Source organism: Aquila chrysaetos, chromosome Z, assembly GCF_900496995.4.
Source record: "Aquila chrysaetos chrysaetos chromosome Z, bAquChr1.4, whole genome shotgun sequence".
In the NCBI taxonomy this organism is placed as follows: Eukaryota; Metazoa; Chordata; class Aves; order Accipitriformes; family Accipitridae; genus Aquila; species Aquila chrysaetos.
In genome coordinates this window covers 24,356,365-24,428,453 of record NC_044030.1, presented here as the reverse complement: position 1 = coordinate 24,428,453, position 72,089 = coordinate 24,356,365, and the positions used below count along the sequence as shown (strand labels likewise).

The following is a 72,089-nucleotide window of genomic DNA, read 5'->3' as shown; positions in this document are numbered from 1 at the left end:
AGTAGCATTCAGATAGATAAAATATGTAACGATACTGTTGTAGACAGAGGCTCGGAGATTTCTGAGTTCTGATCTCTGGTCTGTTATCAGCTTGACTCTACGTACTTTCTCATTTACAAAATGTTTACTGAGAACTATTACAAAATGAACTAATTTTGCTCAATAAATGTCTGGTAAGGAATAACTTGTTTGAATAAACAAGGGCTTTGTTTTCTATTCTGTTTCCTACTCTCTCTATTCAGGAGGACTTTTTTTACTATATATGTTGGTTTGTTCCAAATTATTTTCCTTAATTTGTCATTATCCTTGATGCGGGCATGTGGCACGTTTTAGGGGAATATTCACCATCCTGAAATTCTGCGTTTTAGTTATTAGTGCATAAAACTCACTGTAAAGATGGTAAGACTTTTGATTTTCTTCCCTCACTGAGTACAGCTCTTACTGTCTAATATCTACTGAAAATATTCATAGCTATTGCAGGATCAATATTGTTCATCTGTTATTTGTTTCCTAACGTTTGCATACAGTTCATTATCTCTCTATACAATTCTGTGGTCTGATTATTTGTAAATGTATGCTTGAATGGACATAAAGTGTACAATCACAGGCATAGTAAATCTATTAAGTTTTCAGTTAATATTCATGAGTATTCACCCTCTCTTAATTACTGAATGTCCAGTGCTAAGTATTGTTCTTGGTGCTTTGCTGCTTCAGTTATAGGTATATTTGAAGGTCTGAATCAAATAACACATGCAGCTGCTCTCAGATGTACTATTTTGAGAACAATCTGAATTCATTTGCTATTAGACGTTTAACTGGCTTCTCGCCTCTATGAGCTACTCATTTGAACTACAGTAATCACATAGTAATCATAATCTCCTATTGAGATAAAGATAAATGTAAATACTGAAACAGTATATAACACCTTAACTCCATTTCACTATTCTCCATGTATTAGAGCTACCAGTAGATATAGCTGTTCACAATATTTTATGGAAATTAAAGTAAGTGTAAATTTCTGAAATACTGCACATGGGCAAAATGTCAGATTTGTTGCATTATTAGGGGATTTGCATTAGTTCTGAATCATAGAAAACAATAGCTGCTAAGTTAATTGCTAGGAAACTGCAAATGTTCCCTGGAGAACTCAAGCCTTACTGTCATGTTGAGACATTTGTCCCTGGATATTTCAATTATGAACATTATTGCTACTTAAAAAAAAGATGTTATACTATCATTTTTTTTTGTTTTGCTTTATTAAATTATTTATCTGTATTCAGACAATTTTGGGGGTATTTCTCTATCAAAATTATCCAACCACTATGTTGGGGATTTTAGAAGTAGCTACAGTTTTGACTCCATGGTGTGAGTCAAAATGTATTTCATGATTTGCAGACATTGGCGTGATTATTTCAAAAGAATGATTGATAAAGATTTACAGCATGGGTTTAACAGAAGTATTTTGAAGGCATTTCTAACAACAAACATGCGAAAAACGTCATTTTTATAGAGGATTGCTTTAGGTTGCCATCTTGTGGTGCAAATTCGGTGGTTGAAAGGAAAGGAGAAACTGATCTTGCTGTTGACAGTAATACCCTGTTCTTTACATAAGGTTAAAAGGATTTGTAGTCTGAAGATATCTGTACTTCAGCCAGAAGGAAATAATCCCTGGATGAAGATTCAAGTGCAGATTCATGTGATTAATTACATAAATACCCAATATTGTCATGGGTTCTCTAGATTACCTTACCTTTACTGTTTATCTATTATAAACCAAATGTTCTCTTCATCATGACTGTTTTCCAGTTCTTCATAATGTCTAGTATAAGTATTAAAAGCTCTTAGAAGCCAGGTGGAATTCCACATTCAAATTTGGCATACCTGCATTTGCCTTTTGGCATATATTCATGGAGGCCTAAAGTTTTAAAAAATCAAGGCCTACATATTCTGGAGAGCAGGAACAAAGCCTATACTTAGACACACCTTGCTGCTGTCAATAGATTTCTGCTGTCTTATAAATTAATTTAGTCCCACAAAAAAATTTTATTTGCCAACTGCTGTAACTGTTAGCCTTGGAGAGTAGCATAATCCAGTCCCACAAATCTGTCCCCACTCAGCCAGTTTTGCTTATACATGAATGATAAACGATATAGGAATAGCAAGATTTACTCTGCGAAGTGAAATTACTGTTTCTCAGTAACCAAGGAGGCTGTAGGCACTGCTTGCCCAACAAACCTATAAAATCTTGGGACTGTTTGTACAATATTGATTTTTTTCTTTAAAACAGTGTGCTGAAGAGTCAAGAGGGCCAGACTTTGTGTGTGTAAATAATATAACCTTAAGCATCAACAAATCTCTTCTTCCAGTAGAAATTTTTTTGAGTAAGATAGATATGCGCATTTGTTCACCTGGGACTTCACAATTGCCATTAATTTTACTGGAGGGGTTGCTCACAGCTCAGAAATAAGCATAGCTGCCAGCCTTTAAGATAAGTAGCTATGCTATAGTGTTATGTATTGGTGGTGTGTGCCATGTGGAGGAAAAACCTGGCTAGAGAAAAAGCCTAGCTTTGGCCTTCGCAGTCCTTGAAAAACAACTTTCAGACCTTTCTGAAAGTGAAAATGTTGCTGTTTGGAGAGAGTTTTAGGAACCTGGAGGGGAAGAGGAACATGGTTTTCCACCCCGGGGGTGGAGCTCCCAGAGGACAGCATGATCACGTACAAGATGGAGGTCTCTGTCCTTTTGTCCCCGTTCCAGGCATCCTCCACAAGCAACCTATGCTGCATGCCTGCCCCAAGTAAGGTCTTCTAAGAGTTACCTGTGTGTCACTGCCAATCACTGTGTGAAAGCCTCATGCAATAAAAAACAAGCTTTGTTCTGCATTAAATGTGAAACTATTGGTGCCATGAAGGAAAGGAAAGAACTAAGAGGAACGCCTGGTGATGTCCTTTAAGAAGGAAGGCCAATTGGAAGAGGGTTCAGCTTGATCCTTTTTGGGAGCCCACAACAAATGCTGTGCAGTTGGGTCCTGACAGGTCTAGGGAAGGGAATCATTAAGACAGATGGAGACAGCGTCAGGTAGCAGCTGTTGTGCACAGCCTGCTATCCCCCAAGCACTGTCAGATTTATGAATGGAAATTCATGTGGTAGCTAATGCTGCTGAGCCATGTGGCTTTAAACTTTCCCTCAAAAGGAAAATAGATGCAATAGTACTAAGAGACTGTGGGTGTAGAAAGGGATTTGAGACAGCTCTGCTGTGTGCAGGTGGACCAGATGGATAGCACTGTGAGGCTGACAGTTTCTGAGGTTTCTGGGTTTAGTTTTTTTGTTGTTGTTGTGGTTCTTTTAGAGATGTTCAACTTGGAATACAGAGAAGCCAGTGTTCTCACTCACTGGATATTACAGAGCTTGAAGCAATCCAGAATCTCTGCAGTACACCAGTTCCAATTCTCCATTAGTATTGTCTTCATGATTTATCATTGGGATTCCTTTATGATTGATGTCACAAACTATGTTATTTGCACAGTGGCTCAGGAAGTACCTAGCTATTGAAAACATATAAGAATTTATCCATAATTGTTCCCGTCAACATGGAAAGCCTAGAAATTAACAAAAACTCTGAGCAATTGGTTTAAGCTGGTCTCACTACCAGCAAGAAATTTTGAAGTCTATTTCTCTCTCACATTTCCCTTAAGTTAAGTCTTCAAGTCTGGGCAGTTTCTTCACTCATTCCTTCATGTCTCTGCTTATATGGAAAGCCCCTCCAAACATTTAGACATGCATTTAGTAGTAATTTTACCTCCAAGATCTGTAAAAGGAAGATCTAGACAATTATCATGCTCATGAGCATGCCCGTTCTGCCCATCATTCTCCCACTGCTTTTTGCAAGATAGGACTTAGTGATTTTCCTTGTCAAAGGCAAGGAAAATACTTTGAGATTTAAGTACAACAGCAGCATAAAATAATTTATTTTCTGATCCCTGAGGCCTTTCTTTTAACAACCTTATTTATTCTTCTTTACTTCTTATTAATCTAAATTTTTGGTTTTGTCTGGAGAACTGAGCCAGGGAGATAGAAAAGACATGGTTTCCAGAGGAGGTGGAAAAGACCCAGGACAACCTATCCTTACCATATAACAAAATGGAGAGGGAGATCTTCCGTCTCAGGCTGAGATGGATCTCTTTCCCAGGTCTGAGAAAGAATTCACCTCTTATTTGTCTCTGAGTATTGCCATAACACAAGAAATGTAAGGCTAGTGATTTGCACCCAGTCCAGTAGCTGTAACCACTGCAGTAGTTGAGCCTGAAATGGAAGTTAGAGCACTTGAATATTGTACAAGGACAGAAGTGTCGAAATCGCAAGAGCTATAACATAAAATGTTGAGATCATTAGAATAGAATAGAATAGAATAGAATAGAATAGAATAGAATAGACTATTTCAGTTAGAAGGGACCTACAATGATCATCTAGACCAACTGCCTGGCCCCTTCAGGGCTGACCAAATGTTAAAACATGTTATTGAGGACATTGTCCAAATGCCTCTTAAACACTGACAGGCTTGGAGCATCGACCACCTCTCTAGGAAGCCTCTTCCAGTGTTTGACCACCCTCTCAGTAAAGAAATGTTTCCTAATGTCAAGTCTGAACCTCTCCTGACTCAGCTTAGAACCATTCCCATGCATCCTGTCACTGGATCCCAGGGAGAAGAGATCAGCACCTACCTCTCACCTTCCTCAATGCATTATCCATGCATCTAACAGGGAAGAGGGCATCTTTTCTGCTACTCTGTAGCTAACAGGTCTTTTCTCTCCCAGAGAGAAAAAAAAAGTGGTTAAAGTGAACTGGAGGAGGAAAGAAGTTGATCCCCAACACACACAGATGCACATAGCCTAAAACATTATTGAATTCTCTCATTGCATTCTGGACTTAGTTCAAGACAGTGGGGATCATGACCAGTCTCCTATGAAATGTGCTACAGGAGCTTAATGACTCCGGTGAGCTAGAAGCCCTGAAAACATGCTATATAAAAGATAGTATGTTGATTCCTGGAACTGCTATGACTCAGTAATAGCTTCTTAGGAAGAGTGATCCTTACTGACTCAGCAGTGCTACACCTTTTGTCACTTTGCTCCCATCAACTGCAGTCCCAAAATTACCTTAACCAAAAAAAAGAACAACAAAAAAAGACATAGTACTAAAAAAAGTGGCATAGCACTATCTGACTTTGCCAATGCTTTTGTTTAGCAGCTGAATGTTCACAGAGTTCCCCTGAGAAGAAAAGGCTTTTTTTACTTTATGCTCTGTAGTACCTTTTTGCTACACAAAAGGTGAACATAAGTGGAAGAGAAAACATTAAAGAATGTAGCAGATGTGTACCTGGCTGCACATATAAAGAAATGTCTGTTACTAAGCTCTTACTGACATAATTGTCGTATGACCAACTAAATAATAATTACATATATGCATTCTCCAACAGTGTATCAAAACCAATCCAAGAAGGTTAACCTGAAAGTTTATTGTGATACTTTATTCTGTACTGCAACTATCAACCAGTAACTAAAAAATGTAATCTAATTTTGTAAGATCTACATCAGGAACCATAAAAGGCTCCTTACACACACTGAGATACCACATTACAGTTACAAAAGTGAGGACAAAGCTTGAACCTAACTTGACATGGTTTGCATTATTTGTTCTTTCTGTATATAGGGTGGGTTTTTCCATCCATCTCTCACATTCTGTTGCTTTTTTCTAACTGCTCTCTACATTTATAATGCCATATCTTTCTACATTATGTGCTTTAAGATAGCTCTCCCTCACTAATTAAAATAACTGCCTCTGTTAAAATATTACTGCTTTAAGTAAAATGAATAGTCTGCTGATTACAATAATTCATTATAACGCCAGACCAAGGGGAGCATAACCTTTTAAAGTCTGAAGTAAAAGTAGCAATGGTAGTACTTAAACTCTTTCTTGACTGCCTCTGATCTAGCAAGTCTTCCCCATCACTCACGTTAAACAACATTGCAAAACAAATGTGCCTTTGGTACCTGGCAAACATGTAAACGTCCAGGCTTTGCAACCTGCAATAAAGCTGAGTAGCCCTGAGAATTAATGAATACCAGCTATGCTTGTACAGTATGACTCACAGTGAGGAACAATATCATAATCTAGTTTCTCAATTACTAAGTAAAATAATTAGGGGGTGGAGAAGGCATTTTTTTACAGCTGTGCTTCAGTTGCACAACAAGGGAGCTCAGTGGCATCTTATGATGGGAAGGATGTGTGCCAAGGCAATGTTGCATCTGCGTGCATAGAATCAGAAAGCTGAACGAGAAACTTCTCTACCTGAGTAACAGTGTTGAGTCTCTGCCATCCTGAGTTGTGCCTGGTATAGCCATTACCTGCAATATTGTAAAGCTTCCACTATCATGATCAGCTTAAGGGTTAAAAAATAGAAATCCTATGTAATGTATTAAACAGAGGTATTGCACAGAAAGACTCCTTATTCATTGTATCTCACTGTAATGATACACTCAACCGTGGTTATTGAAACAGCGTTTGCCCTTTATGCTTCCTTGACTGAATGGACTCCCAACTTTTGCTGTCTGAGTCATTTTGGCAAAGTGTCTTGGTTCTACATCACCAGCTGAGTAGCAGACAGTCAGGACAGTGTTCTTAGTTGGGTACTGTGTGCGTGAGTACTATTTACTGAAGTGGAATCATACTTCTAAAAAGGACTTAACGGCATCCAAAAAAATGAAAACAATATATTACAGTTTTCTTTTTGCTCTGGCAACATTAAAATAATGTTGCTTCTCTAGTACTTTCCACTGTGATTTATCTAGAATAAAGATGATTTTCAATAGCAGAAGCCAATGAAAAGACAGAAGAGAGACAAAAGGAAGGAAGAGATGTTGGGAAACAATTCAATTCTTCCAGTGACATGTCTTTGCTGACTCTTCTTTTGAATCCTTGATGTAAAAATGCCTGATGGACAATTTATCTAACTGGATGAATGAGTTTAGAGTGTTATACTTGAAACTGAAGAAAGAGCAAGCAAAACATCAGCTTGGATATTGTCAGGGCACAGCATGGGCCAGATGCCACAGGAGAAGTGGGGGCTCCACAGGACAGAGAGAGCAGGAGGTGGTGGGACAGGTCCTGGCTGTCCCACCCCAGTCTGAAAATTGGACTATGAACAGCATATTGCTACTTAGGCCACTGAAACCATGAGAGATAGAAATCTCTCCTTCTGTTTGCTTATCTTGGCATAATGGCTTTGCTCCTTTACTTCAACTTCTGTGTCCAAAAAGAAGAAAGAGAGACAAAATGACAGGCTTTGGCCACTATGTTCTTGTTAACAGTTAGGGACAGTTCACTTTGCATGTGATGGATGTTTAACAATTACTAATCTTTAAAGTGCAGTAGTGCAGCTGGAGAGGAAAGAGGAAGCTACTCAGAAGATAAATGAATAAGGCAGTTAATTAAAGATATATAGTTTCCACTTGAAGAAGCTCTGTGCTTTTAAGGAGGAATTGTAGGTGAGGGAGAGAAGAGCTTGAAGAACCATAAGGAAAGAACTTTGAAAAAGGGGAAAGTACAATTTCTCAGTAGTGTAAAGGAGAGGGATTGCAAAATACAGCCCTATTCCACTGAGCAAGGGCACTGAATGTATATGAGTGAGATCACAGTTTAGAGGCAGGTATTGTGTTGCTTTATACAGCTCAGCTAATGAGAAAAAAAATGTTTTAAAAAAGAGGTAATTTGGCAAAAAGTGAGGAGGAAAAGCTGTTGAAGTGAAACAGAGTGAGAGGAGCTTCATTGAAATTCCACTGTACTATGGGACCAGACCCTCTGCCCAGAAGTAAACAGAAATTTTGCTAGTGAATTCAAAAAAAGCAGGATCCTGCCCATAGTATTAGGCAAAGATTAGATTAGATTAGATTAGATTAGATTAGATTAGATTAGATTAGATTAGATTAGAAAGGTTTGGATTTGTTATTTTTTTTCTCTCCTCTAACAAGAGAACAAAACCAAGTGCTTGGTGACTAATGGTTTTGACAGACTACTTCACATGCCAGCATCTAAGAAACATTTTACAAAAAGTCAAAGAAGAAAAAGACAATTTATTGGAAATAATTCTTTCCCACTTAGGAGTAAAATACCACTGCTTTTCTAGACCCTGTTGTAGTTTCTGCCAGGCAGAACTACGTGCATATTATCTCTGTCAAAGAAAAATATTCTGAGCACAGTCATCCAATTAAACAAATTACCTACTAGTCACTTGGATGTCAGGAAATTGAGGCAAGCTCAGTAAAGATAAGTCATGTAGAAAGATGTGTCATCTAAAGAAGTGGATCCCAGCACTTCTTCCTTTCCCCTTGTTTGTTCAATTCTTCAGACCCAAAAGTAAATGTAGGAAAGAAGCTTTTTGTCTATATTTCTAGATTTTATGCTGACCTAGATGTAGGCCTGGGTTTAATCTATTGTCACCCAGTGAGATGTTGAAAGTCTGGAAAGAAACCATCACCTCTGTTCCTTTGTGTGTTGGAGACACTGCAGGACAATGGGCTCTATCCAAGGGAGCTGCTGGATGTGCAGGTTTAGCTGTGCTCTGCAGGTACATAGCACATGGCTGAAGAGGAACAAGTGGCAATTTTTACTTCCTTGTGTCATCAGGATCAATCAAGCCAAAGGGTTGTGGGGGTTTTTATTTTGCTTTGGTTTGCTTTTTCTCATTCTTGAGAATAATATTAAAAACCAAAACATCATACTACAGAAGAGAATAAAAATAAGCCAAGCGGATTTTTGTTTGGCTAGGATGGAAAATTATTTTAATAAACTATCTTTTCCTCCTGATTTTCCTTCACTACATTTTTTCAGTAACAGACTGAGGCACTCTGTCAAAATTACTGTCCTCTTTGATTTCAGTTTTACCCTTTGTTTGAGGGAAAAGAAACAACTGAGAAAGTTGGCACATCTCTGCATATTATGGTGTCAGCAGAACCTCCACCAGATACACGTGCACATCAGTCAGTACAGAAATAGCTGTATGTGTGGGAGAGGAAAATGCACTACCCATCTGGCTCTGAGATTTTATTTATTCAAGTTTTTTTAAAATGCAAAATGTATTTAACGTACAACCAAAGGAGTCTTTTTTTTTTCATTTTTACTCCACTTCTCCACTGCCTTATTCCGAATGAAATGCCTTACAGCAATGACTACCGAGCTGGCATTGCTCAGTGCTTCTGTCTCAGCTGTTGCTGGAGATGCAGTGATTAGTCGCCAGGTGCTTCCAAGATCAACAGTAAACACCGGGGCAAGTCTCCTCTCACAGGTACTAGGGGAGCTTAAAGACAGAGGGAAAAGCACTCCAGAAACAAGAATCCTCCTCCCAAATGGTGGAAGAGGTCACAGACCCCAGGGGAAAACTGGGTAGGAAGAGAGCAGCAGCAGAAGCTGCTGTTTGGTTGTTGGATGATGCCCAAGAGAATACCAGGCTCCAGACTACTCTTCTTCTCTGTAGAGCTAAAGTAGGATTGCACTATAAACTAAAAAGAGAATTAAATAAACTGCTTTTGACTAAAATTTACTCTTAAAGCAGCTGTTCAGTATATTTATTTGTTTAGAAATTAATAGTGTCATCTGTCTCTAAAGCAACTTAGTGTTATGTATCAATAAGAAAAATCAATAAGAAATCAACAGAATACAGCAGAGTCCTTATTTATTAATAAGCAAGCCATATTTCTTACCATGAAATTTAATGAAAAGTCTGCCCAAACAAATAACATGCACTGTGCCCACAGCCTGGCAAATACAATCTCTGTTGAGCTGTCGGGATATAGGTCAGGCACTGAGCAAGAACTTGCTCTATGACTAGATTTCACAAAATCACTGGACAGATCCACCAATAGTGTGTTGTTTGTATGTTGTATAAAAAGACAGTTTAGGGCTGATCCTGTAAGTACCCTGACTGAGTAGTGTTTTGAAAGACATTTTTCCCAGGTTTGTAATTTTTTTTGTACATACATGCCTTAGCTTAAGTTCAAGTTCTCCATAAGGATTGTACTAAGAACAATGTATAGCAGAATTCTAACCTTGAGACGCACTGTAACAAGGAGGAACAGCTGCATTTTACCCTTTGGGATAGATGAGCATTGGATAATGCAGGCTGGAGGCCACATGCTACGGTGCTGAAGCTGTGACAGAACTCAGATGCATTACAAAGTTGAACCCAGTAAAATTGCCTTCAAGTTTATACCAATCTGTTATGTGCAACTAATGAAAGCCAGATTCCCTGCCCTGTTGATGCAACAGTATCTCAGGACCTAGTTCAAATATCCTTAATAGACTAGAGAATTCCCAGAGCACAATAGAAAAAAGTAATTTTAATTTCATATACCCCCAAGTGCCTCACTTCCCAATCACAGAGAAGGAAGATAGGGGTTCAGAGTGGAAGGACAGCAAGGGATGGTGTATTTGGGTGGAGCATCACTGCATTTTCTGTAGATTTTGGGCTGAATGCTAAGCTGATTTAAAATATCACAGCCTCCTTGGCTTGTGTCCGTTTCCTCACCTCTACCAGCTTCTCCACACTGCTCTGACAATGCTGGCAATATGAAAGGAATATAACCATGTGCCTGCCCTATTACTCTGGTTTCAGCTCCAGGTGCTGGTGTCAGAGTATGTCAGGAGAAAGGGACATACCTCAACTACTGATGTGCCAAAGTGATCCTTAGATGCTGCAAACACTTCCAGAGGGCTGTGGCTGTCAGACCCAGCTAAAATAAGGCTGGAGTTCAGCTGTGATGGCTGGTAGTTCCAGTCAAATTAAGTTATTGAGAAATGGGAGAACAGTGAAAGCTATAGCTGCAGTCCTCACTTCAATTACCCATGATTAGGCTATATACAGAATGTTTCTGAACTTGAAATTCACATCTGTTCATTGAATAATGTTATTCTCCACTATGAGGGTCTGGGAATCTGTCTTCATGAAAGCGCTTACTCACCAGGTTAGCAAGCTGCCAAGCCTGCATACTCCTTCCAGAACACAGGTTATTCCTGTTGTTAGAAGCCATTAATTTTTGGATCTCAAAGCAGCTTCATACAGTTTTCCAAACTACTGCGGAGAGTTTCTGGGTTACATACTCCCTTATTTATGCAGCAGACTGTAGTCATGCTTCATCTCCAATCTGATACACTGTGGTTTTGATGCACATGAAGGAAAAAAGCAGCTTTATCTACTGCCAAAAGCTTTAGTACATTTATTATGTAGTTATCTCTTCACACAGTATTTTACCTTCCCTCAGAAGATTTCAGATTTTAGGATTAGTTGCACTGAAGGAACACTAAGGAAAGAAAAAATTCTCTGATCATATTGTAGTATGACCTTTGATATGCTAGTCTGATGAGAAACCATTTGGATAGTTATTGTTTTGGGTCAAGTTGTCATATTTGGTATTGACCATCAAATGATGATATGGAGAAGGAACAGTGGAAGCACCTCTTGGCCTCTGTTTATGATGAGAGTAAGAGAACATCTACAAAATGAAAGCAATTTCTTAATTGCAACTATGATATTAATTTGTTAGTGCCTTTCATCTTCAAGAGACTAGAAATGTGAACTAAGTTGGTGTACCCTGAACTCTGAAAGATACAAGAAAATCATTGCAGCACAGAAAAGTGAGTAAGATATAGACAGTAGCTAACTCTCATGACTGAAAATTGCATCTTCACCAAGGTCATCATTACTTCTGTGTACAATCTTCTTTCCTTTGTAAACAAAACAGTCATATAGCACCATGTGTTTGAACTATATTTTCAACTTTGATACATTTTATGCATATACCATCTCAAGTTTGTTTAAGCACCGTGTTATTCACAGAGATCTAGTAATTACATACTTGGCCAACAAGTAAAATGTGCATATATTGTCTCTAGAAATGTGAGTAGGGTAACTATTTCTGAACTCTCATTGTACTCAGAAGGAGAAAGCATTTTTTTGATGAAAAAGCTTTTTCTGACATTTTAAGGGTCAGTTCTAAAATGTTTTTGCATAACAAAATAACACCAGAGAGTTCAGTCATACACAGAATTGTAACTCACTTGCATTCACTCTGGGCAAATAAAATGGCTAATACTTTGGGTACAGAACTTTTTTATTGTGTGGCTGAAATGTCAACATTATTACTAGTCCTCCTGAGATAAAATGTCTGTTTGCTAATATTGTTGAAATCCTTAAAGTTACCTTTGTGTGTGGAAGGACTACATGATTGGCCTGTAAAATCTTTATTTAAACACTTTGTACAGTACTGAATGATCTCATTTTATTTTGATTGCTGGTTACCCTCCTAGGAACAAAACTCCTAGAGCACCTGATTCAAATTACATTCACAATGCACTTTAATCTCAAGCAAGATATTTCCTTATTTAAATGCTTACTTGTAACTTGGTAATGCACTGGACTGAGACGACACACAGACAAGGCTGTCTAAATGCAAAGCATATAACTGTTTCATCATAAAGATCAGGCCTGATTCAGACAGATTAATTTTCCTCAGAACATATTTTGCTGAACCTTTTCAGGCATTGAATTCACAGGATCAGGGTAGTCTGTAGCATTAGTAAATGTGTCACCACCATGAGATGATCTCTATCTGTCTTTGCACAAGGAGGAGAACAGAGTGTATGGAGGGGTAGGAACAGTATCTGAAAAAATAGGGGCGTGCCTCTTTTTCCCCTTCATCCAGGGTGGATGCTGCATTGTATGCTGTGTCTGAACAGGCATGCTGGGCCCAAAGGGTGGTAAAGAGAGCTAAGAAAGCATGCTGGCAAGTCTCCAGCCCATGTAGTGGGGGTGGGTCAGAGGAGCAGATGGAACTTTTGAATTTGAACTTATGCAAGGATTTGCTGCACCATTTGCCTCACCTGCTGAACGAAAAGAAAAAGCAAAAAAATCCCTGAAATGAGACATATCATAATAAGCTGCTTGGAATGAGATGATGGCAAAAGTTATCTGGTTCACAATATATCTACAGACAACTATAAATAAATCATTCAGAGTTTACTTCCACTTTCCATAGCTTGCTGCTGTGTCAATGCACAGTGGCCTTTATAAACACATGCAGTATAACCTATCCCAAAAGACCAAAACCATCCCTCATTTCAGGAGCATGTTGGCTTCGTGTAGGAGACAAATACAAAGTCTGTCTGTATTTCAGAGAGAGGGAGAAGGAGGATCTTTTCTCTTCCCATTTATTTAAGTGTACTTTTCCATAACAAAAACACAAGCCCTCTAGCGTCATGTTTCCCTTCTTGTTCATCTCAATTTGGTAAGGATGTCCTTGCTTATTTTTTAATTACTTTTCTCCTCTAAGTTAAAACATCAAGTGAGATGCCCATAAGGCATATTTTTCTTGGCCGTAATTCGGATATAGTAATTGAAGCTGTTAGCTTCAAAATGTCATGTAATGTTATAATCAGCCACTTTTTATGTACATAACATAATTGCTCTTTCTTGGAAGTAAATAGGATGTCATATCCTGTCAATTTTACTTTAAAATACCAATGACAAACTATTTACTGAATATTATAAATCTTTATGCAGTCCTTTACCAGTCAGTCAGAATTCATTTTATTTGCCTATCAATCCTTGTAATGGTAAGCAGATGGAAGAAAGCATGCTTTTCTGTGTTTGTATGTCAATCATTCTTAGCGTCATTCAGATCTGTTTATTTTCATGATATGTTTATTAATAGTTTTGCAGGTACATCAATTCAATTAAGAAAACTAGTAACCGTACAACTTATTTTCACAATTTTCTTCAGGTTCTACACATTTTTGTTTCTTTCAGAAGAGCTTTCTACTAGCATCACCATATCATTACAGCAATGTCAGCACTTCTGTTATAAATCCTATTTTTCCAGCATTTATTTCAGCTGTAAAAATTCCTTCTGTGTCGAGAATTTGCATTTACGTTCTCATCTGCTTTTTAGAAAAAAGAGGTTGAGTACATGTGTGTTTGTGTGTTCCTTTTGTTACACACTAAAGGTGAGAAGTACAGTTAAATGTTTACTTTTCTATTTTTAATATTTTATGGAGTTCTTCCTAGAGTTCATAAGAGAACTCTGGACACAAACCTAATACACAGGAGCTTAGTCTCTGCAGTTAATGCAAAATCTGTTATTACCATAGCTGTCCTCCCTTTTCCTTCCTTTTTGATTGTTTTGCCTGCACATTTGCAGAGGACCTGAGATAAATTTAAGAAAGGACTTACACGCCTAAACCAGGAATTAGCAATATCGTGATTGCTAATAGAAGATGTGTGGTTTGCTGCCTTCTGGTTGAAAAGGGCGAAGAACATCTTGCTCTCTCATTCCTGCTGGCTACTGCAAACATGAGGTCATTAATGAAAGGTGGACAGCACAACCACCTTCCATGGCAGGCACTTAAAAAGGTGTAAGTTTATACCTACTAAACAACTCTAGCTCAGGTAGGTGTAGCCCAGGGTCAATTTCCTAAGCTCTAGAGAGTGGTGAGTTTGCACACATACCCTTGTCTCAGGCTCAGCCAGAGGAAATAATGAAGGCTTCCTCTTCAGTGTACAGATTTTTTTTACTGTATGGATGTGCTGTTTATCCACTGCGTAGGGTCTTGGGGACCCAGCTGTGAATTTTATATTCCATTCTTGGGGCTGGATATCTAAAAATAAGGGCTTCAGGCTTCAGCATTGCAATGTCTAAATCCTGTATTTAAACTAAACTGAGGAACTAAGTGTCATGTTGCCATCTTTGAGCATAGATTCAGCATTTCCACGAAGATGATTTCTACATGACAAGATAGTTCATCTTGAAATGTTCAACATGCTAAGAAAGTCCCTTATGTTTGGTGTAGGGTTAGCATACTGAGCTCCTCCTTGCCTGAGATTCTGTGTCTCTATGAAAGTTTCCATGACATAGTCTTTTTGAGACAGGAGCCATAGCCAAGTGTCCCTAAAGCACATTAGTGCAGCATATTACAACAGTCAAAGGAGACATAAATTATGTCAGAAGGAAATCTCTGACCATAGTCCTAATCTGCAAGCCTTTACCTTAGATTTGAACCTCGAAACTCTTCCTTTAGGACAGTATGTAATTTTGCAGATCCACCAGCAACCATCCCATGTTCTGCTAGAAATCTTTGGAAGAACAGGGCATGCCCAGAATACCATTAGTTCCATCATCCTCAGTTAATGGATGAGCCACTGTCACCAGGGGTAGCAAGGAGGAACTATGGGACCCTTGAATCAATACCTGGAGTCAAGAATGCATTTTAGACCACAAAAACAACAGAACAGGCAGAGCTGAGAACTGAACTGTCTCCAGGGGTTGGGGGGAGGTAGGCAGCCTAAAAGCTAAGGTGATTGATGAATCCATGTCAGTAAAGAACAATTACTGTCCTTGAACCACACAGTGCTAATGTGAACACAAACGGAAGAATTGGGAAGTTGGCTTTGTCGGAAAAATTGTTTTATGTTCCTTCTGTATCCTTTCACCAATGTAGTTTACCCATAGGAAATTATACAGCATATTTTCTATGTATTTGTGTATATACATGTGTATCAGTGTGTATCAATGCATGTGTTTATGTATTTTTCTCTATAAAAGACTCACAGTAGAGAACTCCACAAAGCATTAAGAACATAATATTTAGCCTTGTGGGTCAAAAAAGACAGAACTGAAATCATAGTTACATACATAAATGCACTGGGGTAAAGAGAGAGAAATCTTTCAATATTTCAATTTTCCTAGCAGATGGTAGAAAGTACTTAGACATGATGACTCTTCCTAGATGTGCTAGCATATGCTGCAGAATTGCCCATACAGAAAAGCCTTGCTCATTGCAAATCTCCTGGGAGCTATCACAAACAAAGCACATCAATTAACATTTGCTTATTATGTGACTGTGTGTATGTGGCAATTTTCTATTTTCCTCTCATACATTAGGGCTACAATTTAGTCTGGATGACAGATACACCAGATGAAAGTCTCAGCTCTTAAGGTTCTGCTCTTTTCCTTTTATTTTTAAACAGGCATAGTTATCTCTTTGCTTTCTCTCTCTCTTTTTTTTTTTTTTTAATATTTCATAGCTATCCAAATGTTTGAAGCTTGTTGCTAAACCCATGTCTGTAGCAGTTTTGTTGGCACGATCTCAGAGTTTGTGAGAGATAGTACAAGAAATGCAGGCAGCTGCCTGGCCCAGCATTATAGCTCTGTGAACCCTGGTACAGGTCAGACTTTCAAGTAGTTTCTACCATTATATCAGCAGCTTACAGGCATGTAAATCATGCTTACTTGAGACTTGCACCTGCAAGAAGGCATGTGTCTTAGGAAAGGCATAATCCAACTCAAAGGCGATTAATGTATCCCAGAAGGCTAGAGACAGCTTGTATAAAGTACAACAGAAACTGCACATAAGGGTCTGTAGAAGCAGCCCTCTTAGGAGCACAGGAACAAAAGGGACAACTGGGGTCATCTAATTCCCACAGTCCCAGGCAACTGTGCTGAAATGATTGTGATTGAAATGAATCCACAGGGCATCTTGTCCTTGAACCTTGTGGCAGCGTCATAGCAGACCCTCATGGGCCAGCAGAATGTGCACCATTACAAGAGCAACATTACAAGGGAAAAAAATCTAGAGCTGTTTCTTGAAATATTGAAACTTTGCTGTAAACATATCGAAAAGTCATGTTTTATGTCTGCAGAGGATTGTTATTTCAGTAAGGAAATGGATAGGACATTGCCATAGCAAGGTTGTTGGTTTAATTTCCTTCCTGAACATTGAACATTAGTTGCAGTAGTCCTTCTGTGTCTCCCCTGCATGCAAACAGCACACTGTGTATCCTCGCTGGGACTCCACTTGCACTGCAATCTCTGTCTCTCCTTCAGAGAATAGGTGGTGAAAAATAAAATCAGTAAAATGTTGTATAAAGCCCAATACTTCAGCATACAATTTGCATCTGCGCACTGCATCTGAACAATACAAAGTGTTTACTACCATTGTGGTTTGAAATTTTCTGCCAGATGTTTGCTGCCAATAAAATGTTTATCAGGTAAGTGAATAGTGGCATGTTGGTCATACCTTTACACTTTAGGTGTGTCCGCTACAAAAAACTACTGTGATGCTCAGAGAAATGCAATCGCCAGGTGGTAATAGGCACAATGGTTTTTTTGCTGCTTTGGATCTCTGTGGTCCATCTTTCTGAGACACTTCCTACAAGTAACATATTTCTTAACCCTTAGCAATGCTTTCTGCAAGGAAAAGATGGATGTGAGAGAGGACTGTTTCATACAGTGCACATCAGTAGTTAAAGGTGGAAAAATTCCATCCAGTGATGTCACTGACTCTGAAAGTTCCTCTAAAGCTCTGATGGAACATTGATGATACCACAGCTTCTGTATTGAGTAATGTGATTAAGAGCCTTGACTAGTGTTGGTAGAGCTAAATATTATTTCAAGCCTGTAGGAGGCATATGTTCTTTTGTGTGTCATTTCTCCACAAGCTACTATTTTGAGGACCTACAGATGAACAAGAACTTGCCAATGCACTAGGAGTTGCACAGTCTTGCAAGAAAGAAAGAATTTAAAAAAAAACAGTTGGTGTAGATGATAGGGAGAGGGACATGATTTTTTTTTTCTTTCCATTATAGATTTCTCTCATCCTTCCCATTTCCTTGCCATGGGGAGGATCCTAGTGTTCCCAAAATGTTATTTCCATCAACACTTCACTTGAAAAAAAAAACAAAACCAACACAGCTGGAAGGCAGACTGAAGAGGGAAACAGCCAGACAAGGTGGAAGCCTGGAGACTTCTTTGAAAAATAATTCTCTACCTTCGTTAATCAGGAGAAAGCTAGAACTCTGTTAACAGAGCCCAACATCTGCTTCATCTAACTAATTGGATTAACTCCTTTGCAGTGCCTACTCATTCCCAGCTCTAGAAACACTTTTACTCAGGGATGAAGTTTGCTGACTACAGAAAAGCAGAATCCCCTTTTCTGAACTGCCTGATGCACAAACACATCTCCACATGCTGAGAGGAAAGGAACCATTAAAATATCACAAAAGCCCATGCTGAGTACAGGTTTGGGAACTTCAGGAAATGCAGGCAGTGCACTAAGTCAAGCGCCTGTAATTTCAGCTCTTTCACCTTCCATGAACTCTCTAAATTGCTTTGCCTCTCTGACCAACGTCAGTGCTTTCCCCATTTGAGCAGAGCAAGTATTTCCAGGAAGGGGAAAAGAAAGTTTAAAAAAAAAAAATTCTTACCACTATACATGAAGATAACAAGAATATATTTCAGTTTGGGCTTGCATTATTACTTTGGAATTTCATGAAAGCCAGACATAGGATTCCTGCCTTATATTAGCCTATGAAGAAAGAAATTATATTAGTCAATGTTTTCCTTTTAATAGAAAATGGTGTGGAGAGTAGCCTAAAAGGGATGCCTTCAGGTTGTTAGAAATCCACAGGCCATCAAAGGGATGGTACATTTATGGGTCCATTGACTCTCCACACCAGTCACAATATCCTTCAAAGATAGCCTTGGGATCCAGTCACACCAAACCCAACATGACTCCAAAGCAGTTTATCATCCTTGGGAGTAGCTTCAGTCAAGATCTCATCATGAACTGAATGCTTTTATACCATTTATATGCCTGAATGTTTTCACAACATGTACATTTCAGGATATGAAGGAAGTCTGTCATGCTAAGGTTTGAAAATTACTCTTGTAAGCTGAAAGAACTGCTTATCTCAGAAAATGTTTTTCTATACTTCAGAAAGCACTGGGATGCTTGTTACATCTTCTGTTTCCTGCCTACGAGCTGTCTCCAACTAGTCATTTCAACACCACTAATGAGTTCAGAACTAGGAGGGGAACAGACAATAATCCAGTGGGGGAAGTATCAAAATTACATAATGGATCAAGAAGTCTTATACTGAATGGACTATGAACTGGATCAGAAAAAATAACTTTCAATGAAGGCGAAAGAGTGAAGACTCCAAAGCCCCTGTAGGAGCTGTACCCAGGTTTCAGTAAGCATTTTGCCATGTGAAAAACACCCAGAGAGAAAAATCTTTTGGCACTGATATGGATAGGGGTAGGTAGAAACAAAGACTCTCTGTCTTGTCTCTACAAGCCTGGCTCAAATGCCTTTATAACCATGTTATCCGCATTTGCATCATGGGATGAAATTTTTAGGTCCTAGCTTAATGCAAATTTCTTTCTGCTGAGGGTGGATAGCTGGCAAACATTAGAGAAATAAGATATTTCAGGAACCAACATCTTAATAAAACATCCCAGAATGTCCAAAGGCTTCTCCATTACACTCTATTATCCAAATTAGTAATTTAGGGTGTGAAGGAGTGACCTCTTTGATGACATGTTGCAGGACAATGTAAGATTCTGCTGGGGACAGATGTGCATGTGCATTCCTCCTGCCTTCAGCTGATGTATTTAAAACATTTCTCGCCCATACAGAGAACTTTCTGCAGGTCCAAAAGAAGGTAGAGGTAATGCTAAACACAACCAGTTCCTTCCTGTGTGTCTAAAAACATTACATAAGTCTTACTTGGCTGGGGTTTGGAAACTCTCCTATTCTCAGAAATATTCTCATTGTATTTTGAAACAAAGAAAAGCAGTACACTTGTTACACTTGGCATGTATAATACAGGGAGGGAACAAGTTCCATCATATTTTAGAACTGAAACAAACTATTCAGGAAAGTTTGATGTTCTTGCTCAGAATACAGAGTGTTTTCCTGAATTCCAAATCATTTTACTGTGTTGGTGGAAAAACCTGCAGGCTTTGCCCTTTTTGAGCTCTAGTATATCAGTGACTTTCTATGTGTCAGAATCTACCTGCATTTTAATGAGAAAGGAATTTACTAATATTTAAGGACATGTAGAAAAACAAAAATTCAGGATAAAATATGGGGGGGGAATGGTCCTTCTAAATGTACACTTAGCACATAAATGAAGCAAAACAGGCACTAATCTGCAGCAGTGAGCGTGGAGGTCAGCAAGTGTAATACAAACTCACAGTTGCCCTGTACAATCTGTAGGCAGGCTGCACAATTTAGTTCTCTCTTTCAGAGTATGTAACAGACCAAAATGATCTGTCTCCTAGTTCAATGTTGTTTAAGATTTTGAGCTAATAGTAATATGCTAATTTTTTACAATATATTAAAAGTCAGAATCTTAAAAGCAGCAGTCAGTGGCTCCTTTGACTTGATTCTTTAAAATTGCTGCTGTATTTGCACTGCCTTTTAGGCATAGCAGAGTGACGTGAATTTCCCAAGATGTCACACAGCAAGCAAGTACAGTTGGGATTGCAAATCATTTGTATGTTGTAGTTTAGAGATCTAGCCAAAGGCACGATGTAATTTTGGGAGCCTGATATTCCCATCTTCTCCAACAGGCTAACCTCTCTGGCTGGGCCCTGTTCCCAGTTCACTAAGCGTTACAACACATCACAGGAATTAAATACAGCCCTTCCTGTGTGATAGGAGATAAAGCCATGACTTAGAAGAAAAAGAAAAGAAAGATAGTCTGAGCTATACCCTCCATGAGGAAATGTGACAAGGGAAATGTTGTGGTTTGCTTTATTGAACTAAAAACCATTTATTTTTTTTTTTAAAGACTCATTCTAAATGTCTTTGAAATAAAGCATAATAATGCTTTTATTTTTATTTTCTAACTGGCAAATTGAGTATTTTTTGCAGGTTCAAAATATTCCTGCATATCATTTAGATTTTTACAGAAAAAGCATTTTCAGTAGAAAAACTGTTCTGACAGGATATTTCCAGGTTTTGGGAGTTGTGGATAAAATTTTTAGAAACATAGAAAATGTTGGACGCCTCTAGGAACAGAGTAAGAAATTGCTATTATATATCTAGAGAGTTGTCTTTCTGTAATATGGGTTGATCCAGTATTTACTCCATCTTTCCCCTCTTCTTGGACCTCTGTGTAATGCATCTGATGGGCCTGTTTGGAGAAGCTTATGGTGGCAGTCTTAATAAGAATGATGTTACAGACTTTTTTTGAGTTTTCACAGCGTGGCAAAGGTGTATCTGCAGCAATTTAAAAAGAAACTCCACTGCATATACTGGCAGAAACTTTAAAGCTCCTACTACAATCTGTTTGACAGGTCTGCAGACCTGGCATAGCTCTGAGCAGCATTGTTGATTGGCAGTAGGAAGCCCCTTGTTTTAGCAGTTCAGTTCTTCATTATTTTGCAACAAGCCTGAAGAAACATATTTATCAATCCACTTAATTGAGAACGTACATTTATATTCTGTCACTAGCTAAGTGTTATTCAGGAAAAATTTTCTCCTTTTAAAGATTATAACAAAAATTTCATTGTAATTCCCTGCAGAATTTGAAAATATTATTTCAAAAGAAACTATTTTCCATAGGGACAAGTTTAACCTACTGTACGTGGACATATTTCAGTGACAGAAGCAGCTGCTTATTCCAGGTCTGAATTAAACATGTAGAAGTGTTCATTATTCATCTTCAGGAAGCAGACGAAGTCATCTCTGATGACTCAAATACCAGAGACCAACAACTGGTTTATAGCCTGATAAACTGCAGGAAGAGCAAGAGGCCATCTTCAGCTTTTGTTCCTGCTCCCAGCACTGTGGACATAAACCCAGATTCCAAGGAAATGCCCCCACATCAGAAGGACTCTGTGGTGCCCTCTGCAGGTGTCTGGGGAACTGTGGGGGGTGCACAGGCTGCACAATGCTCCTTACAGCCTATGGCTGCACTGTGCATCCTCAGGTGCAATCTGCTGAAAGGCATGTGAAGAGGTTCTTGATTATGCCTCAAACCCAATCATTAGACTCCTTATCATTCCAGGCTGCTACTAGTAATGAAAGACTGTCACCCACCAATGTTCAAAGAGCCCTAGCCTCAGCATTTGCTGCCTGCTCTTGCTCTTTCTAAATGAGCTATTACCATTCTGGAAAAGAACTTTCTGTCTCTGGGGAGATTTCTCTGGAAATGTTCTGCTCATTGCCAAGCAGCAGTCAAGAAAGAAAATAGGAATTATTAGGAAAAGAACAGAGAAGGAAGTGGAAAGCATCACTATGCTACAATAAATATATGATGTGCCTACACCATGAATACTTTGTGTCACTCTGGTAACCTTCATTTCAGAATCAGAAAGTTATGATAGAACTACAAAGTATTAAAAAAAAAAAAAAAAAGGAAAGAAAGAAAAAAAAAGAGACCAAAACAGATCAGCAGATGCATGGAACAGCATTTGTATGAGGGGACACACTGGGCTAGGAGACTTCAACCTGGGTAGGAGGCAACAAGATATATGACAGGGGTGTATAAAATCTTGAATAGTTTGGAGAAGGTGAGTAAGAAGTGATTATTCACTATTTCTTATAATACAAGAGCTAAGGGTCACCCAATCAATCACGAAGTTTAAAACACTCAGTGGAAATACTTTATCACTTAATGCATAAATTATGGAATTTAGTGCTGTAGAGTGTTGTGGAGGTCAGTAGTGTAAATGGGTTCAGAAATAGATTAGACAAATTTATAGAGGAAAGGTCCATTAAACACCATCATCTGTATGCCTGATCAAGAGGTCCTTAAGCCAGTGACTGCCATAAGAGAGAAGGATATATGAGGAGAAAGACTGCTCTGTACTTCCCTTATTCTTTTATAAGTTCCTCAGTCTCCCCTTACAGGCTACAGGCTGTCAGGGAATAAGCTGGGTGGCTGGAGTAGTTGGGGAGGATTTGTTCTTTTTGTTTACAGTTCTCCCAGTCACTATACATACTCCTTTTTGAGGGGTAAAGTTGTACCTTGTAGCTCTGTTGGACAAAGGCAAGTATCTAAGAACACTTGGCAAATGGAAGACAAATTTCTTCTTTTTTCTCGGCTATCCACGAGTTGAATGCTGAATCTCTCTGTACTATTTCCATCTTGGTTAAATAGATCAGACATTCTTATCTAATTTCCTAAACGTAATAGGAATGGGCAGTGCATTAAGACATAATCTGTCTTCTCTACTGATAGTGCTTTCAGTAGGTTTATTTTCCTTAACTATAACTCACCTCATTTCACACAAAAGATTCATGCCATTTAAAGCACATTAAAAAAACCCCAACAGTTAAGTATTTAAGTTCTAGCGATGCTTTCCTTTTTCTTTTTTTTTTCCTTTTGTGGAAAGAAGGAAAAAGTTATCTGTCCCTAGCCGTCAGTTATGACTATATATGGGGTTTTCTGTTCAATTATTATTATGCTCTGATAGATATCCAAATATATCTCCTTTGGTCTTAATCTATTCCCATTAAGTTAAATGCAGTGTTGTCATAGAGGCATTTATGGAAGCTTTTGCCTCCTCTACACCTAATCAGAGTCTCAATTTCCTTACCTGATTGAATCAAAACAGTTAATTCAAGTGGACAAAGACAAACAGTAACTTGTATAATACTGGGTTTGCTCCACATGTAAGAGAAAACTTGTTTGGCTGAGTATGCTGGTGATATGGAAATTTTGAATGTTGTTTTATTTTATATATTTTGCTGAATCCAAGCCTCTGTAACATAGCTGTTTGAAAATCCTACATTACAATCACATGACTACTGTGTCCAGCTCTGGGCTGCCCAGTACAAGAGGGATATAGTCATACTGGAGAGTCCAATGAAGGGCCACAAAGACAAATAAGGGATTGGAGCATCTCTCCTATAAGGACAGTCTGAGACAGCTGGAACTGTTTGGCCTGCAGGAGAGAAGGCTCACAGGGGACCTCATCAATGTGTGCAAATACCTGAAGGGAGGGTGTAGAGGAGATGGCCCCAGATTCTTTTCAGTGGTGTCCAGTAACATGACAAGATGCAAAGGGCATGAACTGCACCGAGGAGGCTCCATCTGAGCATCAGCAAACACTTTTGACTGTGAGGGTGGCCAAGTGCTGTCACAGGCTGCCCAGGCAGGTAGTGGAATCTCCCTTTTTGGAGATATTCAAAGTCATCTTTTAAGAGAGAGATGTGCCTTTTTAGCATCAGCCAGTCCATTTTTTGCTGCTGAAAAAAGAGGACCTTAAAATTACACCTGTTGTACCCAGATACCCAGTGTTGCAGTATTCCCTTAACTTCTCTGTAAAGTGATGCAGACTTCGGTAGAGGAAATGCAAATGAACAATAAAGGAGTGCTTACTTCCACATAAAGGTAATTTTTTTTTTTCAATCCTATACTTATTCTCAGATCAATCCATGTAGCTCCATGGATTCTATCCATCCAGATCTCAGCCTCTTCCTTTAACATACTGTTATAGTTTCTGTTCACAATTTTAGCTGATTGTGACACTAATTTTGGTGAAATATGCTGTTTTCTTAAGCTGAAATATGTCAGTTCATGTTAAATGCTTTTTGAGGGGACTTTCTTTATAGCTGGCCTGTAACTTGGTAGACCTGAGGTCAAATCCTCGCTCTGCTTAATTTGAAATTTTCCAGAATGAAAAACTTTGAGGCAGAGAGTTAAGCCTGACATCTTAGGTCAGTACCCTAACCATGAAACTATAAAGTGTGACAGACATACAGTGTTCCCTTGTGCAATTTCATTTTCATAAAGAAGCTCAGAAAGTATTTTTTAATCCACTGAAGAATATATCCCAACTGTGGATTGACAAGGTTACCACTGACATGGGACTCATCTTCCAGTCAACTCAATTTTAGTATCAAGAATTTCCTTTTTAAACATTTACTTTTATAATATTTTTCACACTTCATTTCCTGCTTAATCTTTGAGAAGAAAAATGGTCTGTGATTTAAGCATTTAATTGGGACTCAAGAGCCTGTGTTAATTTCCTGATTTTCACAAAACTTTCCTTTGTGCCTTGCCCAGGCCACATAGCTGATCTCTGTGGGCCTCTGCTCCCCCTTTGTAAGATAGAGTATAAGGATTTTTTCTGTCTTGACTTCTGTTGTGAAGGGGCATAAGAAATTATTCTTGTCCTTTACTCAGTGCTAGTAAAGTCTGGTTCGAGTGTTGTGTCCAGATTTAGGCAACCATACTTAAAGAAAAATTGGGCCAATTGGAAAATGCTTCATGAAGAGTGGAAAGAATTATCAGAGATATTAAAAAAGACTGTATGAGAAAGTCTTTAATAAACTGCAGTTCTTTAACCTAAGAAGCAAAGAAGAAATTGTTTTCCCTGCTTTATGGTGGACATGATAAGAAATAATGATTTTAAATTTCAGAAAGATTTAGGCTAGGTGTTAAGGATTACATTGGGTGTTAGGTGTTAAGGACCTTCCCAAAGAAGGTTGTAGACCTCAGCTTTTTTAAAAACTTGCTAGGTTAGCATCTGTTTGGAATTACATAGCATTACATGCCTCCCATAATTTTAGTTATACATACCAGGTAGTGTTACTGGTTAATACGGGTTACTGGAAAACACTTCTTCATTACTGACTCCTACATTAGTATCCCCCAAACTGTGATGGTAGCTAAATAAGGGCATGCCTGCAAATATCACAGAGAGCGCTGACAAGGGGATAGCCAGCTTGTGAAAGGGAATGATGCAGTTTTTAGTTGACCTCAAGATGTTATTAGTATGAACCATAAGTTTAAATACCCCAAACAGACAATACATTTGCAGTGTTCCTAAAATGTGTGAGCAGAAAGGGAAATTACCTAATTCGGTTTGCTTAGAGTTTTCTTTTACCTCATATGAAACTGGAAGATGCTTCAGAGATTCTTAGCTGGTTTTCCCCAAAACTTACAGCTTTGGGCTGTACTTGCAGAAGGAAGACGAAGCCAGGAGGATGTGTAATTTCTTTGTAATACAGACAAATCTTTGGGATCATTTAGATGAAAAATCGTCCCTGTGCTCATTTATCATTCATTTACCCAAGAAGGAAAGGCCTTAGCCCTTCTTCCCAGCAAACTGAGCCACTTAAAAGATAGTAATAACTCCTGGGCCTGACCCAAATGGTTCCCACTATCTAGATAAATGGTTAATGACTTATTCCATACTTGGCTAAACCTTAAGAATTTAATGTGCTATAAAGCACAACACCCCTTACCAATGAGCTGGTACATATTGGAATCGTGTAGCAAGCTTTTTCGTGTATAAACCTCCTGTTCTGTGTGTGTACATACATACAAACAAATATTTCTCTTCCTGTGGGCCTGTACTCTTGCCAGCACAAGGACACCTTGATTAGAATGGACTTTCCAAGTAACACTGTGGGGAAGGCAATAAGTAGCCCCACAGACCTGTGGCCAGCAGAGGTTCAGCATTGATTTCAAGGGCGGCTAAGTCAGACCTTAGGAAACACTTTGTGTGTGTGACTTTTCTGTGTGAGCAGCAATTTATGTAACGGTCTTTTTACTCCTGTCTGTCCCACTGCCATTATGAATATCAGTAAAACGTAAAGATAAAGATATCAGCAGTTAATTGCTTGACAGTTAGCCAGTAAGACAAACTCTTCATTAATTAGTGTTATTTTTTAATAACATGGTCGTCTGTTAAAAATGCAACTGAATTCTCAGGGGATTTAAAATCCAGAGTAGTCTCTCCTGCAAAGCAAATCTAAAATAGGTCACCTAAGCTGTAACCATTTTACACCAATCATTAAATAAAATATATCTGTGTTTTAACAAGAATCAAAATAGGCATGTATAATGGCATGTATACAACTAACCAGTGTCTGTGCCAGTCATGACTTAGAGGATATTCCTTCAATTGAAACTACCTGAATTTTTCATTTTAAAAAAAAATAGTCAATAGATGAACTGCAATCAGCATACCAAAGGGGTCATCTCCTCAGTCGTGAGCATACCTCAGCCACTATTACAGCACAGAGGACTCTGCTGTCCTTTTCCCCATGCTTCTCTTCCTGTGAGGCTTTCCGTATTGCATGCAGTAATCCTTCTCAACTCACATCTGCACTGAGTTCATTGCAGATCATAGCTAAACTGTAAACAAGTCCATAGTGAATAACCCAGAATAGCTCCACACCTGCGAATGATTACATTTTGCTGCATGAAACGCAATGATTTTGCTATCAGCTGAATATGTTTCAGGGAGTAACAAAGAACTAGAAACCTTTCTTTAAACCAAAGATTTTTATTTTTTTTTTTTTTTACAATACCAGCAAAATGTGCTTTCAGATCTTTGTGGGCAGAGTTGCAAAAAAATTTGGCTTAGTGATTTGAGACCTCCTACAGAGGATATTTAATTTTGAAACAGAAGAATCAAATCTCTCAGCTCGTTGATTTTGTTGGCATAAGCTATTGAAAATGAGTTTGTCCAAGAAAACTGTGTTATGTATGTGTGGAACAGAGGAGGAAAGGCTCAGAGGGAGGTTAGATGATACTTATGCCTGTTGTTAATGGAAATCGGCCTCCATTCCAGTTTCTAAGCTCACAAAAAGATTTCATTTGAAATTATCTCTTTTAACTGTTCTTCAGCTGTTATGGAAAAAAACAGCAATTCCTCTCTTTTGTTTGAAACAGAGAGGGAAATCAGGTGAATTGTAAGAGCACTCTGTATATCAAAAGTATTAAAAATGTTTAAGTAGAGCAGTCATCCTTAAACACCTTCTCATGTTTCCTTACAAAACAGTAACTAGTGGGGGTTTTTGAGGTTCCCTTCAAACTGGTAGAGAGAATATTTTGCATATGAACATGCAGCTATTAGTCATCTAACAGCTTGAGCCTGCACCATGCTAAAATGTCTTCTGAAAGATGATCAGCATTGTTAATTGCTGTTGAAAGCACCCTGACTATGGCTGACTTAGTGATTCATAAGAGGGAACACAGCACCTTTCTGGATGACTGGATTAGACCGCTGTTAGTGAAGGCCACTGTGTAATCATGTTTGACTTAAAGGGCCTAGAGGATTTTCTGGTGTTTCCATATGAAGTATCCAGAATTAGCCATATAAACTGAGAAAGTTATTGGTTCTTGTTCAAATTAGAGGAACTTGGAACACACACCCCCTATTTAAATATAAAACATACATAGCTTAAAGCTAGAGGAAATAAAATTTCCATACGTAATCTTTTGCATATCAGCCCAGCAAAATAGTCTATCCATGCAAAAGAAAAATTAAATTATAAGCAAAAACACTTACTTATGTATGTAAACACTATTACTAAATCATTCTGACTAACTCCAACAAACACTGTTTCTGGTTTTCTTAACTTAGTCATTTGGGGATTGAGCAGTATTGTATATGTATTTCTATTCAGAGTGCTCTAAATAAGGTAGGAGTACTTTGTTCCAACTGAAAGCTATCAATTTCCAGGAAACAGCTCTGTTACCCAACTCTTTGTGATCATGTGTGGCTTGAGGGACAACCTAAGAAAATTTAAAGCTAGCATACAGAAGTATGAATATAATTACCAAGATTTTTATAGCATTATATGTTGCCAGTGTCACACTAGTAGAATTTGACCCAGAACTTTTAACCAAAATATGTAATGAGTTGAAGATGACTAATGTACTTTAAAAAATTATAAAAGACACTATATCAAGCCTAATAAGATCTTAGCTAATTTTTACTGAAGACCTTTAAAACCAGACCTACGACTACAGGTATTGGATATTAAAGATAAAGATGATATAATTATAAACAGTTGCAGTTAATTTGTTCCTTCAGTCATAAAATTCTGAACTAAATGCGCAGATAACAGAGTGGCAAACAGAAGAAATAAAGAAAAGAATTACAGAGTGACAGACAATCATAGGTAGGGATCACAAAACAATCACTGGAAGATTAATTAGTTGACAAACAGATATCACACAAAGCATAAGAATGAGCAATGTATGACATGATTTGTACACAGTCCAGTCCTGTTCCTAGTGAATTATGCATAGACAATATGATGCAAGATATTTCATAGCTTTCAATAAGCTATAATCACACCAAAAGTAATAGACAAAAATAATTGTTGAGAAAAATAAAGACATTTTGACAATAGAGGGGACAATAAATGTATTTAGAAAAATGTTGTTTGGTTTTAAGTGGAGGCATCACTGATGAAATGCAGCAGAAAGGCAGGAGAAGTTTGCTCCAGATGGCAGGAACTGCAAAGAAGCCTGTCCACCCACAGTGTTATACTTCATGAGGGAACAGACAGGAGATGGAGTACAGAATCTGAGGAGGGAGTTGAACAAAGATTAGGAGATACATGGTCTATTAAGAGTTTGCATCAACTCTGTGAAGATTTCAAAGGAAGGAAACTTTACACTTAATCTCAAAATGCACGGGAAATGATGGCCCTGCTTAATAGCTCTCTTAAACTGATGAGGGAGGTTTCAGCCAAACATAATAAACTGGACAAAATGCATCTTTCAAAGTTGCTACTGGGAAGCTGGAGGTGGGGGGAGGGGAGCAGCAGAGGAGGAAGAAATGCACAAAGGTTGGCTTACTAAAGTGACAAACATTATAAGTCTGATAACAATGCTGAATCTCCATGCATTTCTTTTCCTGTTTTACTAACTGCAACTTATGTTTTGTGAGAATTTTTTTATATCCTGTTATGAACACAGAAACAGTTTGTTTTCTTGGCTTGGAAAGATTGTGCTGCTTTGAGACAGTGCGAAATACAGCCAATTATATCTATGGCTAACAAGAAGGATATGTAAAATTGAGCTTGTGTCACTGTACATATTAACACAATATAATTAAATTCAATAGTTTTGCAGACTTTAATATCTTTGTGAAGATTATCAGTATACTCATTGTCATAAAAAAGAGACAAATTTGCTTCACACAAACTGTTTCTCTTTGCATAGTCTGAATCTTTTTTCAATGAACAGCAATATATTAGAAGCATGACAGAAAAGCCATAAATCTGAATGTGATTTGCTTTAAAATCTACTAGAGTGACTGCAAATCCTAACAACATTCAGTCAACTATGTTCCAGCAAATCACAATTCCTTCTAAAAGCCATTGATGATTTAATAAGAGAGCCATATGGCTCTTCTCTTGTTGATTTAAACTCATCTACAGGTTTCTTGAAGAATATTTGTGAAGAGAACTTATCACGCTCAAATGTCACACAGCTAATTCATCCCCCCCAATCTGTTTATAAAGACAGATGGCAATATGTTGGATTGTCATTAAAAAAGTGGACTGCACTTTAATAACCATAATAATCTAGGCATTTGCTTGGAAACTTGGCTGTTCCAGAACTACTACTTATCCAGGTTCCCTAGAGCATCAAACAGCACTCTTCTGTTCTCCTGTTGGTGACCTAGCAGCAGCTATCAGAAATGGTATTCTAAATATATTGAAAGGAAATATGCACCTGAAAGCTCAGCAAGTGATACCCCAGCAAAGATATAAAAAGCTTAGCAACAGGAGTCCTTAACTTGGCCGGGGGGGAGGGGGGAGTAAGATGGGAAAATTATTAGATATCCAAGAAACTTGAAATAATATTTTGAGAATTCTATTTGCTTTTCTGGCATAGTTAGATCACTGCTTTTTTAATATGCTCCAAACCTAGGAATTTAAAGGCTAATTTCAGCTTATAACTTTTTCATATCAGTATAGTTCAAATATGAGAGCCAAAACAATTCCTAAATAAAGCCAGTTTTAAATGAGAAACATTCTTCTTCACATTGACCTTTCTGAAAATGAAAAGAACTGTCTCAGCTGTAGTGCTGCAGATTCTGACTTCTCCTTATATATAGGGTGGAACCCAGGAAAAAAATGGCAGTTGACTCCCTCTGTCTTCATGAATGGTTCCGAGAACTAAGTTCAGATGGAATTAACTTTTATGCATGTTACCCCCCTTCAAAGTATTGTAGTTACATTTTTACTTAAACAGCATGGGAAAAAAATGGAAGTTGGTGTTGGCAGGATGTGAGAGGAATGGAATGGTGGAAGAGGGAAGGCACTGCAAAGTTGGTAAGCACATATGAATTTTTGCCTCTTTTCAGCAAGTAATTTACTGTGTCACCATATGTAAATTGCTGATGATTAAATGAACCACAGAAAAGCTCCTAGTATAACACTTCTGTCCTACTGAGGCCTTTAAAATAACTTGTCACAAATGAAAGTGTAATTTTATGTACCCATGAAAAATGTAACTGGTTTGCATAACCAGAAACCTTGTAATCTACTTTCTACTCTGCAATGTTTCAATAAATAATGAAATTAACTCAATGTATGCTGTACTTCATTAGTTAAATACACCACTTTGTTACCCATTTGTCCTTTCACAATAAAAGTTCTGAGTGAAAGCACTTTCGTTTTCCATATTCTGTATAGTATCCTACATAGTGTTAATGCTTTACCAGATATATCATGGTCTAACTACTGTTTTAGCAATTGTGCATTGTGTGAAAGACAGAAAGTGCTGTTGTATAAATAACATTAGAAGTTAAAAGTTTGAAAACCATATCTTATAACAACGGTGGAATACAGGTGTTCTGGGGCCACTTTTGGTAAGCAGAGCTGGTGCTGGGGGACAAACCAAACGCTGAGCTGAGGCACCCCATGCCGATGCTCTCATGATGGGTGCTGCTGCAAGTGTATGTATGGAATTGGCTCGTGGCGCATCCTTGCAGACTCCTGGAAGAACCTCTTATGGTGGTAGGACTCTGCCCAACGCATATAGCTCATTAAATCTCTTTATATTTAAGCACAAACATGTTTAATTCACTTCAAGGGGTACAATAAAAATACGCCAACAATGCATTTAATGAAGAAAATAAAGCTAATACTCAAATTCAAACAAAAATATTGCTGAAACTGTTGCTTTTCAAGACAAAATTCTTCACCATCTATCTTTCATGCAAGTTTTTATGGCCCAGACCATGAAATATGGGTGCAGAAAAGAGGAACAGTTACACTGGCAATGACTTTACTGGATTGTGTCTGTCTATTCTGTATGTTCATTTTCACTGAGATTTGTTATTCCAATCAGAAATAATATCTCTGTGTGTGCTTGTTTAGCTTTAGCCCAGCATTTCTAGAGCTTTTTGAATTTGTCCAGAACTGACCTCATGCTCTGTTTTCCTCCAGATTAAGCTACAGTGTAAATAGGTTCTCTAGCCTCTGGACACCTCTTGCCTGTATTGTGAGATGGAAATGAATTTTTTAACTTCTTTCCCCAATAGTATATGTCACCCTAACTTCTGTCAGGGATACTATGACTTGTCTATACAAATATTTTATTGAATCTCTTCCCTTGGGCTACAGTTCTTGTTCAGTTCTAACCTTCAGAAATCAATGTGACATTTTGTCAAGTGTGTTACACTTGCCTTTGATTGTGAGATTTCATCTTTTGCAATATTCCTCTATAGTAATTCAGGTGTAAATTCAGAGAATGATCTCTTGGGCTAGGGTTTAATAACCAGTCCACTGGAGTTCTGCAATTACTATGTTTAATGAAAAGGTGATGATGGATGGCAGACCTGTCCTCCTTAGTTATTTTGTGCACTACCAAAGGGTGTTAAAATGTAGATCATATTCTTCCATACTAGTTAAAAAAAAAGTTAAGTCCAGGCTTTTCATATTCTTCCATACTAGTTAAAAAAAAAGTTAAGTCCAGGCTTTTCAGCAAGGCTGTAAAATTGCTTCCCACATTGGAGAGTTTCATAGGCCCAGTGTCTTAGCCCATGATATGTAATAAATACATTATGTATGTGCAGTGTGTATATACATACAGATATGGTGTACAAGAATTGTATAGTAAGCATAAAATTTCTGACTGTTCCTATCCAATGCAACTAGTTAAGGGGGAGTCTAAAGGTAGTTGTTAGTTTGAAAGAAAATGAAAAACACAGAAGAAATTGGGATTCAACCTGTGCCACTATTCTGTGACTCCACTAAAAAAATGGCCAAAAGCTTCATCATTACAAGTAGAGTGCCTTTATGAATGTAACTTTTTGGAAAATAAATCATCTGATGGTATATAGGTATTAATCGCTCTTTATATTTTCCTTGAAGCACCTTGACCAAAAGAAGGCTGAGAAAGCTCTTTCTCTAAAATCAGGATGTTAACTTCCACTCAGAATTACTTATGCTTTCAAAAGGCCAGGCTTTCCCTGGAGAAGGAAACTTAATGAATTGCTATAGCAAAACTATACATGTGAAGTCTTGAGTACTTTAATGATATAATGGGTTAAAACAGTTTGATCTTTTCTCATTACCTCCTCTCAGAATGTTATAATTTTTAGAAACATATCTTTTACCTTTGGTTTTGTTTTACTAAAATTTTGGGGGTTTGCAGAAATTTGAAGCCTCAAGTGATGTTTAAGCTGCTTGCTCACTTCTCTCCAGTCATGCTTCAACCTGGGATTCATAAGAATGGATTCATTGCACCTATGTCCATCATTTTCTGTATTTCAGTAGAAATATTTCAGAAATATCCATAAGCTAGCTACGATTTTGCTATAATTAACAAATAATCACACTTAGACCTCTCCATCCTCCCTTTTGTTTTAGTTGAACTCTTTACCAGCCCAAGTGATCTCCAGTGCTCTTACTGTGGTTATTTGCAACTCCAAATCTCATTCAGTTGGGCTATTTCCTCAATTTTAGCTGTGCGATGCTGTTTTGAAAAAAACACACAGGACAATAGAATGAAGGGCTTGTAGACCACAAAATAATACTATGGCACTGGAGAAAGAGAGATTTTTAGTAAGTGTCTCTTACCTTCCCCTTTTGGCAGCATCAAATTTTAATGATATTTTTCTTCCTTAAAAAGAAAGAAAAGCAAGTTTACATATCCAGGTCAAGTGTGCAGTTATGAAGTTGATTTTTATAATGTTTTCTTAAGCCTGACAAGAAGAGTTAGTGCATCTTTTTAGAAATAAGGTTGCAAAAGGAACATCACATATGTTGCTTTATGACAGATGTCACTGACATTGCTGTGTAGGAAGCAGCTTAGGAGACACAGAACCATTAAAGAAATTGTAAGATTTTCTTTTGTTTCCCTGACAAATATCTGACAGACAAAAGAGGAGGAGGATTCTTGAAACCCCTCACAAAGAGAGTCTTAGACAAAATAAATAAAGTGTCCTAAGCTTTTGGATTAACTTATGCTAGCTGAAGTTATGCAGATAATTTTGAAAAGGTTTAGAAACAGCCTATCATTTTCTGTTGGAGGAGCATAACTTAAAACTTTGCATCAATAGCAGAACATTGGTATTTTATAGCACCCATGAGCCTTTCTTAGTCTGCCAGACACTGTACAAACACAGCACAACTTTATCTGAAGATGGTAATTATGGTTGGGGCTCTTCTAGGTTTGATTCTTATCAGTAACCATGAGTCAGTCAAGAATACAAAGATGGAAGGCAACTTGTATGACATAATGAAAGATCTCACAACTCTTAGGAAGAGAAAAAAAACGGAATAGCTGGAAAAACAGAAGATACAAACAGATGAGTAGCAAGAATTACAATATAATATACACTAGGTACAACTGCAATTAGAGTTGATTCACTCCTCAAAGAGTCAGAGTGGAGGCATGTTTTAACTGAGATCTTACAGAGCCTGTCCTGTATCTGATGCTACTAGATATTTCCATTAGTGATTTGGCTGATGGAGAAAAGGTTTGCTACATTTTCAGGAGGTAACAAGACAGGAGTGTATGTCATTTACAAGACAAGAATACAGAATGACCTTGAGAGATAAGAGAAATAGAAAGCAGCTTGTGTGAAACAGGCAGAAATAACCAGCTGCACTGCCAAGCAATGAGCTCTGCAGAAAATAACTAGTAGTTACTAACAGTCACCTGTCATGCTTGAGTCAACAATATCATATCATTGCAAAAGAGCCAAATATCATATGAAGAGACATGTACAAACCAGTAAACATATGCGACATGGGAAATAATTTGTCCAGTCTACTTAAGAATGGTAAGTTTTCAGGAACAAAAATGATCAGAGACCTAGAACAGATGCCTTCTGAGAAAAGACTGAAGGAACTGGGGTTGTTCAGTCTGGAAGAGGGAATTTGATTGTTCTCAATTTGTACTAGATTTAAAACAAAAAGGCAGGGTTAAAATTAGGAGGGACATACAGACTGAAAAACAATAAGAGCTTTCTAAGGGTAGTAAGGATCTGGAGTAAGTGGCTTAAAATCTTGTATGTTAGCACCACATATAATGTTCTTGAACCATGTTTATGGAAGTGATATCCTTTTAAAATGCTTTTTCTTGTACCCTGACTGGTGTCTATTGACCAATATATATAATCTATGCAAAATAACCATGAATTTTTATATTTGTCTTAGGGTCTTGTATATCTTTAAAGTCTATATAGAGAGATTCTTTCTACTAACAAATATTTAAAATACAGACTCTTCTAGTAAGAATTTATTCATTTTCAGACCTTTAGTCATTCTTTCAATGTAGATCAGTCAAAATTTGAAAGAGGTTAACTTGCACAAAGTTAGTTATGCAGAAAGGGCTTTTTATTTTTCTGATTTTCTTTCATTATCCACTTAATTCTGGCCTGCAATATACGAGCTTGCTGTAATTAAAGTGTCCTTAAGTTATCATTACAGGACAATTACAGTTCCTTTTTCCACACCTGTAAATTATCATTATTCATACGAGTAGATTGTACACCATATGAATGAAAATAATTCCTGGGTTAGTAAAATTCAGAATCAAAATGTGATAACTAAAATTAAAGGTAAGAAGCATGCCAATATGTTGTAGTAATCAGGTTGCTGATCTTTGGGTTTAGTAGTGAATAACTGCAGTATAATTACTCTGCTTTGTAATAAAAATGTTATCCAAAGTTTTCTATACATTCTGCTCCCTTTTCTTCCTACTTCTTGAAGCATTTAAATGTTTCCTGCATTTAGTGAGACAAAGCAGACATTGTAAATTGGATGCATACTGAAGTGGTACTAAGTATTTGGGAACCATGTGCATGTGGTTCTATAATCCATCGAACTGATGAAGTCTTTTCACTGGCTTCATTAAATGTTGGAGAAGGCCCTTATGTTCCATGCATGCTTCTGAAGTTCCTTTAGCAACTAACTAAGCAGTGAGTAACACATGGAGTAAGAGCTTCCTTCTTGTGCAACTCAACCTGTTCTTGAAAGCCACTTCTACTATTTGGGGAATAAGATGACTGTTACTTGGGAAATGGGAAATCAATCTGTATGTAACTGACCCTATGCTTGCTGCTGGTATGCTTCACTTTCATTGACTGCCATGCTGAAAGTATAGTGTAGAAGAACAACCAGATATTTTCAATCTTGAAATGATTAATTTAAAAAAAATCAATATACTGCTTAACATTTGTCTTAGCTATATCAAAAACTGTTACTGCTGGCAAACAGCACTCTTGGCAATAATAAAAATAACTAACTTCAAATGACCAGAATTATTCCCCCATTTCAAAAAAATAATTGAGTGCATTACTTCCATCGTTTCTCTGTGTGTCAAAGGGTTCCTTGTATTACTAGAAAAAAGCCGGGGGGGGGGGGGGGGGGTGGAATCATCCAACCTGTGGCTTGGAAAATATTCTTATTCAGAATTAAATCTGAAAATACACACTGGGCTACAGAATTGCCATTAAAAAGCAAATGGAATTATTCAGAAATTTTAGTGAGAATAAACTAAATAGAAGTTCCAGTATGTTTGGAGTTTAGTACAAAAATCTCTCCAAATGCTTTGGGAAATGAAAGCTAAACAGCAAAGTCTGTTTCCTGTTGCTGGGTTTCTTCTCACTCTGCTTTATAACATTACCAGATGTGTAAAAGTGGCAGAAATGGGGTTTTGACTTATTAGGTACTTACAGTCAGTTGGATGGTGGTATCACAAAACCTAAAAAACCCTTGCTCCTCTTAGTTCTCCAGGATGCTTTTGTGATTTTGTATAATCACAGAATCCAAAGAAAGTAATTTTTTGCAGCTCTGAGGTAATAACACTTAAACAAATAGCTTGGAGTACAGATGTGTACACACAGCCTATTTCCCAGGGTCAGGATGACAGATTTTTTGTGGACTTCTCTTCCTGTTAGAAGGAATATGAAGCTTTGATCAAACACTTAGAAAATCTGTTACATTATTAAGGCTCCCACAAAAGCATTTTTTATCCCAGCTACCTAAAATACTAACTATATTGTTGACAGAAGCACAGAATGACAGAACAGTTGAGGTTGGAAGGGACCACTGGAGGTCATCTGGTCCAACGTCTCTGCTCCATCAAGGCCATATAGATAGATCCAGTTGCCCAGGACCATATCCAGATGCTTTTTCAATTTCTCCAAGGAGGGAGACTCCATCATCTCTGGGCAACCTGTGCCAGTACCCAGTCACCCTCAAAGGGAAAAAGTGTTTCCTGATGTTCAGAGGGAACCTCCTGTGTTTCAGTTTGTGCCCACTGCCTCTGGTCCTGCCACTGGGCACCACTGAAAAGAGCCTGTCTCTGTCCTCTTAGCACCCTCCTTTCCACTGTTTATATACACTGATAAGGTCCCCCCTGAGCCTTCTCTTCTCCAGGTTGAATAGTCCCAGCTTTTTCAGCCTTTCCTCATAGGAGAGGTGCTTAACATTAAGGGCATAAATCCCCTTAACATTTTTGTGCCCTTTGTTGGACTCTCCAGTACAACTCTCTCTCTGTGTCTGTCTTGTACAAGGGAGCACAGCACTGGACGCAGTACTCCATGTGTGACCTCACCTGGGCTGAATAGAGAAGATCACCTCCCTCAACCTGTTCGCAACTCTCCTAACGCAGCCAAGGATACCATTAGCCTTCTTTTTCATTATATAGTTGGATCTGAATACCATACTAAAATGTAATGTCACATTTATTCATGTTAATTCACCAAAGTAACCAGGGCAACTAACTTAGTAGCGAAAATAACCATTCTGCCATTGCTCTTTTTTATAATACGGATGTTTCCCAGATGTTTAATCTGTTGTAGTAACTACCCTGTTTATTCTACCCTACACCTCCCAAGTACTAAGGTCAGCATGACCTTTGATTTTACACAGCAAAGCAAATAAATGCTCTGTTTCCATTCAATTTAGAATTTCTAACAAACACACCTCCTCCTATATCTGAATTAGCACTGCTTTTACCTGTTTCTAAAGACACACTGAGGTGGAAATGAAATCTCTCACTAGGTCCATTAAAATCTTCAAGCAGTACAAGTTTATTTTGGCCACTTCTCCAAGGACCAACAAACCCAGTGCTGAATCCAACCTAGATATTTCAGAACAGAAGAAAAAAAAGCAAACTTTAATGTTAAATAAACAAATAATTGATTTTTAAAATAGAAAACCTACGGGTTATTAAGAGGTAATTAGTATCCTAGTTTGCAGAAAAACAAATAGATTCAGGAAAAGCTGACTTTTGTTGAAGTCAGTTAATATCAAAGTCTACAGAGCAAGTGAAAGTGTACTAGGTTTTTATGGAGATTTATTGGGTTCAGTGTGAAGGTCTCACAAAATCTATGTCCTGGAAAAGTACTAATTTATCAAAGTTCTTTTTAGCTGTGTTACAGGACTAGACAACATACCACAGGGTGCTAAAAAGAGAGCATCTGTTAAGTTATATGTTACCCACCCTACTCACTGTGTTTTGCTTCAATAATAAATAATTCACTGTTAGAGCTCAGGAATACTACTGTAGGTTATTCAGACATTTCCGTTGTGTTGGTGGAGATCAGGCCATTATAACAAGAGCCTCCAAATGTAACTTACTTGGGCTCCATGACTGTTGGCAGGGGTGGAGGTGGAGATATCTTTGGACCTGGAGGCAGGAAGAGAATGTCCAAGAATTCTGGTGGTGTTTGCATCCCATTTTGAAGTAGTTTGTACACCAGAAAGACAGACTAGCTTACAGTTTATGCCATTTATTTTTATGGAGGAGATCTGTTCTTATGGCTACTAAATATAAACATCTGCTGGGGAAATGAATCACACATCCTTGGCTCTAGCATACTGGACTTACTGTAACAAACAAGTTACTTTTCTAACTAGAAAGGAAGAAAAATGATTTTTCATTATTTTTTAAAAGTAAACAAGAAAAACATGAACTGTCAATGAATCAGGTTGGACACATTTCAAGCAAATCACCGAGAAAATCAATATTATGTCAAGTTTTAGCTTACATCTTCATTAATGACCCAGAAATGTAGCAAGCATCAGTGAAGACTGACATATAGAACAGAGGCATTGGGAAGTTAGCATGATGGCCAGAGGAATAGCAAAATTATTCCCCTTGTAAGGTGCAGGCTGTTATACTGAAGAGACTGTAATGTGAAATACAAATAAAATACGTATGAGCAGAAACCTGGAATGGAATAATGTTCAAAATACCCAAAAAGCATGAATGTACAGTTAACGGGACACACAGTTCATGTGGCAGAACAGAACCAGTTCCAGTTAAAAGATATCTTGCATCTTGTTGTGGATGGGAAGCATAATGCAAAATGCCAATGTTCCTGTTACAGTTTCATGAGGAATATTGTATGGAAAACACTGTCAAATGATGCCAATTGGCAAACTAAATGGATTCACCTATGAGCGGCAACAGTGTTTCAAGGTTTGGGAACATGATGTTTCTGACTTGGATTTCAAAAAGGAAAGAGGACTAGGGGAGTGATCCTCCCCCTGTACTCAGCACTGGTGAGGCCGCACCTCGAATACTGTCTTCAGTTTTGGGCCCCTCACTCCAGGAAGGACATTGAGGTGCTGGAGCGTGTCCAGAGAAGGGCAACCAAGTTGGTGAGGGGCCTGGAGCACAAGTCTTATGAGGAGCGGCTGAGGGAGCTGGGGCTGTTCAGTCTGGAGAAAAGGAGGCTGAGGGGAGACCTTATCGCTCTCTACAACTACCTGAAAGGGGGTTGTAGCGAGGTGGGTGCTGGTCTCTTCTCCCAAGTAACAAGCAATAGGATGAGAGGAAATGGCCCCAAATTGCACCAGGGGAGGTTTAGATCGGATGTTACAAAAAATTCTCTCACCAAAAGGGTTGGCAAGCACTCAACAGGCTGCCCAGGGAAGTGGTGGAGTCACCATCCCTGGAGGTGTTTAAAAGTTGTGTAGATGTGGCGCTTAGGGACATGACTTGGTAGTGTAAGGTTTATGATTGGACTCAATGATCTTAAGGGTCTTTTCCAACCTACATTATACTATGATTCTATGAAAGGTTAAAAGGCCTGAACCACATAATGCGCAGTGTTTGAAGTGGTTTGTCTGTAACCAGTTAAGAAATTTCCACTCACGTGCAGAATTTCTCACATGGAGAGTCAGAAGCATTTGTATTTGTAGGCAACTGTATTCCATCGGTCCTACAAAATAAGGCTGGCTGAAAAGTCACCACCACTTTTGGGAGGAAGATAGTACCAAGCACTTCGTTCCTGCTAGAGGAAGTGGCAAAACATTGTGAGCTGCAGTTGCTCCTGATGCCCAGATTCTTTTGAGTTCCTGGTTCAGGCAGGGCGTGTGCTCCTGTTCACCAGGAAGTTATTGCTAATTAGCTATACTTTTGCCTCTGTGAAAGTAGGGGTTCTGAGCTTGAAATTACACCCTGAGTTTGAGCACTGATGTAATACCAAGGCTGAATAACAGCTGAGAGTCTGAGATACATGAGGAAACAGTCAGGCAACATAAGTCAGCAAGAGTTGTACTGATGTCGCCTAAAGCTTTAGGAATAACAAGAAAGTGCTTTTAACTTTGTGCTGGAGAAAATTTCATTTATAGCTAATTATGTCATACTGCTTATGGTAGGGAGGTTTTTGTAAGGATTTCCTTTGCCAGCTATATAATACGGGTTTTCATATAGACACATAGATTTATTAAATTGTGTTTTGAGTAAATAAAAGACTACAAAGCAGTGGCACAGGAGGAGTTAGAGTAATTAATCAAAATATTTTCTACCAGTGTTATCTACTGGAACATCTTCGAGTAACTTCAAAGAAATACATGCATGTCTCATCGGCTGTGACATTGGAAGTTAGGCTGGAAAATGCCCTATTGTGTCGAACAGAAGTGTTATCCACATAGACACAAAAAACGTGATCTAATGTTCCTTAATATCTGTGCATTCTACTGTTCTATGACATAAACAGTCATATTTTTTCTTAAATTAACAGTACATATATAATAGGCTTGCATATATTAAATTTATAATTTTAATTAAATTACAATTCTAATTTACCTTGTGACTTGGGATGTGAGTCAGTGTTCATTGAGGACCACATGACCGACTATAGATTTTAATAGATATGGTTGAGGTCTGTAGAGATGATGCAAGCAGGTGTTTCTAAGATTCAAACTTAAAATGTGTTTTTATGGAGAAGTCTATATAGACTTCTTGTGCGATTATATTCATGAAGGTATATAGCAGAGGTTAAGGTCAAGAGGTCCATAGTAACAATGTTCTGTTTAAAAATACTTCAGCAGCATACAGAAAACAACACACAGAATCATTCTAGGTTTGACTTTAAAGCATAGACAAGTTTTATTTTCCATTATATGTTTTAATACCTTCCTATCAGTGTTGAACTTTTATAGCATTATAGTATTTTCTACACAAATTCAAGGTTATTTCAACTTAGCATACATATCACTAACTGGCTATGGGGCCATTTGTCATCACAAATCAGATCAATCCCTGAGCAATGAAGAGGATTTATGTAATTTTGTCAGCCTTAGGAACTGGACTGGGTGGAGGCATTTCACGATTTGCCTGTTGTCTCAGTCCCCTACAGAAATTAATCTAACCTGAGTCTCACTGATGAAAAAAATGAATGGGTTACTCCCAATATTGTATGGCTGTATACAAACCATTCTTGTCACAGTGACATTGTGTCCAGAATCAATTACATATTGAACTTTCCAGAAAAGAAAATGTTTTCATGATGGGAAAAGATAGAAATCATAAACAATTTCACATATTCAGAGAAAAATGAAAATTAGGTTACAGAAATAGCAATGAAAGTAGTAAGCCTAAGGAGAAGAGTAAGTGGGACAAGGAAAAAATGATCCTTAGATGATTTACCATCCATGATCTAAGGCAGCATCTCTGGGTTTCAGAATGGGTGATTTATTGAAAGTACACCCAGTTGTAAAAATCTATTGGTTTTTTACATCAGTTGATCCTGATCAAAACAATAAAATGGTCACTCTCTGTTGTTTTTTGGTTTTTGGTTTTTTTAAAGCATTTTAAACTTCTACTTCTCAGTTCTGAAGTTGTCATTACAGTTTCATTAGGGATCTAAGTCTGCGAGAGGCTTTCAGGCTGTGAGTCTCTCTCTCATGTATGCAGACAATTTAGGGCTGCATTTAGTTGAGGTATCAAGTTTTCTCTTGGCATTTCTGAACAGCTAGCTTTCAGCATCTCTCTGCTTGGATGTTGGCTTGGCTGATTCATATTTAACCAGATGACTGACATCCTTTGTGAATCTGGAGTGAAATTTGTTTGATGGTCAATAGAAGGTTTAGTAAGATCTTATACTAAAATAACCATTAAGCAAGGACAGATATCTACACAGTTACCATGGGCCAGATTTGCCAGACCTGTGTTCCAAAAAGCATCATTCAAGACACATTTTAAATGAGATTTTTGGAGATTACTATTTGGCCTGTATGATATAAAGCAGTGGCTAATCAAAACAGACCATAATGACCACTTTCTGATCATCTTACCTTTTTTTCTCTTTTCTTCTTTATTACATGTCAAAGCCAAAAGGCAGAAACAGGTTGCCATCAAAGATTTGTGGCAACTAAGAGAGAATAAAGAGTAGTCACATGTATAGTCAGAAAAGGGACAACCATTAGGGCTCAGAATAACATTATTAACAATAGCAGCACCAGGAGAAAAAGTCCCACCCAGGTATGGAGAAGATGCAGTCAGGGGAGAAAAGCAGCACAGGCAACTGAGAAAAAAGAAAAGCAATTCTGTTTATGTATTTATTAACTGTACATGGACAGCCCATGTGATTAGAGGCATGCCTTGGAAATGGAAGTTCATTTGATCTTAATGCTACTAGATGCAAATGGAAGTTCACTAAGTGCTACTGAGTGCACAGAGACCATGTGAGACAATGGATAGGGAATAAAATGCTCTGTTCCAGGACTACTCTTTTAAGAAGTGTCTTCTAATATGAAGTTAATGGACAAAAATCCAGGACATTTTCCTACTTTGTGTTTCTTCAAATTCCAAATTAATTTATTGTAATTTTCAAAACTTTGAAAAATACAGTTAGAACTGGAGATCTGTTCATGTTAAAGATCACATTAAAAACAAATCTCACTCCAGCAGCAAATTCAAGCTAGTTCATTACTTGCACACACAAAAATGCAGCAGCTCAGATACAACAATTTTCCCTAAGGATTGAATGCATACTAAAGGCAATAACACCAAAAATGAAAAACAGTCTTACTCAGGAGTAAAATAATTATATTTCTAAACATTTTTCACTTATTTAAACAAAGTCCATTACATTGTTCTGCAGCCTTCACTGAACTAGCTGACATATATACACATACACATACATATGTATATATTAAATTCCCACTGGTTATACATTTTGCCCTACCAATTTGTCTCTTTTTGGACTCTGAGCTCCACGGAGTCCAAATATACTCCTCAGAGCATCTTTCTTTTAAAGCTGGGACAACGCTTAATATGCAACTGTCACTAATATATACAAGTAATAAACAATGCAAATAAGTGGCAGGGAAGTTTGGGGAGGATAAATTTACCCTTCAGGGGTCATGAACAAGACCTAATTAAATATCTAACAGACTCCATTTTAGAAGCAGTGAATATGGCTTATTTTAATTATTAGCTTTACAGGAGTCATCAATTATAGCTTGAGATACAAATGTCATCTAGTACTGAAGTGCTAAAAACTAATAATAAGGCAGAGACCATACATCTTCGGATATCACTATTTTTAGATAATTCTTACACAGTTTTCTGGCATGTAACGTAGTGCCTTAATCCATTATATGCATTATGTTTGCCAAACCTAGCAATAAAAAGATGCAAAGACTTCTACTGAGGCAGCAGGTGTTCTTAACAGCAGAGAGTTTGTACAGCCAAAGCATGCAAAGGTGTTTATAGCAGTTTTGTCTGCCGAGGCATAGGCTGGGTCATCCCTGATGTAGGTCAAAGCAGGACAGAGTTTCTTCTGAATCTGAAATTAAAAAGACAGTTGTTGGCCCAGGCCCAAGGGAATAAAAGAAAGAAGCTAAGTCTGAACCTTGGTCTGGCCTGTGTTTTTTTCTCTGGGTCTTGCCAAGGTTGTCAGTGCCTCTAAGGTCACACATTGAGAATGGAATTGTACACTCAGGTTAGCTGACTTAAGCAGTACTGTTGCACTGAAGGTTGGAGGTCACTGGGACTTGGCAAGATTTTAAGTAATTATTAAATTATCTAGTAACTCAATTCCAGAGTAAAAACAAAACATTGTTTTACATACATTCCAGTGCATGCCACTCATATGTGTGACAGAAAAAGAATACGATTATTGCTATGGAGTAGGAAACGTGGTGTTATGAGATGCTGAAGCGCTCTATATACATGGCTGCAGAAGGTTTGGGCATGCCTTCATACAGGCAGACAGTCATGCTCTGTCTTTGAATTTCTGACTGTGAGATAGCTAGACCTGTGGCCAAGCAATCCTACTAACATGCAGCTGCCCTTGTGGTAAGAACTGGACATCAGAGACCCATGTTCTCACTTCTCCGCTTGGCTTCAAGACAGCATCATTTTATGCTGTCACATCTCGGATCAACAGAGCATTGACACAGCTGACGCTGTAAGAGGTATATGCCACACATGGGGCATGATGCAGAGCTTCACACCATGGTCCTTCCTGGTGTAGGGCTTTTGGAATCACTATTGACCCTTCTGCCCCTGTCCCTGAGAGTGAGAAACTGAGTTGGACCGTCTGCCTCTGTTGGAAAAAAGCATGTCCCCTTTCTCTCTGCCTTCCTCTTCTGGCAATGGCCTAGAAAATCCACTACCACTGAAAGCCCAGACTTCATATTTGGCTTTGTTTCCATAAGAACAAAAATAGAAGAATAATGAGGATCCAATTTAAAATATTTAAGGAGGGAAAAGGGAAAGGAAAAGAGAAAGGACAAGCCTGTCATCCAAAATCCTTGCCTCAGTTTAAGAATATGTATCCTTTGGATATATCCTTTGCTTACAGACTGGGTTGTTGCTGTCAGACAAAATAAAGGAAACAAAATGAAGTAAAATCAACATTTGAGTGAGATTTCTTATTTCCAGTGATGTGTTTTGCTAGAGCTTTTGCAGTTAAATCAAAATGTTGGAAATCAACATCCCTAGTCATTGGGAAGCTGAAATTAATTGTGAAGTCAATATCTTCTATCTTTCTGTAAATAGATCATCTTATAAGGGAATATGTACATAATATTTGTTCTGCAGAGTTTTTTAATTGCTTTAAATATTTTTTTCATACAGTAACTCTGCTGAACAACACAGAGTTAAAGCTTGACATTATATGTTTGATGATTAAATTAACAGAAAGCATACAGGAAAACATTCCAATGAAAAATTATTTTTAATCATTCTAGATTAGTTTTTGGTTCAGTTCACAAGTACAGAATACACAAAAATCGAAGCTTAATGAATTTCCCTGAAGAACAGTACATTTCATTTCTGTTGTTTAAGTACTCAGAAAACAAAGGCAACTTAAAGTGCAGGAACAAAGTTCTTATCAATAACAAATTTAATTTAATAAAAGCAAACTGGGATGAGGTTTGTATGTGCTTCAAGCAAAAAAGATAGCAGAAATTTATTGATATATTGAAGGCACACAAAGTACTAACAGTGTATCCGCTTTTGTTGCTGAGATTATAAATCTTCTTCATAGGATACATAAGTGTGATTAACATTTAAACACAAAGGTTGTTACTGTAAGAATTATGTCAAGTTGGTGGACAATCCCTAGCAGTTTATGTGGTGGAGCTCTTCCTTATACAGCAGAAGATGCTTCATGCAGTTGAGGAGATTTGTTGCATACAGAAACACAAACAGACTATGCCAAAGATAGTGTCCAGTCTCAGACCCTTCTTCTTGGAGCTCTGATGATACTGATGGGTTATGATTCAAAGAAAAAAAAAAAAAAAAAAAAAAAAAGGAAATTACACTCATTGGTAAGATCTTTTTCTTTATTTTGTATTTATATTTTAATTTTAATCACTGTAGCATTCTAAATGCACATAGTGTTTTAGTTTTGAGCAAAATATTGTAAATGAATGTGATGTCATTCACACTGTGTCTCAAAAAAGCCTACCCACTCTGTTTCTTCAGGATTGTTCTCTTCCTGCTTTTTCTAGCATGAAGTTTCATCTTCCTACAGGCAAGTTTCTGTTATTGTGTTACTAGTCCACCCAGTATGGAATCTTGCTTTACCCATGAACTTTATGAAAATAAAGTTTTAAGACAGGGCTGGTTAAGATCTGTTACTAATTCTTAATTATTAAGAGCAGTACAAGTGCTGCTGCTGTTTCACGCAATGACATAGTGTAGTTAGGCAACAGCAGTGCAGATTGGCCACTTGCCAAGATGACTTGAGCCTCAGCATCTGGAATCACATCTCCATTCTCACATCCCTGTGCTCATGCAGAGCTCTCCTCTGTGTTAAACATGTACCTGTAAGACTGCAGTTATGAGACTGTAGAATACAGGCCAAAGCACTTTTATTTACAGCTATGTAATTCAAGTGCCAGTATTATTTCTTGTGTCAGAATTTTTTACCACTTATTCTCCAAAGGATCTGCAGCAGCTCAAGAGGGACGTGCTAAGTTAACAGGGACTGCACTAAAGTGGAGGAGGATAAATAAACTAAATAAACAGTGTCAAACAAAACTCATCAGTGCCTGAGGATTTACATGTCGAAATGCAAAGCTCCAAGCACATTTGAAAGATTTTAACTCTACCAATGGGAGAAAAACTGCATTTAAAAACTGATTAAGTACATGTTTGTGGTGTTTTGTAACTACTCTCTCTTTAAGGTTATTGATATCTGTTAGATGATCCTCCCACACTGGGCTCAAAAAGTCCTGCTAGCCTAGCGTCTTGCTTCTGACTATACTTATCATTCAGTTCTTGGGGTGTGCTGGAGCCCTTTGATCGCAGACGTGTGGAAATTTTCCACCAGCTTTGATCTCAACCTTCTCTCAAAGAGTTGAAAATTAGTTCTAGCCCTGAAATATGGGACTGAATATTCTTCTACAGAAAAGTATCATCAATTATTACAACTTCAGAATGTCCAATTGTTTCTTACTGTGTAAATGGCTTTGAACTAAAGTAGTTCAGAATGGCTATACATTTGCAGTTACTCTGCATGGACAAATAAGGCAACTTACTGCAAGTACTTCTAGGATCTTGCCCTTACAGAGCTCCTATGCTGCCAGATGAGTCTGTTCATAGGAAAAGTCAACTATCTTGAACTTTCCACTCTAAATAACTCCACAGCAGAGCTTCGGAGCATAAGGTTCACTCAAATGGCAAAACAGCCCCATGAACTCTACTGCTCCTCACTTTGCAGGCACTTAAGTTCATGCGGCTGACAGGGTGTATTAAGTCTCCTGAGAGTGGCTGTATGCATGAGTCAGGGACTCAGCAAATTCAGAGAACTGAATTTGGATTTAAATTGTTTTTTCAATTACCCAGGGCAATTCAACAGTCACTGTCCTGGTTTCAGCTGGGATAGAGTTAATTGTCTTCCTAGAAGCAGGTACAGTGCTATGTTTTGACTTCAGTATGAGAAGAATGTTGATAACACTGATGTTTTCAGTTGTTGCTAAGTAATGTTTAGTCTCCCGTCAAGGATTTTTCAGCTTCTCATGCCCAGCCAGCGAGAAAGCTGGAGGGGCACAAGAAGTTGGCACAGGACACAGCCAGGGCACCTGACCCAAACTGGCCAACGGGGTATTCCATACCGTGTGACGTCCCATCCAGTATAGGAACTGGGGAGAGTGGGGGCGAGGGGATCACCGCTGGGGGACTAGCTGGGTGTCGATTGGTGGGTGGTGAGCAATTGCACTGCGCATCATTTGTACATTCCAATCCTTTCATTATTGCTGTTGTCATTTTATTAGTGTTATCATTATCATTATTCGTTTCTTCTTTTCTGTTCTATTAAACCGTTCTTATCTCAACCCACGGGTTTTGCTTCTTTTCCCGATTTTCTCCCCCATCCCACCGGGGAGCGGGGCGGAGGTGAGTGAGCGGCTGCGTGGTGCTTAGTTGCTGGCTGGGGTTAAACCACAACAGTCACGCATTCTTGCATGACAGAAGACCCTACTCCTCAATCTGGTAAACCATGAGGGATAATTTGTTATGCAGCAAGCTTCTAAACATTGTAAAAATTAAGCTTCATTAATTGATTCACTTCTATGATTTGCTTTATCTTTCTGTCCTGAATTTGTCTAATATTCTAAATTCTGCTCGACTTCGTTACTTTTACTTAGGGATTCGTAACTACGACAAAGAACAGTAGACCTTGAAATAGGGAAAATAAAAATAGGCATAGAGGAAGCTGCTGCAATCTGCTGTTGAAAAGTGTAGGTGTGTATCGTCTATAATTTATTAACAGCAGCGTCTGGAGAATTGGTTGCACTCAAAAATGTCAGACGTATCTGGATTTCAGAGGAGATTCCTTCAAGTGCCAGGTACTGATGTTATTCTATTTTTAAAAATGGTTACATGTCTCAATAAAGTTTTGGAACAGACTATCACTACAGTGTGCTAGACATTCCCTGCACTTTTGGTGACTGAAAGAAGGATTTCAGAGGATGTCAAGAAGGTGCTGGTATCAGACCACTCATTTCTCCCTTGATTTCTTTCTCTAACCATCCATGTATTCAAGACATGTTTATTAATGAATAGAAGTCACTGTTACAAGAGCGTTTGCTGTTCTTTTGTCGTCATACTCACTGGGGAAAATTGTTCAGAATGAATTAGTCTAATTAGGTATGATTCTATCACTTTTGCTTGCAACCTTTTCATATGTTGGATTTGATCACAAAGGAGGTGAAGAGCACCTATTTCCAGGCTGTTGCTGGTGTGGCAAAGACACGTCATAAAGCCCTCCAGTGTCTGCTGAGTCAGGTGTGACTCCTGGCAGAACACCTGGGGAGCTCCCACAGCAGCTGGCACACTGCAGAGTGGGCACTGCTGGACCAGCCCCACACAGCACTGCTGGCTCAGAGTAACTTATCACCCACGGGTCACACTACTTCTGGTTTACTTAGTCCCTGAAGCAGTGTAGAGTATGGACACAGAAAGTTGCTTAAGTCCTCTTTACTCCCATCTGTTCTGGAACCACAGACCTTATTGTGTTTCCCATGCAAAAAGTGAGCTCTTTTCCTCAATGTGCAACTTGTTTATGCTGTAACTCTTTTCCTAACTCAAGAGCCTTCCACAAACACTTCGCACAGCCTCCTATCCACACACTTCAGTTATTCCCATGAAAGTATCTCCATTGCTTGACGACTATTTACAACAAAGCACAACATTTGCCTGAAAGCTTAAGTAATAGTGATCATATTACAGATGCCCTTTCCTCATTGTATTGAAGATTTGAGAGTAAGTGGGGGATTAAGTTTAAATTGTTTTGTTTGGTTTTGCAAGCTCTCTGCAGTGAGGAATATTCACAACCTCCATCTATAGCCTTGCCCTGACATAAGGCTTGTAGGATGTGCCACATTTTTCCTCTTCCCATCTGTTTCAACCCCTTGCTTTTCTCTAAAAAACAATCCTCCTCCTCAGGAATTTAATTCTCTCTTCCCTTTTTTTTACATTTTGAAATAAATTGACTCTGGAGAGGAGTGTTAATTTTGTCATTGTGGCTGTTTGTTCTTTCGTGTATTTACCAATTATCCTCCTTCACCCAACTACCATAGGAGTATTACATGTCTTTTCTCTGCAGGAAATGGAGGTGTAAAGGTATTAAATAACTTGTTCAAGGTCACAAAGAGAGTTCATCCAACCAAATTAAGGTTTCCTGAATATCAGGTACTTACAGAAAAGATCATCCTTCTGCTCTAAGAAATAAATGCCTAAGAGTCTGCAGTCCTGAGAAGGTACTTTAGAAACTGAAACAGCAAAACATATTTAATTATTGTCGCTCTCTTATGCTCATTTGAAGAGTAAAACAGACCAACGTGTACAGCTTATGTACCTCTACAAAAGACACAAACTTAAGTGAAAGCTAATATAACCAGCTATATAAAAGAGAGGACATTTAAGGTTAGCTCTGTGTGACCTTCCTTAAGATACAGAGGACTGCACTTACAAAAGAAGCTTGGCAAGCTATTTCAGGCTATATGTTTGAAATAGGTTTTGTCTTTTGGGGCTGTTTATTCCTCATGACAGCTTAAGCTTTTAGTGCTGTTTTTCTGTCTATAAAATAGAAATAAATATACTTGCCCTTTGTTGAGAAGCTTTGTGAGTTCCTAGGAGAAAAAATACCAGTACTTAAAATTGTTAATACAGTAAAGAGCATTTGTATTTAAACTCTGAGAAGAAAGTCAAAATTATACTGGTCAGTTCCTGTCTGCTGTTACTTCTTCCTCTTTAATTCTATGTTTACGTGAGTGAATGAAGACTTGTTTACCCAAGGGACACCACTGAAGTTATAATAGCCTGTAAGCTAGGCACATAATTAGGCAGTTTTTAAGGATATAATTGATAGGCTATTGTGAGTCAAATAATTATGGTCTTATCATTCCACTACTACAGATAAAGCTTGGAAAGTAGAAAAATTACTTAGAAATAACCTTGACATGATGTGATGTATCATCCCTCGTGAAGGAAGGGATAGCAATGGAAGAAGCTGAGAAACATGGGCATTAAGCAGCATGCTCTACATCCCTAGCTGTACAAGGTCATGCATATCTTAGGGCAGACCCTAAAGAATCAGCTCCTTTATACTTCTTCCCCAAAATACATTCTTCACAGGTATTTCCAATGGCAGCAAGGCTGTTCTAGTCCTGCCCTGCCACGGGGTGGCACTGCACTAATTCCCCAGCTTCCTCCACCCACCACATTTCTTCCATACTTTGGGTCACTGGCCTCTGCTTCCTTCAGGGTTAGTGAGAGCAAACAGCAATCTCAGAGGGGTATTATTGCCACACAAGTTGTCAGGAATTGCATCATGCTGAAGCTTCTGTCAAAATTCTGGATGGTATCTTTATGAAATGATCTTGTTTCACAAGTTCAGGCTGCAATCTCTGCAAAATTAAAATCTTTTTTGTGTCTATCATTTCGCTGAACTAGCAGCAATTTGTCCAGATAAACTCAGCTTTAATACTTTTCACTGAGCTGCCAAACATGCTTATTTGATCACAGTAATCCCACCCGATGCATCATATATCATCTGATTATGTTACCCACCATGCCAAGGAGAGTCTGATCTTGTCCTTCTTCCAAGGTTACATCATATACTGATAATGACTCAGAAGGTACCACAGCACAGCACATGGCTTCCCCTGCCTTCAGCATGAAATGTACAGCTGAGAAGACATTTGGGTATGGCTCATACCCACAGATCACACAGGCTGAGAGTTCTTTAACAGGAAAAAAAATATTTTATTGTTGTTTTACAAATTGTTCTGTTTGCCTTTTACTTAGTGATGAGATTTAACTTCACTGTTTTGCAGATAGAACCATTACCAGTTTTTCCACTGCATAGATTTATAAATGTTGTGTGACCTCTTGTGGTCTAATAAAATATTACACATATGATCCATGGATAGCACAGTTTATGCAACCTGCAATCTACATACAGCCCATCTGCCTTAATGGCTAGATTTCTATTAACCAAAGACTCTGTTGCCTATGAAACTCTCAATTAACAACGAATCACAATGTAAAAATCTCCCTTCATGGCAGTCATTTAATGAGTGCACGTATTTTGGATAACTCTTAATCGCTAGCCAATTTAATTTTCATAAAGTAAAGCTATTCTTAATTTTTTTTTTTTTTTTTTTAATTTTTGATATGACTTTAAAATTCCACATTCAGCAGTAGTATACAGATGTTGGTACTGAAAACATAGCTTCATTCCTGTCATTCATGATGTTTGGCACTGAAGAAATAAAGTAATTAACAAGTGTCTTGAATCTGCTTGCATGCATAGGAGATCTTTGAGAGTCTAATACACATATGCCAATAGCAAATGGATAAAAGAAATGTAATTATTTGCAAAATTAGTCACTGGATGTTATCTTTTAATGTAAGTACTGGCATTCCTTAAGCAACATGAGAAGTTGGGAAGGTATTGTTACTGTGTGTAGATGCTGTCTATAATCACACATAAAGCTTCTTAAGAAAAGAAAAAAAACACATCATGGAAAAAGTGGTATCATTTTTAAAAATTGTCTGAATCTTTGTGCCCCGTATTGTGTATTACTTGTGGCCATGACAACCAATGATAGTAGCAAGACTGCAATGCCTCTGCAGTCTTACCACAGCAGCAGCCTACTGATGCACTGCATGCAGCATACACAAAGGGTGCATGCTATGAAATATCACGCGAACACCTGCCATTAGGCATCTGTATCAGGAATGCTAGCTTAATAAATACATTGGAGCCGAAACGAGAAACAACTTTATTTCTGTTTCTAATGTAGTCCAAGTTGTTCAGTCCCCTGAATGAGGTATCTAACACCTTGGAGGATTAGTCTATATGCCATTTCTAAAGCTAGGAGAAGCTTAAGCATACTGCAGTGTCATTTTTTTTCCTTACTTATAACAGTGTCCTCTCATTACCTGAAATACCTGGTGATATGTAAGAACACTTTCAGAAATGTCTTAACAAGTAATTAACTTTAACATTAACCACCTTGCAAGCAGAATTTACTTTGATTAAATTTTAAAAAATATTCACCTTTCTTACTTACACTGCAATATCTTTCAAGATAAATCATTCAGAGATGTGAAGTAGTTTTAATTTTTTCCCTTTTTCATCTACACGTCTGTGTTTTCATTTCTATTGCACTTAGTTTAACACGTGTTAACTGTTGACTTCTTTCCTGTGTTAGTTATGGTACCTGATTTAGTTAGTAGTATTTTCAGGAAGACAGGTCAGTTGTATAGATAATGGACAGTATTAGATAATTCAATTCTGTGTAAAGGTTGAATACATGTTCTTCAGAAGATTTTGGATGACCAGAAATGTGGAAAACAAGAAGTCTTAAAAATCCAGCTTACCAAACAGCCATTCAAACCCCAAAATTAAAAATCTCAAGCTTTTTGCTTATACATCAAACCATCTGATGTGTGTATATAAATAACACCTGAAAGTTAGAGTAAGAAAGCCCTAAATTTAGTAAAAATTTACATATATTCTGCAATTATGAACAAATTCATTATTCTTCCATAGGACCTCAGTGCTCATTAATCATGTGTAGCATATTAACAGAGAAACTTTGGAACTTTTCACAGGGACTTTCCCAAGGCCAAAGAGAAAATAAAAATCCCCAAAGTTTCTTGCTAAAGAAATCGGTACATCTTAAGGTACCACAACTCATTAAGACAAATATACAAGGGAAAAAAAAAGAAAAAAAAAAAAAAAAAAGACAACATGTTTGGGTAAATCACCAGTGGGAAAAATGTGGGTGTCCTCCACCTTGATGAACACAGATTAGACTATGAAGTGGGTCCTCCAGGGCCCAAACAGTTCATCAAAAAGTATGTGAAATGCTAATGTATTTTAATTATACCCATTCTGAAGCAGGAGAATCAGCTCCTCCATTGGATGGCTCATGGGCCTGGATGGTGGCTTTATTAACAGACAGATCAAACTAATAATAGATGTGTGGAAAGCCATAAAGCCTGCAAAAAGAACAAGAGAACTAATTGCCTCTACATACCCATTGTTAAGGAAACTGAAATATTTAACATGAGTTTGAAAATCTCTGAAAATCTATCAGAATTTTAAATGTCAGAATAATTGGACACCCTCAAGCAACTGGAGAAAATAACCTTATTGCTTTTTTGGAACAGCAGCTGTAAATGTGTTGCAGTTGAGTGTAGCTCAAGATACAATACGGAGGATGTTGAACAAGTATATGGAACCAAAACAGGGACTCCAAGTAAGACCCCTGAGCAAGGTGCAGAAAGAGCAGCCTAATTCACTGTGACAGATGTATGTGACAGAGAGAATTCTGGCTGTAACTAGGAAGGTAATGGATATCTTCTATTGTAAAGAACTTGGGAGATTTTTTTGAGTCTCAGATCTGCACCTGTGAACACAAAGTGAGAGAATTTGTTCTTGTAATAAAAGTTACAGTATCTGACTTCCTATTCATCAACTTCCAGCTAGACAGGAATGAGAGCAAAAGATCTTATGCATTACATATTATGAATGCATACGAAAGATTTACCAAATATTTTAAGCAAACTTTATTATTTCTCTTTGATGTTTTTTTTAGTTTGCTGGGATATTATCCTTGAATGGCAACAAGTATGAATCCTTCAAAAATATAAAGTAAATACTGGTGTACACCTCTTCCCACTTCCTTCCTTTTCTTCAGTAACAATCACACTCCTGTTATACCTCTCTGTGTTGCTTGAATCTCTCCAGCAAATTGCAGTATGAGCTTTTGTCTCCCCACCTGCCTCTCTTTCCCTGCGGGCTATGTTTTCCACTTGAAGTTACTTGCAGCCATAAATTCAAACACCCAGCAGATGTTGCTGTCCTGAGCCACCCACCACACTCCTCCAGTTGCTCCATGTTATGCAGCAATTAGTATCCAGCAGCTCGAAGAACTGCAACAAGGCAAAATGAACACCCATGGGTAAGACAGAGGTTGGTCCCAAGACTGACTGCTCCTGAGCATTGGATACTTCCTTCTGTTTTCTTTTTCCCCCCAATTATTGATAGTGCAATGACCATCTTTTTATTATAGTAACAGTCTGTGCACATAAGGCAGAACAGCTGTAATTTTTCACTAGTCCAATAATTCTGAAGTTTGAATATATTGAAGTTACTTGATGGGAGTAAACTTTGATAAAATGCTAATGGTAGAAGCAGCTCAATCTGGCAGCAGGCTTCATGCAGACAACTGGGTCAACCCATGAGACTTGATTTGCCTTTCACTTATACTTTTTTTTTTTTAATAAACCCATGTCGTCATTTAACCCCAGCTGGGAACTAAGCACCATGCAGTTGCTCACTCACTCCCCACCACCCAGTGGGATAGGGGAGAGAATCAGGGGGAAAAAAAAAGGTAAAACTCATGGGTTGAGGTAAGAACTGCTTAGTAGAACAGAAAGGAAGAAACTAGTAATGATAATAGCAACAATAATAAAACAACAATAATAATAATAAAACAATTGGAATATACAAAACAAGTGGTGCCCAATGTAATTGCTCACCACTTGCTGACCGACACCCAGTTAGTTCCCAAGCAGCGATCCACCACACCCTGGCCAAGTCCCCCCAGTTTATATACTGGATGTGTCGTCACATGGTATGGAATATTCCTTTGGCCACTTTGGGTCAACTGCCCTGGCTGTGTCCCCTCCCAACTTCTCGTGCCCCTCCAGTCTTCTTGCTGGCTAGACATGAGAAGCTGAAAAACCCTTAAGTTAGTATAAACACTACTTAGCAACAACTGAAAACATCAGTGTGTTATCAACATTATTTTCATACAAATCCAAAACATAACACTATACTAGCTACTAGAAATAAAACTAACCCTATCCCAGCTAAAACCAGGAAACCCCACTCTTCACCTTTTCCAGATTCACAGCAATTAACATAAGAGTAGATTCAAGCCTGTAATGGGAGACATTCGGCAGCTTTCAGTTTTGCTCACCTTCGTGTCAGTGACACAAACTCTCACCAGCTTCAGTATGATCAAGACTGGGCTCTCGTGTCCCTTCTCTTGCTGTTCATCTAACACAAAAACTCAGAATATAAATGAATTTCCTGCTTTCATATGTTAAATGGAAGAATGGGAGTACATTCCACTTTAAAGAGGCTACCTCATGTATAATATTAAAAAAAAACCAAAAACTGAAGAGCTCCATACTGGTTTGGCTGCAGAATTATTCACACTGCTAAAAAGAGAAACTTTAAAAAAGTAAATCTTCTTGCAGAATCCCTGGTAGATGCCTTTTATTGTAAATACAGTTTTCATAGGAGGAAGCAAAATTTGTCAAATAACCAGCTGTTGGCCCTGATGGGCCCCTCTAACAGAATTTTTAAAAGCTAGAAAAGTGGAAAAATATACTAAAATATGTGTTGATCTTGCAAGCCTGAGCTAAACTCTATAGGGAAGAAACTTCAGTCCTCACAAAATAAGCAAATACTATATACCACAAAAACTCCAAACACTAAGTGATTCTTCACCATTCCTGGAAATGAGCTGTCCTTCCATAATGTTTACTAGCCTCATGATCCACTGGAACCTTTACATGCTTTTCTCCTGCCACAGTAAGTCTTCCATTGAATTCAGCATCAACATATTCTGGAAATTTCAAGGCATCTTCCCATTAATTTAAATCCAGCTGGCATAAATTATTGGCTACTATTTTGACTGCAAAGCAGATTATCTGCAGCTGTCCATTTTCCCTGTAAAACCTTCTTATAAGATGAAATTTTCCATGCATAAGCAATGCTGAAAGGTGAATTTCCTTTTAATGGTTTGAGTAAAATTAATTCAGTCTGCATGAACACATGCTACAAATACTTTCTGTATCTATAGGTATACAGAGGGAGATACTTTATTCTCTGTATTTTACTACTCAAAATAGATTACTCAGAATTGTCTGAACTTCAAACTTGACAGGTCTGAAAATTGTTCTTCCAGAAATGAGTGGGGACAGTATATCTGTTTATTCCTAAGGACAAATAGGAAATAGCAAAACTTCTCTTGCTTAAATCTCTTGGGTTATCTCACAACTTAATTTCATTTTAATTATAAGCATGCTTTTAGCCAAATGCTTTTTAGGCAGGTGAACAGGTATAGGAAAAAAGAATGTTCAGCAACACCTTATCAATGTTTTGCCCTATTTAAAAAAAAAAAAAAAAAAAAAAAAGGCAAGCTTGTTTTAGAGTGTTTTTTAAGCATTCATACAAGCCATCAACACAAGCCTTACTATGTTGTTTCTCTGTATTACAGTTATCTGCCAAAAGAACCCTGGAGAAAGATTTAACAGGGAAAATAGAAAGAAGAATGATTCTGGGGCTTGTGAGAGGGTAGAGAGATAAGCATAAAGAAAGTCTTAAAGTAGGTTGGAATATTTACTCAGAATTCTAAAGGAGGAAGCTCTAATTTGGATTAATCCCATGGGTGCTTGGATGTGCATCTATCCATAGCACCATTCTTTCTTCTGAATGCATAGTTTTCTGGCTGATGAATTTAAAATAATATACCCTGACAGTCTGTATCTTGGTTATGGATAGTGCAGGTGCAAGAATAAAGAGTTCAAATAATTTATCAAGAAACACCATCATTAAAAGCAAGATAAAATCCACGTAAACAGTAGCATGCATTTTAGATTGCTCTGCCAAATACTTTGTCAAAGAAGAAGTTTTTTTCCAGTATTCATTTGGGATTCCAGGAAAATGAGTATTTAGCAATATAGATAATAAACATATAATGTGAGTGAATAGGAGCAAAAAATTCAAGTACAGAAATGAAAGCACTTTAGCAAATTGACTGGATTCTACTCACTTTCTAAAGGTGTAAATCCAAAGCATCTACATGGTTTTCTTTAAATTAGTATGCATTTTTCAATACCGATGAGTACAACATATACTGGAAAATTAATGGCAATTTTTCAAATTGCTTAACCTTTGCAAACTTGAGTTTTCTTGAATGTGTGTGACTTCTATGCTATATCACAGCAGGTTTTAAACAAAATAGACTCCGCAATGACAAGTAAAGCAGAGACATGTTCTGGATTCATCAGAGCATGGTCCAAAGAAATTAAAAGTATCACTAAGGCTTCTACACTAGAAACAAAATGGCAGATGAATTCATTAAGCTCAATCTTGAATGCCTTGTGAGTTTATAGTAGATATATTATAAAGTATATATTGTAGTACCTAAATTATGAACAGGTAAAACAACAGCCTGTTTCAGAAGTGAGGTTCTCTCCTTGATAAATTGTATTGAACTATTACTGATTTTTTGTGTCAAGGTGTTACAGAGGTTTATGCAAAATTGTCTGAATTAACATCAAAGAGTTTATTGAGAAGGTATAACAAAACCTATTTTGAAGATGATTTCATCTTTTAAGTTTGTGTAATATCAATTTCTGCTAGATGTTCTGATTTTTCTACTACGTCAGTGAAAGCAGCCTTACAAAATTATGGCTGAAAAGGTAGGATAGCTTTCCATGGTTGAAAAGATAGTTAAACTGTTCTTTCAACTATTTTCTCTGTGAAAATAAGTGATGGCTTTTCTGCTTTTGGCTAATGATTTGTGAGAATCTTCTGCTCATGAAAGTGACAGATTTATAGATCTCACAGGCAAAATTTAGCCAGGCAGTTACTATGCAAATTTCTCCAAATTTGCCTGTCATTGTGCTCTAATCTTTACTTTATCTGCTTTATCTGCCAACTTCTATGTAGGAAAAGAAATCTCACAAATCCTGCAAGGAAGAGTGGAACCACAGCCTCACACAAATCTTCCAGGTTCAGCACATCCTATCCCCCATCTTGATCATCCATATGTTATATGATGAAGGAATCAGTCTTTCTCCCAGTCAATTTCTCAACCTCCTTCACTTGTCAAAAGAAGTGCTATTATTATTTATAGCACAGTAACACCTAGAGATCTCAAGTGAGATGGGAAGTCAGAGTGCAATTTATCTCTCTGAAAGTAGATTACTAGCACTGATTCAAGTGTTTTGCTGTTTGGAAGCTGCTCACCTGAACTCCCCCTCTACCACCAAGAAACACATTTGCTGTCTTCACTCATGCAGACAGCTGCGTTCAGATGTCCAGAGGAAGATATGGGTCTGGACTGCTTCCTTTGCATAGATTCTCCATGCACACCCATGTTATTCTAGGCATTTAAACCATGGCCAAAACTGGTCTTCCTTAATGACAGCTGCAATAAGCTTTTTGCTTTTTATGTAACCATTAATTTTTGTAATGCCAGGACCCACCAGATGGGCATCTCTTCAAATAAAGCACCTCTCAAGGTGATAGCAATATGTAAATTATGCTTGTTCATGCACCTGGCTTGGTGTCTGGATCAGCAACAGTGTAAGTAGCAACAACAAAGAGAGAAATCTACTGGACTTTCATGGAAACTCTAGATCAGGTAAAAAAAGAGATAAGCAGGAAAGATATATAGAGTTTGGTGGGAGACAGTACTCAGGGAAAGGGGAAGTTTCCATTTAGCAGTAGACCCAGCTGGGCTAGCATGAAGCATGTCAGGTCCCAGGACAATTTAAAAAAGCCCTGCCTAGTGCACAGAAAAAGACCAATATAGAGGCAGTAAAGGCAGGCTGGGGGCAGCATCCCAAAGCATGCCCCCATATTTGCCAAACAACGCACTATTGTCATATACCACCTGCAAGAAGAGAAAGAGCACATGGACACAACACTTTAGGGCACCCTCGTGCTTGACCTTTAGGTACCGTTGGCTGTTTCTGCAAACCAAAAGGCTGAGGGAGGGCAGCCACCACACAGAAGAATGAGGGAAAAGTGGCCTAGGGATAGGCAGGTGAACAGCAACTGCCTTGGAGCTTGATGGAGATCCTGGAGTGGGGCAGATTAATCCATGATTACACCAAAAGAGTAGATTTCCAGCATCACAGGTACCAAAGGCAGAACAGGAGCTATAGTGGCTCATCAGGTGCAAGATATTGTTGTCACAAACTGCTGCCCTGATCCAGGGAGCTCTGACTGTGCAGATGAGAATCATCTCAGCAGAGGAAAGCACAGATAGGTAAGCCCGATGGAAATAGAAAAGGATTTGATATGGAATGAAAAAGTGATGCTGCATGTAAATGAAAGTTATCACAGAAAAAGAGAAGAAACAATCTAGAATTTATGACTGCCGTGTTTACCTCATTGGTCATTTGCTGTGCTGTCTTTTGGACTGTCCCTCTCCTGGAAATGGAGCAGATGGCAAGCCTGGCACCACCCCAGGCACTTTGATGCAGTCTTGGCAGGCCCTTGTTCAGGGATCATGTGGGTAAAGGCTTTTCCTTTCTGATCTTACCTTGCTTTGCTTCACAAGCATGCCTTGCTACTACTGCCTGACAAGCAGAGGTAGTAGTAGCATCAGCAGAAGTTGCAGTGGCAGCATCAATTCCTTCAGAGTTGATGTTTATAGTTTCAGTTTGGGCCAATGTCATGGGTGTGTTAATAATAGGAATTTCACCAACAGGGCTGAGTTTGCACAATGCAACTCTGAAGAGCCTTGCTTGTCCCTGACTCCCGGCATGGGGGCCATATTGCCTCAAACAAGAAGACATGGTAGACCACCACTCCTCTTTAAATGATTGCTAGAAATAACAAGCTCTTGGGAAATGAATCTATGGAGTAAAGAGCTTGGAGACACCTTTGAGTTTCTGTTAGTGTGACAACTTACTGGAAACACAACATGGTGAACACTGATAGATGGTCTAGGCAGGGACAGGCATCTAGAGATTATAGGCAAATCTTTAAGGTGAATCATTTCCATGGAAGACTTTCCCATGCTGATCTAATTACTTGGCCTGGAAAATGCAGAGCAGCACAGTTGCTCTGCAGCTGTGCTCCTCTCTAGTGCCCAGGGCTCCACTGGTAACAAGTGGAGCAAGAGGGAGAAGTGTTTGGTTGGGAACCTGTAGATTGCTAGACTGTGGCTCAGGAGAGTTCCTAGGCTGAGAACAGAGCCGTGGAAATTGGGTATGGGTATGCTGAATTCCCACACATCATGTAGCAGCCTTTGATGACTGAGATGCTGAGAGCTGGAAGAATTCACAACAGATAGGAGAATGCTTGACCTCTCCCTCATTATCCTAGGAAGGATGGCGAGAAAGCCAAATATTTTGAAATGGATGAGGTATTCATCAGTTTCCTACCTGCCTCTGCCAGAACTTGGGGAAGGCTCATTTTCTAGCACAAATAGGACAAGACAGTGGCAGCTTGCTATGAGTGGTGCAGTGCTGCCTGCATCAAAACATAACCTGGACTATGATCTAGAGTGTTATCAGTTGGTCAAAGGCCAATTCAGGGGCTGAAGAAGGAGGACAGCCAGGAAAAAGAACATGGGAATGTTGAGACATGTTGGTATTTCCTGATGTGAGACAAGTTTTCACTGTTAGGTCCAAGAAAATTTCTATTACAGCAGAAATTTGTCAAGATTGACTCTGACCTTCCAGTAAGTCACTTGAATGATACTGCACTTCTTCATAACATTGGAATAGGAAGAAGAGGCTCCTTCCACTATGAGGGATGGGACATTTTTTATATGCTTAGGTATGTTGGTGAGGGAGGCTTTGGTATATTTGCTGACCCTCCATTTCTTGTCCTAGCTTTTGTCTTTAAACTGTGAATAGCTGAGAGAATGTAAGTAGGTAGCTCTGCTCTTATTTCTTGTGTAGTCCTAGCTACTGCATTTAAGCCCCCTTCTGTCCTATGCTCTTGGCATTGCTTGGTCCCTTCCCCACCTAAGTCCTTTACACATGGCTATATCTATATTAGTAAGTGGATTTAGCTGAGTAGAAATAGATCTGTAAAGCAGATTATCTGCTCCTGAGTACTACGTGTCCACTACATGTATTTCAAGTGGCTGGGTATGTGTACAGGTACCTTGATACAGCACCGTGAAGAAGAATCACTATAGAGAGCATGGTTGTCCGGATTTCCCCCACTGCATAAACGGGACAGAAGAATTGTGAGTCTATAGAAGCACATTTTAAGGAGAGACTTTTAAGTATGGATGTCTACTGTTAGTCAGGTGAAATGTACCTTCAGAGGTAGAATCACAGTGCAAACTTATAGTACAGTCCTTATCATCAGTAGTTTATGTTTGTGAACATTGTATTACATCTTTGGAGATGATCTGTAAAATTCTTATGGTCCTTTCCTCTCTGAAATATCAATATGGGTAAAAAAAATTATACTTGATTTCAAAATTATTCTAAAGCTTTCCCGCTCCACAGGCAGTGAGAGGAATATTAATTTATTTACTGCAAGATGAAAGCAATCTCTTGAATCTTCAAATCAGCATTCTCTGCTTCAGAGGATTCTTGAAGAGCAGAATATTTTACAATTGCATGTTGCCTTGTAGTCATGTAGCCTGAGATATTCATGCAGTTCCCACCCAGTCAACAAGTGGCTAAACCAGGTATTCATGGGTCAGTGATATCATAGTGCATTACTGTTATTTTTTAAATATCTAATACATCTTAGTAGGCAGGTGATAAGACCTGCTCTTTAGTTTGTTTTGAGGACTGACTTGATTTTAAAATTGACTTGACAGGTAACACGATCCATATACTATCAACATAAAGCTCCTTTCCTCCTCAACAAGATTTTAAAAAGTAGACATGTGAGACCTACAAAAAAGTCTGTTTTTCAATACCATGAAAATATCCACAGATTTCTACCAGTACTGCAGTGGAATGTTAAGTAAAAAGAAATCTCTAAATTCTTAGGTTTTATTCCAAATCAACATATATTCTAACAGATATTCTAATAATAATATGCACTTTGTTAAACTGGCAGCCCAGTTTTTGCGTCTTCATCGTGAAAATTTGTAGCTGTCAATATCAGTACTTTTTGAACAAGGTACAATATGGCAAATCATCATCCCAAGTGCAGACATCTTTGAAGTTCCATTTTACTAGGGAATGACCCTGCACCTGAGACTAAAATAACACAGAGCACTATTTCTCCTACAAAATAAAAAACAGGTGACTTTGCTTTGTCCTACACATAAGGTTTGTGGACTATTCATCGTAGATACTGCATTCACATTCATTCATCATTCCTGTTTCCTTTCTGCAGGACTAAATCACATTTTTTTTTAACCTGTACTTCAGCTGCCAAAAAACCTAAAGCATATATGAAGCCTGTTTTAAATTACTTAATAAAGCTTCACTTACATAAATCTTATTCTACCTAAAGTTCTATGTGTAAGTAAAGATGTTTTAGTGTACAGGTGAGTGCATAGCTTTTCCTCTTATCTGATATTACCAAGCATGGTTCAGAGTGTTTGAGAGTTCCTCCATGAACAGCATAGCAGGAAGCCTCCCTTTTTTGGATTTATATCTGTACCTCCTAGCCACTTCCTCTACACTTTTAGTACACTCAGCACCATCCTATTACCCTTGCCTTTTCTTCTTCCTCACAGTATTTCCCTGTTTCTTCTCATGTCCCTACCTCCTTGACTGACTGACGGTCAGCACACGCCAGTTTTGGTTTGGAGCTGACAAAGTGCCAAGTGACTACCTAGTATGCTGTCCTGGTTTCAGCTGGGATAGAGTTAACTGTCTTCCTAGTAGCAGGTACAGTGCTATGTTTTGACTTCAGTATGAGAAGAATGTTGATAACACACTGATGTTTTCAGTTGTTGCTAAGTAATGTTTAGTCTCCCGTCAAGGATTTTTCAGCTTCTCATGCCCAGCCAGCGAGAAAGCTGGAGGGGCACAAGAAGTTGGCACAGGACACAGCCAGGGCACCTGACCCAAACTGGCCAACGGGGTATTCCATACCGTGTGACGTCCCATCCAGTATAGGAACTGGGGAGAGTGGGGGCGAGGGGATCACCGCTGGGGGACTAGCTGGGTGTCGATTGGTGGGTGGTGAGCAATTGCACTGCGCATCATTTGTACATTCCAATCCTTTCATTATTGCTGTTGTCATTTTATTAGTGTTATCATTATCATTATTCGTTTCTTCTTTTCTGTTCTATTAAACCGTTCTTATCTCAACCCACGGGTTTTGCTTCTTTTCCCGATTTTCTCCCCCATCCCACCGGGGAGCGGGGCGGAGGTGAGTGAGCGGCTGCATGGTGCTTAGTTGCTGACTGGGGTTAAACCACGACATATGCGCATCTTGACTGAGCATCTGATTCCTGCCTCTTAAAATGGATAGGGCTGTGAATTAAAACTGCCTCTCCCTCAGTGCACACTGTAGAGCATTGGTTCCTCTTCTCCAGCCAGCTACTGATTTTCACAAAAATTTAGCAGCTTCATGTTATGAAAAGTCAAGTTTGACTTACAGTAAGCCATTGCAACTAGAAGTTTTTTGAGGGGACAGACAAATATACATAATCACTACATAATCATTTATTGCTTGGAAAACCAAGCCAAAAAATGGTTTAAATTTTTATTTTAAAAGATCCATCAATAATTTGTGGTTTTAAGACTAATTAAGAAAAAGTATAAATAAGTTATTTAAAGCTTTTCAGTTTGAAATCATTAAATTCCATTTTAATAATATTCAATGTTATTTCTGAGATAGGTTATAAAGAAAATATGCATAAAAAAGTGTAAGATGAAAGGTGCTTAAATGGAAATGATTTTGCAATTTGACAAATTAAATTTTAAAAGAGAAGGTTCAAACAGAAAATGTAGCTACTTCATTGATAATGTCAGTATATTTTTCAAAAGTTTTGTTCTTCAAGTAGGAAATAGAAGCCATTTTCATCTTGGCTTTATTCCAAATTTTGTAGTTGAGAGCAATCAAGTTACTTTCACAGCTTAGTTAGAAAGGCTCAGGGTAATTAACAGAAATATAATTTAAGAAAATTGTACCTTCTTGAATATCACATTTGCACTGAGACAGCGTAATTGCTTCATTCCAGGCTACTGGAAGATTCACGTGTTCCACAGATCCTAAAGTGCTAAGACCTAATTTTCTCTGTTTGGAAGGAAAAGGGTAAAAGGCTAAAGAAAATTTTTGGTTCATTTAGCTGATGGAACATCTTTCTTACAAGCAAAAACCAACTTTGTTTGAAAGAAAAGTGCATATTTTAGAGACAACATTAAATGAGCTCGCTGATGCAGAACTCAAGAGTAGGAATTAATGAGGCATCAGTTTTAAATCTCTAGAGTGAGTACTTAAGTAAGAACAGGCATTCATACCTATAATTATAGTCTTATTACCCATTTTAAACACATACCAACAAAAACAATTATTTACCACCTCTGTTAACAAATCTGTAACTCCAGCCAAGGCAGTGCAAGAATACTACTGTGACAATCAATGTAACAATAAAATTGCTGGGAAATCTGAAAATGCGTTACCCTGCACTATTTTGGGGTTTTGTCATTCACATTTTTGTAGATCAAAACACTTTTTTCTCAAGAGACATCCACTTATGAAGTGTTTTATAACCACATGGAGTGTTTAATAGCTAAAATGCTGGCACATTCTCGTCATTAAATGAGGAAAATACATAATAATTAGATCTGTTAACATTTTGCATATATTCAGCAATTCCTATGAAAAACAGAAGAGCCAGAACATTCTTTCCTTTCTACTACCCTTCTAGAAGTGATGTGGGGGGTTGACACCATCAGCTGGCTTCATGCACCAGTAATTCCACTATTAAGGAACTAAAATGAGCCTTTCCTTTCTCAGCATTGGTGTAGTTAATGAGAGAGCAACAGTTTTGGACACAAAAGATAGGATCAGCTGCAGGCTTAGGAAAACTAGGCAGTTGTCTGCGGTGGCAGACTAACCTCGGTAAAATCACCCCAGAAAGGGGCACAAAAGTTCTTACCAACTAATTTGTCTGCACAAGACCCTCAGGAAGCTTTTCTTGCTGGTGATCCTAAGAAAGACATCTGACAGTGAGGAGTTCAGGTGATTGCTGGAGGAGGACAGTTTCACAGCTGTACCATATCTTATTTCCAAACCTCTCTACAGTAACAAGATGCATAGTTGTCTGGGGCTTACTTGTTTTTTTCTTATCTGTAAGGCAACAAAATTCTGTTTTGTCAACACTGCTGAGACGGTGTGAGCCAATTCTGACTTGAGACTGCAGAATTAACCTAGTCAGTAAATGCACTAAGCTGAATCTGTTGTTTTCATCTGTACATTTCGGTTCACTAAAGGGGGCTGCTTCTTTATTACTGAATGTGTTGTAAAGAATTCTTCTGGTGCTGAAATGAATCCAGGCTTAATTTGGACAAAAATGGATTGCTAAACTCAAGCCCAAAAGCAGCCAAACCTCACTAAGATGCCCATTCTAGGGTGCCAATTATAAGAGGTTTTTGAGCTCTGTTAGCCAATGCACTTTTCCTGCCAAGTTTAAGAACCGCAGCAAAAAGGATAACCCTCAAAATGAAAGTCCATAATTTGCAGATAGGGCCTTAAGTGTATTTTATAATTTCTGCATTTTCCATTTGGAATGTAGGACAAATTATATTAGCACCACAACCTTCTCTTTGGAGCTTACTAAATGCCAAATGTATTGCTTTCATAATTTCTTTCCAATTTGAATGACCACTTTGTTTCTATGTATTATCTATTTTTGGCTTAGGAAGCCCACGAGGAATCATTTTGGGTTGCAGAATATGGTGTTTATTGTTTTCCCCTTTCAAAACAGTTGCAAAGATTTTAATGGAGAGAATAAAATAAAACATAAAATTCATCAAAGCAGTATTACAGCTAAACTGCTCCTCATAATATTGCTAAAAATTCTCTTGCACAAATTTAGATTTATGCAACTATAAGCTTGTTAAAATCTGTATATTTTCCTGCTATGTTTTAAAGAATTATGGAAACATTAGGACTGGGATCTCAGACACAAGATCAGCCTTTTGACTATATGTAAGCCATTTACTAATTTGACATCCCATTACTATGCTGTGTAAGATAAATACTACTAAATCACACATACACTTTCCAGTAGTCCCTGTCATACTCCATGATCACTAACAGCAAGATTGAAAAAGCTTCTGCTTTTAGGAAAACCCCACTCAGGCAGTGGTTTCACAGCAGTTTAAGCCAGTCACTGTGACATGGTATCATGCTCTTAAATGGTAGTATGGGCCCAGCCCCACCACAGCACTGAGCTCATGTGATCGTATCGTAAATCAGCTCTGGAAGCTCACATGTTTGGAAACTAATTCCACCAAAGGGAAGGGGAAAAAAGTGATTCCTTATCACAGAGGACAGCTCCCTTGAACCCATGGTCCCACAAATGGTGGCGGAGAGTGGCAAAGGGCACAGTGGGACTGAGTGGACGTGGCTGCTGAAGCTGCCTTGCCACTCCACCCTTAGAGGTCTTGGGGAGACACGTGGCCTTCAAGACCTGGAGTAAACTCCTGACCCCACTGCCGACAGTCTCACCTCCTCTCCATCCCCAAGTCCTCTTTGGTGGTTACAAGAAGTGTTCTGCCTTGATGGAGCTTAGGGGGAGAAATTATGCATTACCTGACATTTTAACAACAAAGCAGTAGACTGCAGTTTAAAACATCCTCTGCTTGCTACTGAAGTTATATTACTGCAGGTTACTGGGTAAATAATGCAGTGAGAAACACATAAACCCTAATACACCTGATTATCAGGCACAGCCTCAATTAGTTTCAGTTTGAGGCCAAACTACACATGGCTTCATAATATAATAGGGTTTTGCCCATACCGTGCATGGTATAGCTGCAGGGAGGTGATACGCTGGCTGAGAGTGAGCTGGCTCTGGAACCGGAGTCTGTTTGAGGCTTAACCTGCTCTGTCACTGCACTCCTTTCTAGCCCCTAGTTAACTGTCTCTTGCGTGGCTCTGCACAATTCAGCTCACCTAGCACCAAGTCAGGCATCACTTAATATAGTTGTGCTTTGTGCAGTGGAGACATATCCCAGGAGCTTTTCCATTGATTTGTCTGGGCTTTAGATGATTTGTCTAAAAACTAAGATAAACTTCAGAAGCTGGCAATTCTAATTATGCCTGCAGGAAGATTTCTTCTGATATGCAGGCACAATAATAGCAAGCCTCGCAGAATAAAAACTGTAAAAGATTTTTTTTAGGAAAAAATGTCCCTGTATGCATATGTACCACTATGCAAGATCACAGCCTGATTTGATTTAGTTTCATTTATGTCACTGCTTTTACTGTCTCGATATTTTAATTATTAAAGCTAAACTTTTGTTTCTACTTCTATAGAAAGAGTTGATGCATGTGAAAAACCACAGGGGAAAATAAATAAATAATGTATATTATTTATATATAGTGGCAGATAGCAGAGAAGTTGATTTCTTCTTTCAGTACATATCATGCATCTGGCAAGCATTTTTCTAGCTAGTTCTTATTTTCTGGACTTTCTGACAGATTGGACTCCTGAATGAATTCATTTGTGATTTCCAGGTTATATCCTAGAAAATATAGAAAATAAGGAAAAAATATGAAAACAGAAGTGCAGATTTACTTTTAATTTCTTATTGAATTAATTGCAGTACTTTGCATTTATGATAAAAAATGTATTACTACCATATTTTCGAATAAGATTTTAATTGAGATACAACTTTCATAATGATGTACTGAACAATCTTAAGTCTTCACAAAATATTTTGCTTGTAAACTGCTGCAAGGGCGAGCTGAAAAATTAACAAAGAATTAGCTTGTTGCTGAGTTCTTAGATGCATACTAATTTCTATTACATAGGAAATCCTGTTTCTCAGGTAGAAATGTCACCACTGCTCCCATAAACCAGTATTTCACCCCTTTTTCTTGATATGGTAGTGGTCATATACAAACTTGTAAATTGTCTCTTCCCACTGTAAGATCACTGTATAGTGGGGTGTTCTTTTGGAGCAATTAAAACTGCATCAGTGTTTAAATAATATTGATAACATGGTTCAAAACGCTGACTTTTGAGCCTGCAACCTGTCAGAAACACCACTACTGGCAGTCCTGCAAATAGCTTTTTTTGATTTATGACATTGACTCTGAAACCTAATGACCTAACTAAAGTAATAGCACCAAGTTTTCACTTTGCTGGATGCGTCTTGGCAGACCTCAGAACCCAGAGCCCACCCACAGTTCCCAGCCACATGGTCTGCCCTCTTCCCTCGTGCTTTACGAGTACCCAGGAGATGTGCTGTCAGAAGACTCTTCACATTTTCACAGGACTGGTTATGTGCTCATTTAGCTCCCCTATTATTTGCCTTGCTGCAGGGCTGGGTGGATGCTGATGCTGCCACAGGGGAGGTGGCAGGAAGGCAAGACTGGAGGTGGAAGGTGGAGAAGGAAGGAGTGTGAGAATACTTTGCAGTGGCAGCTGGTCCTCAGCCACATTGCAAAGCATGCCTTCCTCCCCAGCACCGGGGCCTTTACCAGGCTATTTTCTTTACCTTGAAAGGCTCCATGTGTCTTAGGTGGCCTCTGCTAGCTACCACATCCATAGGTTTCCTCCTCTGACATCAATGCATAGTCAATGAGAGATTTCGTGTCTCATTAAATATTACACTGAATGAACAATAAAAGTAATTGTAATTTTATCCCACATTAAAAAAAAAAAAAAAAAAGAGCACTGTACATCTGGTAGTGCTTTGCTTCATATTTAATTCAATTAAAGCCTACATTTTAAATGTAAATGAAATGGCCAAACAATTTCCAGTCTGCTGAACCAATATCCTGTGGAGTTTAGGCCCAGCTTGTACACAGGGCTTTGATAATAACCAGAAGGTACCTTCTGAAGCAGTGTGCTGGAATCAGCAATTAAATAAAGTGGTGAATTAAAACTAACATCAATAAGTGAAGACGGGCGAGAAATAATCAGCAAGTGGCAGAAGGGGAGATACATACAAGGCAAAAGCTGCTACAAAAGAGGCATGTAATACGTAACTTGGGATCCAGTGACTTACACAGAAGCCTAGTTTAGTCCCTGGACATGCCCAGGGCTGGGGAAACAGGAGACTGGCACCAGGCTGACGTTGCTCCCTGTGCCACTGTGGTACCCTGAAAGCAGCTCAGCTGCTCAGAGGAGAGACCTCTGGGTCCCTGCAGTTCCTTATTACCCATTGTTCACCACTGCGTCAGAGCCAGTGTATGATTTGAGGCAGGTCTGCACTGCAGATGAGGAAGCGGTTTCATCACACGTACAGCAAACCTAGCTAGCTTTAATGTCTTTAGCCAGCGTGCCAGTGAGGGGTCAGCAGCATGGGCTGGTCCTGGGAAATCAGAACGATGTTCTGTCCTATGCTAAAGCCTGAGCCAATGCACCTCCACTGCCATTGCTGCTCAAACTAGCTCAGCGCTGCCTGCACAGATGGCGGTCATGCCTCTGCAGCCTAGGCACATTCTTCAAACAAGTCTATGGGTGTATCAATGCGCTAGCAACAAAATAAGATATACTGGATAGATCCAAAAAGTCACTGAGCCTTTCCCATGACCCAGCCGTTCTGTAATGGCTTCAGGGTGACTAAAGTCTATGATCTGTTTTCCATCTCTGATTTTTAAGATTTAGTAATACATAATACATGTCAGAAATAGAAAATATTGAATGATTAGATATGGCATTTCAGATTTCCCCAGGCTATGTAAAAATTAAATCAAAGTATGCTGTACTTTTCCCACAGTCAGAGGAAAGTCTCAAGGCAAAATCATCCTCTCTAATCTACTTTTCTATTTCTAGTATGTATTTTACAAATAACTTTTGCCTTATCAATTATTTTACAGATACTAACAGCAGCCTGTGATGTATTATTGAAAAGAAAGAAGACTGCTCATTTGTAGCCTTACGTGTAGAAAGTGAACTGCTTAATTGGATGCTTCTCACAGGCTGCCACAACTCAATTTAATGAATATTTAATGACAATATAATGTGGCTATTTTTAACCCATAGCTGACTGCTGCAAAAAAGGAAATCTTCACTAATACAGGCATTGGAATTCAATACAGTGCGCTGCAGCCAAAAAAAGTCACAAAACAGAAAACACGAGAAAGCATCTACAAAGCAAGAAAAGTCACCTAAAACTATTATTAAATACTTTTTTTTTTCAGTATGAGGACCAGCCACAGGAATATTAATGATACTAAAAAATTCTATAATAGATCAATTTTAAATTAAGATTTATTAAGAATCACATCATGTTTATGACCCAGTAGTATGATGATATAATGGTTTATCAGACATATTCCATTACAACATTTGTTTAACTATGTATTTCTTAGAAGAAAACTGAGGTGGTTACCAAAATTAGAACAGCCAGAGTCTTATTTCTGCATCCTTTTCATTTGATTTTTCTTCTCCCTGTCCTCCTGTATTTCATCTTCTTTCCAAATTGCCCACTCCTTCTTTTCACTTTTGTTCTGGATTTGATTATATTACCAACTAAAGACTGCTGCTCTTTTCAACATAGGCCTGGAAAGACACACCACTGAAAAGCTCCAGACTCCAGCAGAAAAATGTGGCCCCACAAGTCAAAATGCCATTAGCAACAGCCCACAAGTCCAAATGCCATTAGTAACAGCTGGATAGAAACTGTGCAGCTTGTCCAGGAGGAGGTTAGGTGTGGAGGACATGACTGGATCTCAGGACTGTCTGTGTTTACAGCCATTCTTTTACCCCACATGCATGAAATGCCCCTGTTTCATTTCCATACCTGCTGCAATCTCCATTTTTCCTCCCCACACCATGACACACTGGTTTTTTTAAGTAAGGCTTGACTCATTCATCTGGGGTGATCAGCAGGAGTCAGCTGCCCATATCTTCTTTCCTCCCTCCTGAAAGGCGTAGCTAATGAATCTAATGCAAATAGAACATTGGCTCATAAATATTGCAAAAATGACCTAGGGCTAACATGGTTGTCAAGCAACCAATTCCCTCCTAATCATTTCAGCTAGGGATGGAGATAGGTTAGCGTTGATCTGGCAAGTCTTTTCTGAACACAGGAATTGCTAACCTGCTCTACTGTTATGTGTGGCCTGGTATCACGTCTCTAACAGCAAACTGTAATCAGGTATTTCAGAACTGTAAAAATGTTGACAATTAGGAAATGATTCGTGCACTGGCAATTTTTTTCTAACTTTTAATTTGTAGTGATTGGCATAATGTGCCCTGTATGTATTTATTCTAATGCAAAGATTAACATTGTCTCAAGGCGAAGATCTTTCCAACAACGAGTTTCACAGAATTAACTGTGTTCTGTACCTTCTAAAACTTCTTAATTTAAATGTAATTCCTTTAGA

At 38.3% G+C, this 72,089-nt stretch overlaps 1 long non-coding RNA gene across 1 annotated transcript; it reads right to left on the bottom strand.

Moving 5' to 3' along the window:
- Window positions 1-51,319: 51,319 nt before the first annotated feature.
- Window positions 51,320-71,613, bottom strand: LOC115337357. Its single transcript, XR_003922102.1, has 3 exons — window positions 71,504-71,613; window positions 53,713-53,824; window positions 51,320-51,555 (listed from the first exon to the last, which is right to left on the bottom strand). It is a non-coding gene; the product is annotated as an uncharacterized LOC115337357 (long non-coding RNA).
- Window positions 71,614-72,089: the final 476 nt, after the last annotated feature.